Here is a 68,834-nt window from a genome sequence, read left to right as displayed (position 1 = left end):
CATGATATTTATCAATCGCTGAAAAATTGAATGAATTCAAGAGCCACAAACAATCTATTTATTTAGCCTGTGTCAATGAATAAGTAAACCAATTTGCAGTAGACCGCAGAAATATTGAAATCAAACAATAATGATCCGAAAACGACTCATTTTTACAACAAAAAGAAAATGCGGGACGCAAGGCATCCACCAATGAGTGTGTGGGTAGAAAAAATAACATGTCAAAATACAAATTTTCGTTCTTTTTATTATATTCGGTACTCTCTGATAGTGATGCACCTTAAAATCCGGGAGTCGCAATTGACTTTCAACGAGTAGCTCAAACACGGCACTTCAAAGCCGGCATCCATTCAAAAGCTAGCGCCCGAAAGGCTAGCGAATCGTCGTAAAATTTAATGTGCAAACACTGATTTCCAGCAAACAGCAATTTTCATTCGTTTGATTTATGCGCCATTTTTTTTCCGTCCCGCAAGTTTTTGCTCTTACTTTTCTTCTCCTGCTTTGTCTTTTGGTGCGATTTAATAATACATACAACTGTTTGTACACCAGTGCCACCGGAATGATCTCATTTGACTGACATTCGCATTCGACATTCGCGAGTAAGCAGAATCACGCCGTGATGGGAAGGTTGTGAAATATGTGCGCGAAATTGAGATTCGAACAAATCAATTGCAATCAAGCACTCGTGTGTGATGTTTGGGGCCGGACCACACGGCTTCGGAAAAGGCTCGTGCCATTCATAATTATTGAGATGACGGCACCGCGATCCTCGTTTCTTCGCCTGCTCGACGGTGGAACGCGGGGCCGCCGGGTGCTGCTCATTATTATTAATATATAAATCTATTTGCCATCAGCCACCAACGACGCTGGCCTTCGGCGGGGCGAAGGATTCACGGACGGCCGATATTGCGCTTCGGCGACATTTTTCTCTTGTCGCCACTCAAATTTCGCGAGCACTTGCACTGGCTAACGTTTCACATGGTGGCAGATATTATGGCAAACAAGTATGTGGAAGATGAGACAATATACACCGTTATGGCAAACAATTTAATTCTCGCAATACACTAAATGAAAACACCACAAAATTTCATAGTTCGATATGTAACACGTTGGCTGCCACGTCACCCATTTTGCGGATGACAGCAAGAACATTTTTAGTATATAAAATGTCATTTTTGATAAAATTTGTTTAAAATCCAAATACTTAGACTTGTTTTTAAGTCACTAACAAATAAATTTTCCCGAGAATATGTTTTACAAGTCCTACACTCTACTACAACATTATTGCAATACTTCATGAGTTTCGTAGCATGTTTTGAATTGCCTGTCATCCACTATGTAGGTTATTGTTCGAAATTTAAAAAAAAAACAAAATTTAACTCCCACTTGATATTCAAAACAAAGTTTTTCAACATTATACATTTTGTAGAGATAGTGGTATAGCGTGGAAATATCAAACAAACATCAATAAAAAATAAAAGTAAAATTAAATTTAAAAGTAACAGTAAATTTTGAACAGCAAGGCAAAACGAGTAACTAACCTTGCGTTTAGCGCCTTTGATAAACCACAGGCACTTATTATAAAATGTTAATACAATTAGGTTTAACAGCAGAAACGGTTTTGTAAAAATATACAAAAACACAAAAATTCGCTATTTCTAACTTTCAAGATTCAACATACACAATACGCAATACATTTGAACATCAAACACCACCCAAAGTGGCGGGTGGATGGGTAAGAGAAAGTGTCCTTTTCATCCTGTTTTTTTTTTCTTTTGCCTTGATTTCTCGCCGGGTGGCGTAGGATCCATTCCGGCAAAAGTCAAAGGCTTCCAGGGCACGTATGAACTTCGCAGCCATCGCACGTCAGGGCTGTCCGCCAGAAAGTCTGGACGATGGGAAAAGCATACACACACCGCGCTCGCCGCTACTTATCCTTTTTCTTTGGCAAACTCCCACCTAACCCATCCACGAAAAGTTAAAAAAAAAACACGCACAACCAAGAGCAATGGCATTCTTGTGCAAAATTCATTGAATTGAATTGCATTAGGGAATGCTCATACATCATAAGCAGCGCACTATGCTGTGGTGCTGTGTGTGTGTGTGTGTCTGTGTGTCCTATTGTTCGTGTGCCGCGGTGTTTATGTTTCTGTAGTTGTTATTTCACTTCACTTTATATATACACAGCGTACATTTATATATATTTGTACACTGTAGTATATTTGTTGACGAAAGGCGTCCTCCTCCATTCCGCGATCCACACGCACGATTATTCCTCTTGTCCCGTGCCAAAATCTATGCGAGACGAGAACTTTGTTGCTGATGCCGGATGCCGGAGACTTGCCATTTGCACATGGTAGCGAAGGGCTGGTGGTTTTTCAATTGGTTTTATTTCCCCCACGGAGACGGTTCCGTTTAAGGCACCGCAGCGCAGGAAAGGGGAAGAGAAGAGGGGGCTGGAAGCGAAAGAGACGACCAACAGACCAGGAGGAAGCCGAAAGGAGACAGCGATAGAGAGAAGGAGAGTTATTAAAGTGAACCCGACAGGGTCGGGTGGAAATATGATGCGGCATCAAATTATGCTAAAGGCAAAGCTTAGCATACTGCATAAACGACCGAAAACCTCCCCCGACTTTAGGTCGAGACGCCGTCCCCACCCCTTCCTTGCCGGCTAAGACCGGCGCAAGCACGCGATCCGCACAACCACACGAGTGAAACCGCGGCCAGCTACCGAATTTGAGCCCTCCTCATCGGTTCTTGACGACATTCTCCTCGACATTCATTCGGAATCGCTTGTGCTTTAGGTGCCCTACATCACTGCACTTCCCGTTTATTATTGTTATTTTTATTTCTTTCCCTTGCTGCACTTTTTTTTTATTAAAAAACGCCAACCAACGCTTGGAAAGAGAAAGAGAAATAAAAAGATAAACAAATAAACATTGAACCGGCAGACGGTGAAACGGGCTGAGCCACCGAGCCTTACTAGTTGGGCTTTACTTTACTGACCTGTGCCGGAATTTTCATCACTTCCTCTGGATTCCCCTGTCGGCCAGGGGTCGACAAACTGTGACGTATTTAGCTTACAACACTTAACAGATCAAGAATCAAACCCGGCGAATTTCTTCATCTAAAAACAATGTTTAGCTAAAATAATAAAGATTAACTGTCAACAAGGAGTTGTGAACCAGCGAAATGCCGTTGAATCTTTTATCATGCATGTTTAAGAGATCTTGTTAAATGCATCCCTTAAAAAGCAGATCTTGAACAAATCGAACACAAAACACATTAACAGAGTGACGAATGCTACCATATTTTCGTATAAATATTATTCTTGTCATCTTTACTACCATCGGGTTTCGGTTTAGCAGCAAAAAAACATTCCCAAAAGTATCTTATAGCACCCACGAACGCTGCGCAAATTTTCCAACGTTTCAGGTTCGATAGCAAAATAGCAATAAATCTGGTGAAAGATTCTGCGGCAGCATTTTTGTGTTGCTGTGTGTGCTTTCTGTGCGTTTCCTTGCGGATTGTAGGTGGAAAGAGAACCGATGAGCAAAAGCGCATCAAGCGGATGTTATAAATATGAAACGCACCATACTCTTTTGTGCACTCCTTCAAACAGGCTTCGCCGAAAGGAATCCCGGGCGTGTGGAGCGGCGTAGCAGCGAACAGAAGGAAAAAATAAAACCCGGGTGGATGAAAACAAACCCCCCTGCGTGCTCCCACCCCCAACCCACGATGCATGCGAAAACATGTGATGCACTTTTCTTCCTGGGTCAGCCTGTCCTGCCTGGGAAGCGCTGGAAGGCGAAAGCTGGCGACAAACAACTGGGATTTTCCCGGTTTCCCTCCCCTTGGGGACGCCGTGGCGACGAGTCAGCCCTTTTTCGCGGTGGTCGCCGTTCGTTCTGGTGGCTCTGTTTGTCTTCGTTTCGATCGCCGGTGTGCGAAAATGGGGTAAACTGAGCACGGAGAGAGTCCGCGAAACCAAAAGAAACTACAAACAACGGATGAACGGTGCACGGCTCCGTGGGTGGTGATGGGTGTTGGTGGAAGCTCAAGTGCACTCGAGTGTTTTGTTTTGTCATCTTCCCTTCGGGCAGGAAGCTGCACGCAAACGCAAGAACCGCGTGCATTGCACTATTGAACGATGGTACTTCGTGTCACTTAAGCAGGTTCTCCAATAAGTCGAGATTGAAAATAAAACCCCGGAAATATTTGAAATTTCCTAGAGTTTGGTTAGATTAGTATTTCCAGCTCGCACGTCGTAAAATTGATCTTGAAATTTAAATTATGTTTGTTGTGGAACGAATTAATCAAACTCCAAGATTTATCTGCGCTACCTTCACGCCTAAATCAACACCCACTTCCTTGTGTAAAAAATGTGTGCGTTAATGGTGGATGAAATTAGGAGCACGTACAAATGTCATCATAACGATACACATAAATCAACCGTCGTTGTAAAGCTCCAGCGGAACTGGAAGCATGGACCGCAAAACCGGTTCCATTCGGCGGCGTGCAAACGCGGTAAAGATAAATCACGTGTAGGACAAATAAAAATCTGAAGCGTGACCTAATCCTTTTTTAGCATTGGATTTATCTTCACTGGAAAGGATGATAACGCTTTCAACTTTGATGATCAACCCAAAAACGGACCCCTCGAAGGCAACCTGTTATGCTAAGGAAATCTAACTTGAAATGTATAGCATTCAATAAAACACACCATTCGATAAATCAGCCTACGTCACACCAAAAGCCTTGCAGAATCCAACGGTGCGGTTTTCCCAAGCGTGGCACTCAGGAGTGTAGTACAATGTAATTTATGGCATCAAATACAATTGCATTCCTTTGGTGCCATACGCCACGCCGCGAAGACAATAAAACAATCCAACGTCGATGCGCTTCGCCAGGAGCCAATAACGCTTGCTGGCAACAACTCGGGGTCAGCAACAACGGCCAACAATGGGAATGTCATTGAGAGGCACGTCTTAAGACACCGAGCGCTCGTCCTGCGCGGCGCTGTATGCGTTCGACCTTTTGCGAGTCGGATGGCAAACATAAATAATGTTTGTTTTGACTTAATGGGAAGTGCCAATTGAGGGTGGATAAAATTCCTCCGCCCTTCTGCAATGTCTCTGCGCGTCCCCCAGTACCCAACGCCAGGGACTGAGTCAGCTCCTCTCTATCCTGTCGAGCAACTCAAAAAGGTCCCGGGCGCCGATGGAGGCGCCGTCGGTGCTGTGTTACGGCCTTTATCTCCTCCCCGGTGTGACTTCCCGCTGAAGGTGAAATTCAGCGCAACGAGGTTTCGCGCGAGTGACACGACGCCCCAGTCCGGAAACGTGCTTGTCGCTTGTCAATTGCGTTTGACAGTGGCGAAACAACACGCTATCCGGGCCGAAAAATCCCCCCGCGGCCGTGTGTGGTTTTTTTTCGGGAGCAACCAGTGCTTTATCAAGATCCGCAGACGCTACCGTGTAACGCCTGGTAGAACAAGGGAAACGCATTAGAAAAAACAACATCATCAAAACACCTCATACACCAACATAAAGGCAAAGGTTGCTCTTAGTTACTCAGCCTACTTTTAATGGCCAGTTGAGGCCGCAAACACCATTTTCCTGGGATTCCAACTTCTCATCTTCCGTGAATTGGACTTGGTTGAGTGCCATAAAAAGTGCCATAAAGATGTACTAAACGGTCTTATCAGCGGTAACTTTCGGACAATTGTAATTTGATTCGATACTTCCCCTGTGTTGCCGAATTCTAACTCTCGATGGAAGACAAAATGCATACGCTTTTTACCAAAACAATTCTTATTTACATTAAACTCGGAACGCCTTCTGTTATCGACGGGCAAACAGGAATCTGACTTTTTTCATGAAATATTGAATTAGTTATTGCCAAAGCCAAGAGTTATTGCGCAATGATACTTTTAATTCCCCGGTATGATGAAGTTCATCGATGTTGTTTAATTTAAAAAGAACATAATGAAACGGTCGGTCATTATCTAGTGCCAAAAATTAAAAGCAAAAACCCTCACAGTGCCGTTTCTCCCAGCTGCAATTTTATGACCCCTTCCTGTTTGCGGGTCGCGTCCCGCCCTGATGGTCGGCCTTCCGATGTGTGTCTGGAACTAAATTGGAATTGGAATTGCCACCGATAATCAGCTTGCTGCGGCTTCACGTCCGTCGTAAAAAACGATCGCACGCTAAAGTTTACGATGGCGTGGATGCGCGCGCGAGCCATAATGGTGGTGTCGGACTAAATGGATTGGCCTCTGCCCCCCCGGTACCGATGTCAGGAGGGCATCATCGACACGGTCGGTCAGTGCAGCATAACCTCGACCACCTGTGGTCACCCGTAGGTCACTGCCAATCGCCAATCGGGAGATGTCGCAGTGCAAATGTGTGCAACGCAGCAACGAACCGACCGTCCGCGTGCGCATACCGACGGCATGAATCAGATCAAACTCCAGTGCATTCTTTATCGGAGAAATAAAGAGAAAAAAAAATGAAAGACCGGCGCATCAAGTGTCGAGCTTGACCAAGCACACGTGAGATAGGGGGAAAGAGAAGAAGGAGAGTTGGAGGGAGCGGCGAGAAAGTAAAAGGGTTGGCGACAATACCGATCCAGGGCAAGATAGGGAAGGAATGCGGAAATTAATTGAACCTCTGCAAGTAGAGGCCCGTTGGGAAATGGTTGCCATTTTTCGGACATCCAGTACCAATCGAATAGTTGTTTTTAGTACAGCTTCTTAATCCCATAAAGCGGCACAAATACAATGTTTAGAAATTGGCTAAATGTGATGTATAGTGCAGCTTAGTGTACTACTTACTAAAGAGGAAAATGAAAAAGGAAACTTCTTGTTTTTGAAAAATTTATAAATTGATGAACTTTTCAATCACCATAAATCTGTTTCTTTTACTTGAAAAATATTTTTTTGTGTTTTTAAAAAGCTATTAATAGATTTAAACGGCTTTTTTAACACGTTGACTGCCAAGCGTTTTTAGCACTTTTTGGTAGTAGTGGTCTTTTTTAATAAAATTTGTTTACAACATTTGTTAAACCGGCGGTTTTCGAAGGCCAAGCTAAGACTTAACTTCCCAAAGAACTTGTTTTTAATGATACTATAGTTTATATGTTACATTTTCATTTATTTATGGGTTAAAACGATTTTGGAATTAGTTGCTACTGTCACCCTCTTTTGAGTGACATGGCAGTCAAAGTGTTAACGCTTTGTCTGCCAAGCGTTTTTAGAAAATTTAATAGGTTCGATGATTTTTTATTTGTTTTAGACACAAATTCCAACACTTGTGTCTAAATAACAGATTGACTAAACTTCCTTAAGAATAAATTTGTACGTTTACCATACACTACCACTATACTAGTGCCTGTCATCCATCATGTGGGTCATTGGCCACAAGGTGTTAATAATCAACCCAATTTTCAACATTTATGGTATGTAATCATGCTAATCAAATGTTTGGTAATTTGTACCACCTTTTTTGAACGCTTGATATTAATTTTTATAACTTACTATGGAAAAATTATATTATAATTTAACTTCTTTCATCATTCAAGATCATTTGCATTGCAGCCATTATGGAATGGATGCACGTACTGCTTAATGTTCCACAATGGCAAAGGCATTTCTGAGAATTTCTTGTTTTTAATTCTTCAACTTCTTCCCGTCATGAGGCACTCTATTAATGGGTTCTGTTGTTCCCGGTGGATTGTTTTGTTTGGCGCGGTATATGTTACGCGTTTTTTTCCCTTATCATACCTCAACCCACCCCAACCCCATACCGTACCCGCGATTGTTCCCTGACACCGGGTTGACGATAAGATTAAATTATATCAGCGCCATCGATGGCCCGACTTGAAGCGCGCCCCGCATGTATGTTTGCATGCTTTGTCGAGAAACCGCACAATTGGTGGCGCTTGGTGGGTGGAAAAAGATAAGTTGCGTTTTAACGAAAGATTGCCGTGTGATGTGCAAATGTGTGCGTGTGTGTGTAGTGTATGTTTTCTTTTCCCTTTTTGTCTCCTTTACCCCCTCTAGGTCATTTCTAAACCTGCTTCTAGATATCTCTTTCCACCGATCGGTTTAAAAATGGCACATGGCCCGAAAGCACGAGCGCCCATGTGCGCGGGTGGATGCCGAAACCGAAGCGCGCCTGACGCCTGCTGCCGGACTCGGCTGACGACTTTTTCCCGCCCCAAAATGTCCGATGGGCGCGTTATGTTATCTTTTAGCACGCGTTCTTCTTTTTAGGTGGAATTTGTTTTTGTTTCCTTTCCTACCGGAAAGTGAAGGAGGTGTCTTCGCGTAACAGACTCAGGACTGGCGTGCGTACGAAAAAGAGGATAAGAGGTTATCCATCCAAGATGTTCGAGACTTTTTTTGCTAATGCTTAAAAAAGGAACCTTTTTAACACGTTGCGTACCGCGTCACCCAAATATGGGTGACGGCAGTTTTAGTACAACAAAGTTTTTGACCTATAAATAAATGAAAATGCAACATAAAAATTATTGTTATATTTTATATAAATATTTTGGGAAGCTAAGTTTTTGCTTGGCCTTCGAAAACAATCGGTTTAACAAATATTATAAACAAATTGTAATTAGAAAAATTGTACTAAAAATTGTGCTAAAACGCTTGGTACGCAACGTGTTAAAGACGCACCTCCATCTACGCGCCTAGCGACATGTAGGTGGTAAGAAAGGGAAGGAAGGGGCCTGAGGAAGCATCGATAGTCCCCCACGTGAATGAGGAAAAAGAAAGAAAAGAAGAAACGCCGCGATTCGGGGGGGAAGAAAAAGGGAGTAGTAGGGAGTAGAAAATGAAATATTAATCGTACACGATGGAGGTGGTGGGTGTCAAATTTTGAAACTAATGTTTATTGATTACACACCCCATACCTCCACCCCTCGGATACGTCGTTCCATACCCCTGGGGTGTCTCTGAGCAGCACCGTCGCGGGTATCATAATTGGTATCGGGATACATCGGGGAAGTTATTCCACCCCAAAGGAGAGACACTTGTGCGCTCGCGTACACCCATAGCCCAGGCAAGTTGGAGGCTTTAGGTATATGCCTTTAACCCAACGGTAAACCAAACCGCCATCTCCGGTTGACAAGGAATTGATGTGATACGAGGCGCCGCACCGAGTTGGGGACTTCTTTTTCCCTAACGCCGTTTCGGTTCTTGAAGTTTCTGTCCTCGCCGAACGACGGGCGCCACATTCCGCCATTCACAATTACTCGGCGTCATCATGCCGACGATCCTTCATGCGTCATGGCGAGTTCACCTCCACGCACCCACACACCACACACAAACACCCTTCGACATTAGCGTGTGGGGGCGCGCATGGTTTTTTGGGGCGTGAAATGACAAAACCGTCACCTCCTCATCACGGTTTTCCCCATCGTCCCGATCGATTATATGGCAAATTAAAAAACGATTAATGTACAGATCGGTCTGTAACGCTTTGTTTGTAAGATTAGTAGTACACCACGTTCAGGTGGCCGAATGTAGGCCGTACACGGACAGTTGTCGCGGGATGATTTATCTTTTTTCCTGTAGCGCAAGTGTACGATAATTATTTCAATAACATCAATTATGCCCATTAGCATCATGTACCCGGTTGCGTTTAAGTATGTCATTGATATCGTATAGAACAGCTTATAAAGTGGACCTTTTATAGAACATGACCCATGGACGCAGAATAGAACATGACCCATAGACGTCGAAGCACATGTCATCGGTGGCATAGGTTCGAATCTATCTTGATCATAAGTTGGTACAATAGTAAACAATAGTAAAATAAACAATTTGGACTGGATTAGAATCAATTAACTAAAATAATCTTCTGAGATATTCCTGTAGATTCCTTCCTCTTTCCTCTAGAATAAACACTACAGATGGGCACTCTGGCTGGTTTCGTGGCAGAAACATTGAAAAATAAATAGTCAACAGCAGATATTTTTGGAATTAATGACACTTAAATACACAAAAGAACTCACAGAAAACAAGACTCATCTTCCGATCGATTTTCCACAACAGCATCAAATACAAAGCTAAGGTGAAAATCAAATATACTCTGGAGAAATAAAAAACTAGAATAATATACTTACCACATATTTGGTGTAATGAAGATTCGTCCACAAAAAAGGAAATAGACAGAAAACAAGCCATCACTTGCTAGGATAGTAGCGGTTCACATACTTTCTGCAAACGACTCCATCCGAGCAACACTTTCACTTGCACCACACAGGCAATACTCACCCTTGCACTTCCGATGCACTTCTGGCGGCCTATTCTTGCTCCTATCGCGCATAGAATTGGCCCCTCCACCGTTCAATCCGCTGAGGGCTCGCAGCAGGCGAGGGAGGGACCCTTTGCAGACCTTTCGCGCATGTTTTGGATTCCCACATATTAGTTCTCCGAAGTGCCGTCTTCTGCGCCCCACTCGACGACATAAGTTGCGATAAAGGAAGCATAAACAAACGGCACAGGTCGGTGATGCTGGCCACCGACGACCGATCGCGCCACGTGTTCTAACCCGCTACGTGTCCTGAGAGCGCCCTCGCCAACTGTCAACAAAACGAGTAAAAGTTGCTCCAACGGCGGAGGTGCTGAATCACCACGTGGCACCGGAAACAATTAGCTCGAAAACATGGTGTGCTGGTGGGAACGCACTGCACAATTTGCGTGCTGATAACGTGATAACAGCCTCGTTTTATCGCTTTTAAAAATAGCTCGTCCTTGGGGGCATACGGGGCTCTGATGTAATCTTAAGATATCTTAAGAGTTATGAGTGAAATATACCTTTTCGAAAAAATACATTTGTACCTACATTAATGTAAAATTTAGCATATTTTATCCCGTTTTTGGAAATTTTCTTCAGGTACTTTACCAAATGATTAATTTACTACATTATTTGATTAACCTACAACAAGGTTTAATAAATGTGTACTGCAAGTAACGTTTGCATTAAAAAAATAGACAAATTTTCATCAGCAATAAGAAAAAAGTTTACCAAGCTAATTAAATGAAGAAAATTTTATTGTAAAGTTACATCTTTTAAGTACAAAACCAGTCATGTAGGGATGGTTTTCAGTTGTTGTAACACATTCATGACCAAATGCTACTTCATTTGGACTTTAAAATATTGGAATAGATCCTACTTTTAAGTGTTGTAAATGTTTTTTTTTTCGATTGGTTGTAGTTGAGAGGCATAAGGAGGGTTAGCAGTGTGAGGTATATAAACTATACTTGACCCATTCAACTCCTCCGATACTCTTTGCGCATGATTTACTGTGGCCAGGTATGTCCAAACCACTGGATCGTTCTCTTTATGATATTTTTTGATTAGGTAGCTTAATTCCAGAAGACACTCCATACGCAAGTCTTGACAGGAAGAAGAGCGACTTTGTTCGAATAATTCTCGCTGGTTTTCAGTCACTATATGGCGGAGTTAAGGAACCCCAAAACATTTTAAATATACTGTAACAAGCTTCAAAAGCAACATAAAGTACTAGGGCGCCGTCTGGCTTTAAATAATATTTAGTCACGTGGTCCGCCATAAAGCTGAATGTTTTAACATATAATCAAACGTAGTTGGTTTAATTGGTTTCAACTACATGCTGCAGTTGTCAAACTTGTTCGGAATTTAAAAGAAACGCTACTCTTTATTTTGCTTTTAACAGAAAGTCTCTAGCGTTTCCTGTTTTGCAATAAAAGTTGTTAAAATTTGTCTATTTTTTTAATGCAAACGTTATCACATTTGACCTATATTTGTGTGCAAATAAACTCCTCCAAATCGTGTTTTTGAATAAAAACTATGTAGATCTTCTTTTTCAGCATCTCACTATCTTTTTTTGTGACGGATAAAATATTAAAAGGCCGATAAGCTGTTAAATTCAAACATTATTTATGAATAAAACTTTTGTGCAAAAACGTCTCTCTCGGCAACAAATTCTAAATTTGACCATTCTCTCAAATTGGTGGTGAAGGAAACGAAAATTTTAACAACACACACTTACTTTCCTTCACCCAGTGCCATTCCGTAGCGTTTGCTGAGTTTCCTGTTGCCCCACCGCTCACCCTTGCAGACGCCTCTCTGCATAAAAACCAGCAAACTGGCAAGAAAACCAGCAAGAAAATCCTTGCCCAACAAGCTGGTCCCAGACGGCAAACCAACATCACAGGCACAGCATGGCGCCAGCCGACTCTTCCGGCTGGCTGGAAGGTGGGAAGTGTTATTGACTGTTTCCCTACCACATGGACACACACCACGTCAGGAATGTGTGCCGGTGTGGAGGTGCGAAAGGTGGCCGGTTGCCAAAGCACAAAACAAAACAAAACACAGAATCAGAAAGCGCCAAACAAATGGTGGACACGACACGGCGATCCGCGGTTCGCGATTCAGCGTGGTTCGCCCGCAAGTTACCTCCGCCCCCACCATCAGGATCCACCTGTCCGCACGGCCAGTGGAGTTGACACTGTTGACATTTTGCAGGCATCAGGAAGGCAAATAGTTTGCAGGAAGATGCGGTCGTTTAAAAGCTCGCATTTTGGAGGCAGAAACATCGCACCGAGCTTCTCTGCAGTTTACCGGTTGCAACAAAATCGGCGGCGTTCGGCGATCGTTCACAACTGGCCTAAATTTGCCATAAAGATGCAGAGAATAAAAAGTTTATAAATAATTTTCAAATACTGAAAAGAAAAATCACCCCACACCGTGGGGAATCGCCGATAGCCCGTTGTGGAATTTATTATTCAATCGATGGAATTATCGTTCTTCTGTAGCAATTTCGAGAATTGTGTAATCAAAATCAAGTTTTTTGTGCGATCGCGCTGAAGAGCTTCAAGGTTAATTCATCAGATTTATATCAGGTCATTCTACCTTGAACGTATTTAGTGACAACTATAGTAGGAACAACATTTGAAATCACTTTCAAATTTCATTTCTTAAAAAGTGAAATGCGTAAAGTCACTTTCAAATACAGTTTTGAAGATTTTCGAACAAGTTTTACTCATCATTTGGTTTGTTACTCATTATCTGATTATATGACTGACGTTGTGTTTATAAATAAAAACTCAAATGAATTTCAAATGAAATGAAAACATTCTTAACCTTGTGTTGGCCGTACCAGCTTAAGTCATACTTTATTATCATGTGTTATGCATAGTTTTTAACGCCAAAGAACTTTACTCTGTTGACTCGAAAAACTTCAAAATGGTGGTGTAAAATTCTTGAACATTATTATAATTCATTGGGATTTGGCATGTTTATGCAAATAGGAAATACAATGCAGAAAACAAAGCTTCCTACCTAAGGCTAGTTGTGGAAATTTAGATTGAGCTATTCACCATGCGATAAATACACCGTTGGCTAATGGGCAGAAACATTTAATTCCAAAGAATAGTTTGCATATACAAAGAGAGCTCTAGCATAAAGCGGTGACCTGGTGTGATGTAATTTCAATAGCAAACAGGACGATTCTTACCAACCACCCAACGCTTGTTGTAGTGCGCACACATTTGTAACCGATCGACTCGCTTCGCACGCGAAGGAATCTCGAGTGCAAACATTTGCGCACCCAGAACCTCGGTGTATAACCTCGGGCGTGACCGAACCGCACGATCGAGGGGGGTCATAATGCTGTCATCGTCTCGGTGGCCTTCAGAGTGGACCTTTGAAACCCGATTGTCGGAGGCGGCCAACGCAACGCAATCTTTTAACTGAAGCATCTTTGCTACTAAAACCCTCCGTGAAGGAACACGGAGAGACGCTATTAGGAATGTATGCATGCTAATGCGATTCCATTCTGATTTCGAAGGGTTTGAGATTGGTATAAATGGTTCGTCAGAATTAATTACACTCAGAGGCGCTACTCAGAGATGACAATTAATTTGACGATTTATCTAATGACTCCATCTTGGGGAGTGCTTTTACGGCTGGACATTGAGTAATCCTCGACATGCGATGTGCTGGTCAATCCTACCGGATTTGTACGGTTGATTAGATCCATCAATGAAAGCTGCACAGATTTGGTTTAAACGGCTCATTACTCCTCGCGTTTGTCGGACAAAATATCTACCGTGAGTGAAGAAACCTGTGTGTATTAGTGTGACCATTTACCTCGACATATGAGGGAGATAAAGGCATTATCTTATCGTATTAACCGTAATTTATTTCCAATCTTTTGCACATCAATCTGTTCGGCGTGCTCTTGTGTTGGTTGGGCGATTACTTAAGAACCTGTTTACCGAAAGCCCAAAGTTCTCGCCACTGAAGAAGTGAGAGGAATTTTAACAGTGTAATCAATTTTATCTCAATAAAATGGCATTATAAAAGAAGCTTAAATTAAACGAAAATGTTAAGCTAAAGCCACAACTTGTGACAGCAAAGTCTTATTTTCAAAAGACTATTAAAAAGGTTTTTTGTTAAACCCTTTGAAGACTCTCTCAAAACAATCTAAGCCGAAACAAACGCATCTGTTTTTGCCACGAACGATTAAACCACCAACTGATCAGCATCAATGATGATTGAGGACGCACATTAATTCATGCCGCAGGTTATGCCCCACACAGCTACTTTATCAGCCTCATGTTTTTGTGGTCGAAAATTTTAAAATCACTGCAGAAAAAACCTTTCTCGCGATAAGTCAATCACGGAGGAGAGAAATTATTTGACGATTAATTCTAATCACTGTGATTGAATGAATGACTCTATCAAGAACTTCCCTTACACGCATACGGCACCGTAGCATGAGATGTGACATAGCTAATTGACGTAATTGGGGATCCTATTTTCTTTATTTCCCCTCTTTCCGTGCTATCACCAACCCAGAATAGGTCAAACCAGAACGATCAAATTAGCATTCGACAATCTCACTTTTTATCTTTTGCTCGTTTTTGGATTGCTCTCGGTTTCTTCCGCTAACTTTCTAGTGCTTCTCGAAGACTTTTTGTTAATCCTTCATTGTGTACAAGGATGACCTTAAGCCAGAAACGACGCTGTTCGCAGCTTCCGTTAAATATGTTCGCTCCTTATCGGGAGATTATGCATGTCGGCCGAGATAAAGCAAACGAGGAAGGCACTTAACTTCTTCGTTAGAGAATTCGAAAGCGATTCAATAAGATAACATTAAAATATCCAAGAATCAATAAGGTGAGTGTTGAACCAATGTAGTCCGACATCTTAGGATTTTCTACCACCATTGCCCAGGTCACCTTTTCATATACAAACGTTTTATACGAATTTAACATCTATTTCGAATGATGTTAAGATAACTTTTGGTTAAAACATCAATTAAACTCACCTCAACACTAATTGATAAGGTCTTCTGTTAAGTTATTTAAATTAATACAAGACTCGTAAACATTGCATGATTCAAAAGTAAAAATATCTCAATCTTGGATTTATGGATTTGCAAAAACAGGGTGGAACTCATATTTCTTCTTTCTTCTATTCAAAAACAATTCAGTACCGTCATACTGTGCTGGTTAATCCAAACACTAATACGTTCGGAGCAGGTTCAATTGCAAATCATAATCAAATTCAATAAAAGTAATAAAACCTTAATTGATGACATGAACATTTTTTTGTAGTATACTCTTTAATTACTTTGATGGAACTAAAAATAAAAAAAGGATTATGGGGAGCACAGTTGGAAACAAGATGCAGCACAAGAAATGATTATGTTAATTTACGAGAACGATGTAAAGAAAAATGATGTTCAGAAAAAATTGGTTTCCATATTTAGACAGTTTCTGGCTAGCAAAAAATATCAAGCTCCTAAAGCATTCAGTAAGTGTGGATTAAACACATAAGAAACCGTTCGAAACAAGAAAATCCCATTTAGAACCGTCAAAATTTTCTAATTAAAATTCCGTTCCACAAATCATTTTGACCATCTACTTTTTTGCAACAAATAAATAACTAAACCAAATAAAAATCCGTGGACGATGGTAGGAATAAAACAGTAAAATTCATGAACCACAGCAAAAGACATCCACGTCTAGATCAATAAAGGCCGATCAATAAAAGATCCTTATCTCGTGCTAACTGAAAAATTGATAAAAAATGTTAAATTTTATCTACCTACAGGGTAGATTTTACGCGACGGACTGAATGCAAAAAATTCCAAAAATTCAGCTCGTCACAGAAGCGTGCAAACAAACCTTAACAGTAAAAAAGCAGACTGAAGGAAAGGAAGAACGGCAGAACGGCAAAATCGCACGGTTCTGCATACGCTTGAGCATATTTATTCTTCCCTTAAGCAGGTGCCAAGAGGTTGTATCTTGTTACTCGCGTGTACCTTCATTAGACGGCCAATATTATTCATAATAAAGTCAGCATTTTTGCAAAAATCACCGCAGGCTTAAAAGCTCCATCCCTCTGCAGACATTGCTGCCACTGCAGCTTACAATGCAGAAGGACTAGGGCAACCGTCCTTCCTCCCCGACCCCATGATCATATGGTCGCATAATTGAATTAAGCTTGTCTCACGTGTTATGTACCTTGTTACGTCGAGGTTATGCGCTTGAATCTCTCTCTTCCTCTCGAAAGGCAGTCGATGGCCGTGTGCACCGATTGTAACCGCACGGTTGATTTCCATGTTTCTCTCACACTTTGAAAAGCAGAGTGTGGTTCCGTATGCACATTCTTACTGCAGAGCCAACGGCAGCATCCACATAAAGCAAAAAAACACATCGGAAAAAATTACAATGTCAAGATAATCGCAACACGCAGGCGTGGCCCATTAAATTTCAATTTCATGGTTCACATCGACGGAAGCCCGGATCGCTTTTGGGTTTAACCCAGAAGTGTGTTTTTGGGAGATTTTCATCGTTCTTGCCACTATTTCTTTCCTGTTTTGTTTCATCCTTCCTGCTGCGACAGTAGCCTCCGGTGGCAAACATGATTACGGTTTGGCGCAAAAACAAATGTTGCGGGGACCGAGACCGGCAGATACGGTTGCCGTTTGTATACGTTCAAAGCAGAAAAGCGTCACGACCAAATCGCATTTTCAATCGAGATAATTTTGTAGTTTTTCCCTGCATGGTTTCATTAAGGGGACTTTTTTGGTTTTTCTTGTCTCCGATGCTAAATAGGTGAAGTTGTGGTAATCCAAGTCCCCTAAAAACAAAATTCCAGAATTAAAGATTGCAGGCCGCTTGTCTATCGGGCAATCTTTAAGTTACGTTAAGCTCTTTAACGAAATGGAAAAACGAGACTCGAACGAGATTACAAATCATTTCAAATATTTATGCAACACTGAAGAAGTACAATAAAAATGTTTGTTTAACTAGAAACTTTAATTTGATTTTAATCCAGAGTGTGTCTTAAAGTGGTAAACAACAGCTTTGTAAATGTCCTATCAACAATCAATTATTGTTGTGGGATTTATAAGGTGTCGAACTATCAAAGTATGTTACGAAATGTAGACTAATGTTACCCGATTCTTATAAGTCTTTTATATGTAAAATAAGTCATGTACATAAACTTGTAAAATTGAAAAGAAACAGAATAACTTTAATTCAAGGCTTTAGGAGCTTAAGTTAAAGTTCATAGATTGTTTCGATCTTCAACCATCCAAAGCTGAATGCCGGCCACGAAAAGTTGCAAAATTGGCAATGGCTAGATCAATTTTTTTCCATCATATTGCCCCACTGTCCCCTATGTATACCACCGCCTATCCGTGATGAGTTAACCAATTAATTAGAATATTTTATCCTGCACCTATTCAGATGAGCAGAACAGCTGTCAAACCGTGACGTGTGGACACCTAAACATGAGAAAACGGGTTTTACTGTGCTTCTTTTCGCAGACCCATTAACTCATTTTTACGATCATAGGCGACAAGCATTTGCTTTTACCTTTGACTTTCCCAATTCATTTTCGCTAATTTGGCATTTCGTTTAGGATCGAACGACACCGAAACAATAAATCGACACAAAATCCGGTTTGTGATGATTACCACTAGCGGGGTGTTATCCGGCGTTTTATTGGCCATCACAAATCATGTCTAGCACGATGGCATTCCAGCAGCGAGCGCACCAACCTACCGGTGTCCAATCCGCCATTGATAATCGTCCCGATAATCCGCCCAGTTAATGAATGAATGGGGAACAGATGGACATCCTCTATCGTCAGCGTGTGTGTGTTTTTCGGCTCATTCGGCGCATTCCTTCTTATCATTCGACACCGCGCATTCCTTTGCAGTTGATCGCGGGCGAGATGAGCGAAACAATAGGGCTGCAGTATTGGTTTGCTAGCGTGCGTGTGCGTGGCTTTCTCAAAATTTTCCTTTTCTTACCCAGCTGCACGGATGCGATCGTTGGAGCGTTAGTTTGCGATTGCTAATCAATCATTTATTTTGGGACACATTCCACATTTTTTCGCCTCTTTTCCGGTCCGTGTTAAAGTCGAAACCCTATAAGACCGGCTGATATCCCATATCGCACTGACAGCGCACCGAGCTGTCAAGTGCCGGGTCGATCGTAAATCAAAGACATGTGCTTATAGCACGCCACCATCGATGTGCAAGATAGAGAAGAATAGGCACAACAACGCCTGCTAAGCCGGCTCCGGTGAATAATGAATGGTGGCAAACGGAATGTTCATCCCAAAATCCGGCTGCAAATAGTTTAACCACGCATCCTGTTTTTTTTTGCGAACCTGCACACGGAATGGAATGTCCGAATTGAGGCCGAAGCGGAAGCAAACAAATCCCAGATACCGCTGGTACAATAACCGGCTTGATAAGTACCCACAACCGTTGTTCGTAGGGATCGTGCACTGTGGTTGTGGGTGCGAGCCAAGGCCGAAATGGGGACCGATGCGCTGTCAAACAAAACAAAAAAAACACACAACATGCCATCGAACGCGATCGGAACGATTGGCAATCTGCGATAAGATTTTTATGACCGCTAAGTTGCCGAAGTTATATATATAAATGCTGTGGCCCGCGTAAAGCCGCCGTCAATCGTGTGCCAAAAAAAAGGCGATGAGGTGTTCATTCATGGAACAGAAAGTGACAAGTTCTTTTCGTGGAGATGTTGCGTGTTTTTCACTGTTGATATTTTTGTGCTGCCCTTCCAATGACTAACACAACCGATTCGAGGATTCGAGAGGTTTTATTGCACCGTTTTATCGGTTGTTTGGTGGCAATCGGTGAGGGTTGGTTTTGCTTTTCAAACAAAATAACATTGGAGGAACATGTCCGCACCGTTAGGAGTTTTGTTTGTTTTTAAGTTTCCATTCCTTTACAGAGAATCATTCTCGGTGCCAAATTTAACGCCTTCCCCGGTAGTGCGAGAAGATGGGGCAAAGAATTTTCAAGCCAAACTATGGGACTCGACAAACTTTTAAGCTATTATTTGACAGCGAAGTAAAAAGATGTGTGTGAGGGAGGGAGAGATAGAGAGAGCGAGAGCCGGGTAACTTATCAACCCACGCCTCGAAAGGAGATAAACTGGCGGAGTGAATGTCATTCCCTGGCCTTACACATCTGACTTTCGGTATCATAAATATGATAATATTCACACGTTCGAAGTGCATGTTTTCGCGTGAGCAAATAAATATCATTCGCATATCACTTAATCAGAGGAGAGTTTGGAGCTTCCTTCAGCGTTTTAAGACGCCATGATATGTCGTCAAGACTTTCGATGATTTTTTCACATTGTTGCAGACCTCCGTTGGAAGTGCATACATTTCATATGTCTCGACAAGCCCTTCATATGTCGTACTTCGAAAAGAACTTCATATTTCGCTTGTATCCCTAGGGTCTATTTTTAATCGCAACAAACCGGTTCCCATCCGGGGGTTGTTATCTGTTACCAAACATCCACTTCCTGTTTTCCGATTCATTGAAAACACCATGAGCGGGTGCATTGATAAATCTCTCCTCCCATGCACTTCGATCGCATCCATTCTAGGTTTCACCAAACATTACACCCTGCACCGTCGTGCTGACCGTATAATTAGATCCGCATACTTTCAATCCAAACCCTTTCCCACTGGCGACGTCTTTTATTTTTATCACACGTCGCGACGTCGCGAAAAATGGTAATTGTTACTATCAAGAAACGATCGTTCGAAACAATCTTCCCGCCCCGGGCTAGCTGGCCCGGCTCCGGGCAGAAGCGTCAATCAGTCAATTAAACATGTAAGTTTTGTTTAACCTACGTTCATTTGAAATACCACAACCAGCAGTTGTGGCCATCAGGTGACATTCAGTTCTGGGAAGCCCATTTTTGCCGTCTCATCCTGCGATCGCCGGGCGGCGGTAATGTTTTAATTGCATTTCTTATTATTTTATGAGGTTTTCATCGGCATCAGGACTCTCTAAAAATGTCAATCACGCTGAAGGTCGTGGCACGTCTTTATTGTTGTAACGACAGTAGAAATGTTTCTTTTACTGGTTTAGTAAATTAATGCGCTTTGAAGTTGGTGTGAAGAATGATGTTTCAAAACATGCTTACTTTACATGTTTGAATTACGTGTAGACGAATTCAAGAAATAGCATTTAACAAGCCTAGGCGATAATAATAGAAGATTGCCATTTTAAAAGAAAGAAAGAAGTAAAATGTTAGGTAATTTTATAAATCGATTTTTTTAAACATTTCCATAAGATTTGCGTACGTTAAAAGCCCTTAAATTATTAAATAGAACATGAAACAAAACTAAGAAAGTTTCTTCATATTCCCACGAATGGAAAAGATAAAAAAGGAGGAAATATAAAAAACGTACTTTACAAGACTAGATGAACTATTGAAATAAACTTGAAAAAAAAACTGAAAAGTGTCTTCAAACTTCCAGGAATGGAAATGATAAAAAATACAAAACTGTGCAAAATGTAGCATTTATGAAAGAGTGAAATGTAAAAACTGAGATAAAACAAAATTGTCAAAGTTGAAGAAATTGGGCAGTAATCAACTATTGCAAGGAATGTATCATACATATTCTTTTAAGAACTTAAAGTGTGTTTCTTTTTTCTCAACATTCTCTCCGAATGGACTTTACTTTTACATAATATTTAAAAAATTTAGAAATGTTTGTGAAAAAAGTGTATAATGTGTTTGTAAAACTATCAAAACATTCAAAACTACACAAAATTGCGTTAAAACATGTCGTAATATTATTAAATTATGAAACTAGAGGGGATAATTAAATGCCAACTTCTGGGGCTCATTGCTACCGTCTATAAAAAAATTCTGACTTATTTCAAATCGAAAAACCATCATCAAAACTTAGATTCGGTTGCCTTTTTGTTCGCTCACCATTTGGAACGAGTACAAACTATTACGCACACGCCACTCTAGTGTTGTGGTGGGTTGAATAACTTTCTTTTATTTTCTCTCTCCTGTCCCTGCCCCACTACCCCCTGGGGGTCATTGTTGCACCGCGAAACCTGGAGGACATCTCCGGATCGTCGCCGCCAGTGGAACTACGTCAAAGCCGTCGGCGACGTCCGCGAGTAAGCGAGACGGTTCGCATTCTTCACGTGCGGTTTCGTAGCGGTGCTTCGTTTGATAAATATTAGTTTTACCTGACAGCGAGAGAAACAAAAAAAAAACACATCGTAAAACAGCGCGGCCAACGCAGGGATGGGTTGCGGAGGCTAAACTTGCCGTATGACCCCGTGGTAGGCTGGCCCGGGGTATGTCCACCGGCCACCGAACGGAGCGAGAAAATCGACGAAAAATCCTCCAAGTCTTTCGCAGGGTGGCCACGGGCATGACATTCTCCACCACACACGCACATGCATCCAACCCAGTGTCTGTACATGATTTTTGTGTCCAGGGTGCGTTCCTTCGCTGCACTTGTCCTATTGCCGTTGTTTTCCACGGGATACGATCCGAAGACCTTTTGCTGTCCCTTTTTGATTAAACAATAACGCGCACCCCCAAAGACACCCGCCTCCTTCCTTTTCTTCCCCAAAAAAAAAACTTCCACTCTGTAGGTTGGCCGCCGTCGCCGCCGCCGCCGCCGCCGCTGCTGCTTTCATCAACACCGCCGCAAACCGAGCATTCCCAAGTTCTATTGGTTCGATAAACTCCGCCGGTTCGGAACGGTGCCTACTCTCCCCCCCCCCCCCCCCCCCCCCCTTTCCACCATTCCAGCGCAACGCCGCCCCACCAGCATGGGTGTGGTACTATGCCGACTTTTGTTTTATTTACTCCGTTTTGTCTCTTTAAATCAAAACGGAGCCCTTTGCTGGGCCCAAGTTCCGCCCTTCGCTATCCTACTCTCTGTCTCTATCTCTCTCTCTCTCTCTCTCTCTCTCTCTCTCTCTCTCTCTTCCCACCCCAAAAAAGGTCACCCTTTGCAGAAGCGACAGGGCATGGGCGGTGAAAGGAAGATGGAGCGGCCAAAAGCCAAAAAAAACTGGCGAGCCGGGAACCACCACCACCACCACCGCGGGCTCCACTCCTGGTGCAATAAAGCCTCCCGCGCCTCCCAGTGGACCAACGGTGCAGACTGTGGGAAAAACGAAACTCCGATGACTTCGGCTGCGACAAGTGGTCACGCAAACAAGGAGAAAGAGGGTGCACTTGATTTTGAACTCCAATTGTTTTATCCTCTTGCATTGGTGTTCGGATTCAAACGGGTTGCAGTAGCACCTTTCTTCAAAGGTATAAATGAATTTAACATCCTAATATAAAGTAACAATTTTACGGCACTACCGTTTTTCTAGCATAGAGTGAGTGTCTTCATAAACAGAACTGAACTCATGTAAGAACTTTCCCCCATAAAATCTATTTAATCTGGTTATAATCTTCGGCGCAATAGGAGAATGTTAATAGTTTAGATTGGGTACATCATATTCTCATTCCTAAATCCGTCACACTATTCAGAATAAAAAGCGAGAGGAAATAAACCGTAAAAAATAAAAAAATTATCTAATCGCGCATGGAAACAGCATCCTTTATTTACTTTACCGAATGTGACTGTGCAACAATTTGATACTGAACTCTGCCCCTGCCGGCGAGATAACCAAAGCCACTTTGCATATGTGAGACAGTTTTCCACAACCAAATGATGAATGAGCGCAGTATGAATGAATGCGAATGATGAATGAACTTTTAATTTGCTGGCAGCAACGACGCCCAATAAGCTACTAAGAAGAATGTACAACATCTAACATCAAACAAAATTAACGCTTTGTTGATCTGCTGTCTATCTTTTTGTTTCTTGTCTATGTGCTTATCATCAAAACATCGCATTATGATTTTTTTTCGACTACTTCTTTATTATGCAGATTATGTCTAATATAAACAACACACAACAAACAAACCAAAAAAAGAGAATCATTCCTCCCCGACGGGGAATCGAACCCCGGTCTCCCGCGTGACAGGCGGGGATACTGACCACTATACTATCGAGGATGTTGATATCGAGTGCTCTAATTGAAGGTGCGATTGTTTAATTCCTAATCTGTTTTACTAGTTTACTAAAATTTAATTTAGAAAAGCAGCAACCCTGTATATGTCGATAAAAATAGATGTAACAGAAAATACCTCAGAAATTCTTTTGTATTTCTCACTTATCACTGACTCCACCGAAGATATTTCAAGGAAGCCGTGACTAATCACTCTTTTGATCACTTTGTTCCAATAAACACCTAAGAGTCGTAAGCTGAATCTCATTCTTTCCTTATTGCGCTGGGTGTAAACCGATTCGGTCTAAAAATAACTCCTCTTCGATACTAAGTACTGATGAGCGTTAGTATAAAGAGGTCTTCCCGTACTTGAACTTTACACCCTCAACCACTAGCGGTGAGCATTTGAGCAGTACAGATAATAAATTTTATATCTTGACATGACAACACCCAGGAGAATCCCCTCACAGCCGGGTATGTGTGATTAGGAAACGTCATTACGGTGGAGCCTTTCAAGCAATATTATTAGTTATAATTGCGATCTGGGACCTCTCTCTTTCTCGACTTTTCAAGCCGGGTGAATGTTAGTGCCGAAGACTGCTAATGTTTAGCAGCTTGTTTTTACCCAAAATCCCTGGCGATAACATAATGGTAACAGCTTAGCCAATTCGAACCATTTGGGGGAAAATATTTTATGAAGTTTCATCGGTGAAAGGAGGATTTGAAAGTCGCTTCGAAAGTCAAAAATATAAAAAAATCCAAAAAGTTCGAAAGTTTTCTAATGGCAAATTGCATGTACCGTAAAATTGGAGATAATAAAGAGATCTCGAGAGTAATCAGCCACTGTGCCAAAATGTTGCCCCAAAGAGTGTACCAGGCCCCATCAATTCCGTAATTTATGATGAGCGTTATTGCTCAACCGAAAGCAACGGGGGAAAAGGCGCACTAATGCCACACTCCCTCGCACCCTCCCTCCTTCCCAAGGTGCCGAGTGGCGATGCCGGGGGGGAAATGTCAAACTGCCAAGGGCGTCGGATCGTCACTCGGTCACACTCCTACGGCCAGACCCGTCATCGGCCGCCCCCACAGCAAACACGAGAGCTTTACCATCCATCCGGGCGCTTTTGCTTGCCTCCCATCCATTTTCTTCGGGACGACGACGACGACGACGACGGCGAGCGCGCGGAGTTGCCGTTTTTGCGTGGAAAGAAGAAATGGACGCACGTCCTTCCGTGGCCCTTGGTCGTGGCGGGAGACACTCCAAAGCGCACGCATCGCGTACACACACACACATGTATCGCCGTCTCGATCACACTCATTATCCATTTATCTCGTTATCTGATTGAGTGATGTTTGCCCCGGGGCCGTTACAACATGCATTTCTCATATACATTTTCTCATTGCTTTCGTCAATTTCATCAACTTTTGTCAACGTTTTCCGTTTGTCTTTGCGCGGCGTAGGACGTTAGAGGGGCACGGTGCGTGCGTGCGTGTGTGTGTGCGCGGAAATATGTAGATTTTACTTTTTCACTTTTTACTTCAACCCCTTCGGCTTGGGTGCGTTCCCCGCTCGGTGCTTTTCCGCCACTTGTCCCCGTGTGCCTTGCCCGTACAAGCCATCTTACAACCATGCTCTGCTGCGGGGCCTCTTCGTTGCCACTTTCCCCGACCCCGACCCAGGCTCCGTGTCCCACCCGCCCGCACACATCGTCTTTGTTGTGCCGTTTGGATGTATGTTTCATGAATAATGCAAACTATTTTTAATCGGGGTGGCCCTTTATTGTAATACGCGCTCCTATCGGTCTCCGTACTTTGGCCGCCTTGTTTTTCCGACTCTTTCGTACGCCCGGCATTTTGAAAGGGGCAAACGTACAGCATCCCAGCAGCCACCGCCACCGCGCCAGTGCGTGCCCTCAGGGAAGGCCCGAAAGACCCTTTTTTCGCTGGCGGCTCTTTTCCCATTATCGCTCACAATCATCGCTGCAGACTCACTTTCCTTCCTCGGGCCGATCGAGCGGTTCAGGCAGACATTCGCTCCATCCTTACTTAGGGCTTTTTACATTTCGTTAGTCTTTTCCACGGTGCGACGGTGACAACTCTTTCGGCCAAGCGCACGGTGGGTGTTCAATTTTATCACACCACGGAATTGGATGTGAGCATTTAAAGGGCCCACAATGATAACGATATCGAAGTGCGTTTTCATATTGAACCTGATCGAAAAATAAACAAACTCCCCCTTCCAACCTTCCAACAGTTTCACTCTAAAAAGTCCCCCGGTATGAGAACGATATAATGCAAATTTAAACACATAACGGATATGCTTAAAGATCCATCCCTGTCCTGTTAGATATGTCACGGCAAATTAAAGCTAACCCTCATCGTCCTCCAACTGAATAAACAGATTTTGTACTGAAAATATGCACAATCTTGAATGAAATAAGAGAGTGAATTGCAAAAAGGAACCCAACTTGAAAGATACATTTTAGTATGTGCCGTTTTCTTCAAACGAAGAAAAGTTGGAAAAATAGTAGGAGTATGAGATACTCCGAACGCATGTTAAAACCACAGTTTTTTGAAAATTTTAAACTTAAAATCGACAATCCTTTATTAAATCAATCACGCAAAGGGTTTACACACTTCCTTGCTCGTCTTCATATTGAACTGATCGAAAATGAACAAACTCTCCTTTCCAATACTTTAGCTCAAAACAGTTTCCCGGTATGAAAACCATTTGATACAAATTATAGTATACGGATATACTTAGAGATCCATCCCTACCCTGTTCGATAAGTTATGGTAAGTTAAAGCTAACCCTCATCGTCCTCCAACTGAATAAACAGATTTTGTACTGAAAATATGCACAATCTCGAATGAAATAAGATAGTAAATTGCAACAAGGAGCTCAACTTGAATGCCACATTTTATTGTGTGTTTTTTTGTTGAGAAGAAAAAAAACTAGATGTGAGATACTTAGTACAACACATGTTAAAACAATAGTTTTTTTGGAAATCGTTAACTTTTAAATTGACAATCTTTCATTGAAACAATCACCCGAATGATTTACTCTGCTGAAGAAACAACCATATTTTACTTCTGTTTATTCAGCATGTTTTTTTTCTGTAGAAGAAGTTTCGTACTACTATGTTAAAGAATGTTAAACAAAAAGAAATTGCATCTTTAATTCATCAGAAACGCGTTAATTAATTTTGAGAAACAGCTAACCACGAAAATTGACTCCTTCCCGATTATCGTTTTGCATATAAAATTATAAAAATTGATTGTGAGACAAAATTCTTGTCCTGAACCTCCTTAATGTGCTCCGATTGAAACCAATATGAACTCTAGAAGCAACCCTTTTCAAAACTAGAATCGCATGGTCAGAAGATGACGGCCATTCGCTTCCGTACCAATCTTTCCTTCGCCCGCGATATTCACCCCACATAGAAACCGTATGCTCCGGCGGGTCAAAACGCACAAAGACCAACAACACAGTGCCCCGGTAGGGCACAACGATGCAAACTGATAGTAATTATGCGACGGCACGGCCGTCGTAAATCGCGCGGGCCAATCATGGCTACATTTTAAAGCGAACCTCGCGGTAAGAGGCTACTCGTGGAGTGTGGAAACACTCACCCACATACTTATGGTGGATGGTTACGTGGGATGGGCCACGAGAGGAAGATAATTTAATTTGAGAAGGTTTTTGTTCATTAACATTTGATTGGCCGGCTGGTCCAGATTCGATGACGACAAACAAACTCACGTGGAAACACATTCAGCATACAAGTGCAAAGAGCAAGAACATATCCTTCAAGAAATAGAGACTTTTGCTTGTGAAACACTTTGTGGTTTATATTTGTTTACTTTTTTTTCTTATTAAACTTTACATTACTTATTCGAACACCGTCCGCTTCGGAACACCACCATAGCGTCCTGGGGGGAAACGGTTTATCCTTTTGGCAGTGGATTCCCCCCGATCGTCAATGCCCCTGGAATGTTGGTCACCAGGTGAATCGTTCCTTCGCCGCCAGCTGTACCTTTCGCGCCATCCGCCCTGTTGCTGAGTGTTGTTTTTGGCCTGATACCGAGTGTCCCGGTCGCGTTGGTACTGAGTGGGACGTTTATCCTTGTTCCAAGGTTCCTCGCGATAGCCGTGCTGGCGAGTATCGCGGGATCGGGATCGATCCCTCGGAAATCCATCCTGCCGGTAATTGCTTTCTCCAGAGAATTGAGCTGCGGAACTTTGCTGCCTCCAGTCCTTCCGCTCGTGCTGGTATCGAGTGCCCCGTTCGCCGTTGTTCCAAGAGTCCTCGTGATGCCTCTTTCTCGAAAATCTTTCATGGCCGTCGGTACCGCGTTCGTCCTTGTTCCATGTTTTCTCGTGATTCCGGTGTTGGCGGGTATCGTCCCAGGATCGATTGCTCGCAAATCTGTCCTGGCCGTGGGTGCTTTCTCCCGAATGCTGCACTGGTGTGTTCTGCTCCTCCCACTCCTTCTGCGTGCATCCCTTGTCCGCTACCGTGTCCAGCGAGCGTAAACTTTCCAGATAGTTTTCGCGCTCCATAGTGTGGCCACGCTTCTCATTGAACAGCTCGATGGCGTCCTTCGCCCGGAAGCCCATTTGCAGGATCATGTACGCGCAGACCATGTATCCGGTGCGGTTCAGCCCATGCGTGCAGTGCACACCGATCAGTTTGTCTACCGAGGTTGGAGAGTAGGGAGTAGAAAAAACGAAAAGTCTTGTCTCGTTGACAGAAGGCTTTTGGGATCCACTTTGCCCAACCCACTTACCTCGACTATCGCGGTCCTCCATGAACTGGTTCACGATTTGAATGAAACTAATCCGAATCGATAGAAGGAGAAAAAAAGTACGTTTATGGTAATTTTTCAAAAATAAAGTTTCCTTTCCAGCAAGAAAAACTGAAAGTAGCGATTCTTATCCCGTTCCGTTCTCGTCTTACCGTCTTACTGCCTCGATTTTGGGCGCCCCGCAGTGCCCCTGTACGGCGAACTTCTCATACTTGATGCCTCTTGAGATGAATTCTTGCGGGTTGTAGTAGCGCTTGGTGTTCGTTAGGTCAATTACTAAGCCCAACGGTAGTTTCTCTATTGCGTCCTTCGGTAAGAACCGCTCATCGTTGCGGATTTGGAATTTCTAGAGACAGTAGACCGAAAACATTGATCCGAATGCGATCGTTAGTGACAGAAGTACTCTAGAAGTATTGAGTGCAATTATCGATTTCTACTATTATAACCATATTGATCGGTAACCTCTCAAAGTTGTTCTGATTTGGTCAGACCAGAATGTTTGATACCATTAGAAAGGCTACCATTTACAAATTGAATAAATTAATTATTTAACCCCCTTTTCGGGGATTTTTTGTTACTCTTGTCCGATTCCCAGTTTTAATGTTATTCCTCGATAAAGCATCTTTTGATGGTTACTGTTTCGCACACGCGTTTTGTAAGCAAGGTGCGTGTTAGTAATAGCTGTGCACAGTACACTATTTTTGTTCCTATAAATTAGAAAAAAAATTTATACCAAAATATTGATCGACTGAGAAACATGAAAAAGGTCAAGATGTTTCTGAACTTATAAAACCAGAAAGCAGTTTTCCACCGTCGTTTCTGCTTGTTTCCTGACGGACGCTATTTCAGTTTCTCGATTATGAAGGAAATCATACCACTAATACTTTAATAACTTTTAACTTTAATAACGATTTGTATTAACTTTTAGGTTTTACTCATACCAAAGCAGTATTTTTATGCTTATTATGATTGTTAACTCCAGCCGAAGATTTACCATTTTGACCAACAATATTGAACAAGTCAATACTCTTTTTTGTAACTAGGTCTAAGGACTTAAAATATCGAGTTAATTTGCATGCATATGTTGTTGTTTTATTATTTTACTAGCTGATTAACCCGATTTCATCCGGGTAGAAAGAAATTCCAAACGAAAGAGTGTTTTCATTCAGTATCTTGAGTTTTGCAATCTTAAATTTAGCGTTTTGGGGATTGTGGTATTTTTTAGTATTACCTTTAGTCGATGAAACCATGTTAATATACATTTTACATTCGCTATCTAATTGTGCTTCCACCTTGGTTCAACCATTTAAAATTCATCAATTGAAGTTAAACCCTACCCCACGATATGTACGCTTTTTTCAAATTCGTCGCATCCGTAGTAATGTGGCATCTTATTGTTTTACTTAAATTCTATCGTTCAGGTGATAGAAAGTTATAGGCAGGAAGGAGGCATAAGAATATTGAACATTTCACACTTGAAAAATTGTCTTTCTTTTGATTATGTTTAGTATAAATTGATTAGACCGATTTTGTGTGATTGAGAATATTTGTTACGTAGGAGAAGATAGAAGAAGTCTGGGATTTAGTCGATTTATTAACCCCAAATACAACGAAAATGATACCCATATTGCATTTTACCCATTGTTGAGCTAGGGGGTAGGATGGAAGCCCCTCTTTCCCCTTCTTCTACATGGATGACATTTTATCACATGATGGCTACATATTTAAGTAGTATGTGTACCAAATTTTATAAAACCCCATTCCATAATTGTTGAAGTATTAATATTTTTCATCATTTTGAGGGATAGGGGTTCGGAAGGGGGACATGGTAGGAGGACAATCGAAAGAATAATAAATTGGCAATGCTCCAGCCAAGTTTGGTACAGATAGACTTAGTAGATTTTGCGTTGTATGCATGTGATTAGAATTAACGTTTTTAGTTTTTAGCATTGCTATTGTTATGCTGTATAAGAGGAGGGTAGAGGAAGTCTGGGCTAAGATTGAACATTAAGAGTAAGGCCATTCGATTTAGAGACCATAAATACTGCGAAATTGATACCCATATTGCATTTTTACCATTTTTAAGGCAGGGGGTACTATGGGAGCCCCCATTTCCCCTTGCCGTAGATCGATGAAATTTTAATCCATGCTATGTTCCTATGTAAGCAGCATATGTATCATTTTTTGTGAAAATCCGATCAATAATGGTTGAGCTATAATTGTTTTTCATTAATTTTAGAGGGTAGGTGTTCGGGAGGGGTAAGGAGGGATGGGGATATCAACAAACGAAGTTTAGATCATTCAATCCTGGAAAATTAGCTACCTTCCTGCCAAGTTTGGTGTAAATCGGCCCGGTAGATTTTGCGTGATGCGATCACATACATACATATATATATATATACAGACAACGGTGACTTTTATATATTAGATTGATCGGTAACCTCTCAAAGTTGTTCTGATTTGGTCAGACCAGAATGTTTGATACCATTAGAAAGGCTACCATTTACAAATTGAATAAATTAATTATTTAACCCCCTTTTCGGGGATTTTTTGTTACTCTTGTCCGATTCCCAGTTTTAATGTTATTCCTCGATAAAGCATCTTTTGATGGTTACTGTTTCGCACACGCGTTTTGTAAGCAAGGTGCGTGTTAGTAATAGCTGTGCACAGTACACTATTTTTGTTCCTATAAATTAGAAAAAAAAATTATACCAAAATATTGATCGACTGAGAAACATGAAAAAGGTCAAGATGTTTCTGAACTTATAAAACCAGAAAGCAGTTTTCCACCGTCGTTTCTGCTTGTTTCCTGACGGACGCTATTTCAGTTTCTCGATTATGAAGGAAATCATACCACTAATACTTTAATAACTTTTAACTTTAATAACGATTTGTATTAACTTTTAGGTTTTACTCATACCAAAGCAGTATTTTTATGCTTATTATGATTGTTAACTCCAGCCGAAGATTTACCATTTTGACCAACAATATTGAACAAGTCAATACTCTTTTTTGTAACTAGGTCTAAGGACTTAAAATATCGAGTTAATTTGCATGCATATGTTGTTGTTTTATTATTTTACTAGCTGATTAACCCGATTTCATCCGGGTAGAAAGAAATTCCAAACGAAAGAGTGTTTTCATTCAGTATCTTGAGTTTTGCAATCTTAAATTTAGCGTTTTGGGGATTGTGGTATTTTTTAGTATTACCTTTAGTCGATGAAACCATGTTAATATACATTTTACATTCGCTATCTAATTGTGCTTCCACCTTGGTTCAACCATTTAAAATTCATCAATTGAAGTTAAACCCTACCCCACGATATGTACGCTTTTTTCAAATTCGTCGCATCCGTAGTAATGTGGCATCTTATTGTTTTACTTAAATTCTATCGTTCAGGTGATAGAAAGTTATAGGCAGGAAGGAGGCATAAGAATATTGAACATTTCACACTTGAAAAATTGTCTTTCTTTTGATTATGTTTAGTATAAATTGATTAGACCGATTTTGTGTGATTGAGAATATTTGTTACGTAGGAGAAGATAGAAGAAGTCTGGGATTTAGTCGATTTATTAACCCCAAATACAACGAAAATGATACCCATATTGCATTTTACCCATTGTTGAGCTAGGGGGTAGGATGGAAGCCCCTCTTTCCCCTTCTTCTACATGGATGACATTTTATCACATGATGGCTACATATTTAAGTAGTATGTGTACCAAATTTTATAAAACCCCATTCCATAATTGTTGAAGTATTAATATTTTTCATCATTTTGAGGGATAGGGGTTCGGAAGGGGGACATGGTAGGAGGACAATCGAAAGAATAATAAATTGGCAATGCTCCAGCCAAGTTTGGTACAGATAGACTTAGTAGATTTTGCGTTGTATGCATGTGATTAGAATTAACGTTTTTAGTTTTTAGCATTGCTATTGTTATGCTGTATAAGAGGAGGGTAGAGGAAGTCTGGGCTAAGATTGAACATTAAGAGTAAGGCCATTCGATTTAGAGACCATAAATACTGCGAAATTGATACCCATATTGCATTTTTACCATTTTTAAGGCAGGGGGTACTATGGGAGCCCCCATTTCCCCTTGCCGTAGATCGATGAAATTTTAATCCATGCTATGTTCCTATGTAAGCAGCATATGTATCATTTTTTGTGAAAATCCGATCAATAATGGTTGAGCTATAATTGTTTTTCATTAATTTTAGAGGGTAGGTGTTCGGGAGGGGTAAGGAGGGATGGGGATATCAACAAACGAAGTTTAGATCATTCAATCCTGGAAAATTAGCTACCTTCCTGCCAAGTTTGGTGTAAATCGGCCCGGTAGATTTTGCGTGATGCGATCACATACATACATATATATATATATACAGACAACGGTGACTTTTATATATTAGATTGATCGGTAACCTCTCAAAGTTGTTCTGATTTGGTCAGACCAGAATGTTTGATACCATTAGAAAGGCTACCATTTACAAATTGAATAAATTAATTATTTAACCCCCTTTTCGGGGATTTTTTGTTACTCTTGTCCGATTCCCAGTTTTAATGTTATTCCTCGATAAAGCATCTTTTGATGGTTACTGTTTCGCACACGCGTTTTGTAAGCAAGGTGCGTGTTAGTAATAGCTGTGCACAGTACACTATTTTTGTTCCTATAAATTAGAAAAAAAAATTATACCAAAATATTGATCGACTGAGAAACATGAAAAAGGTCAAGATGTTTCTGAACTTATAAAACCAGAAAGCAGTTTTCCACCGTCGTTTCTGCTTGTTTCCTGACGGACGCTATTTCAGTTTCTCGATTATGAAGGAAATCATACCACTAATACTTTAATAACTTTTAACTTTAATAACGATTTGTATTAACTTTTAGGTTTTACTCATACCAAAGCAGTATTTTTATGCTTATTATGATTGTTAACTCCAGCCGAAGATTTACCATTTTGACCAACAATATTGAACAAGTCAATACTCTTTTTTGTAACTAGGTCTAAGGACTTAAAATATCGAGTTAATTTGCATGCATATGTTGTTGTTTTTTTATTTTATTGGAAAACGAACAGTGAATAGAATAAAGGCAACTGGGAAACAATGATCGTAAGCTTTGATAGCAGAGTTAGTTTATGGAAGAGCTTTTTAAAGATTTTCTTTCTATTCAAGCACACCAAAACATCTTAGAGTTATTCCAATCGTAAAGCAAAAACGCTTTAGAAAAATTAGAAATTGTACATACAGTTCGTCCGTCCGTCTATCCCTTGTAAGCAATTAAGGCAACGTTAAATACAAGCGCAACACGCCTTATATGTCCGATAGGATCCAGTGCAATCATCCTCCCAACGGCATCCCATTCCGATCTAATCGAACTAATCGTCAATGTAAACTTCACCGTCGTCTTCACCCGCCCATCAGTCCCGCGAACGATCAATTTCTTCTACCCCTGCCAGACGTGGTTGCTGGTGTTGTGCAGGACCTTTACTGCTCGTCAGGGTGGCCGCCCCAACACCGACAACCACCACCACCACGCAACACCCTCTCCCTGTGTCGTGTACGCCCCCCGCAGATAGTGGAAGATTGTGAGATTGTGGTATGTAAACAGGTGGATTCAATTTCCGGAACAAAAAGGATCCGTCCACCATACCGCGCACCATCCCCCCGCTTCGGCTCGCTCGTGACGAATGATCGATTTGGCGAAACGTCGCCGGTGGTCTACTTTCAATTATGGGCGCGCACAAACGTAACCACATTCGGAGAGGAGGCCGCTCATGGGGGTTTAGTGGCTGGCCGGGCTTTGGCTTCGGTGCACAAGTGGGAAAACGGGAAGAAAAAAATATTAATTATCAATAATAATACATTAAACGTTCGCAGCCGTATCAAGATCATTCCGTGGCGGACCGCCGCCACCCAAACCGCGGCCTTCCTTCCACGCCAATCCCGGTCCCGCCGCTGCAACACTGCAAAGCGGCAGACGACGTTGCAGTATGCGGGCGCGCGCTTATTACCTTTTTTTTGCCTTGCTGCTCCTTTCCTTTTCCCTTTTCTTTTAATTAATACATCGACTGCAATCGTGTCGAAACGGTTCCACCACCAGCGCCCGGCGTTCGCGCCGGGTTGACGCGATCGATCTCGATAGCGTCCGGGTTAAAAGATGCGATGAGGAGATGCTGACGAGACAGTAAAACATCATCGACAGGAGAACTACGTCCACGACACCAACGACGACGACAATGATGCTGACGATGATGATGATGTTGTTGGTGGTGGGACATTTGAAGCCGCGCGCTTCAACGGGGAAATGGGGAGTTTGGCCAAGAATGAAACTGAAGACTCCATCAACAATCGGCCGGTGCGATGAAAAAGGTCTCAGAGAGGGAAAGAGGACAAACGGTGCAAAACTGTGTGCAATCAGGCAACAACGGCGAAAAAAGAAACACAAAACAAAACCCACAACCAGCCACGAGAGAAGGTTGCTGCGATGGATTTCTCCGAAGAATCCGAAGACCGTGACGGGAGGGACATGGTCACGGTACCGCGAAGAATGTGTTTGTTATATTACATTTTACATAATAATAGCCTTAAACCCTCCCTGGAGCGTGAGGACTCGCCCGCGGCCTGGCCTCTGGCCAAAATTGTAAGGAAATGGGCTTTACCCCAGGGGAGCACGGAAGGCGGGGGTTGGACCATGCGGTCGCGCGCTATCAAAATGTAATCGCATCGACTGTGTCCACTCGATGTCCACCGCTTTCGAGGAAGTGCTCCGGATGCTGGCCGGCTCGAAGGAGAGAAAAAAAGGACTCTGCCCGTTCGAACCAACACACGTTCTCCCCCCGCGTACCAACTCATTGCAGACTAATGACCCACCTTTTCTTCCTGTTTTCCTGTCTACCGCCGGTCGCGCGCGAGATGATATTATCGATCGGTTCGATCGGAACTCCTCCCCTCGATTTGCTGACCGGGTTGCGATGGGTGATAGGCCCGCGCGTTGAGGATGGTGGGGCGGTAGCGACAAAGGCACACATGATGATTGCATCCCGAGCGATCGACATCACCATTTTGCCCTCCCTCCCGGGTTCGCGCCGGGTCCAGGTAGTAAAGGTTTTTCTCTTATTTTTCTCCCCTTTCTCCTTTGAAAACCCCTCGGCTGCAAGGGAACGGAGGAGTCTTCATCACCCGTCTCCCGAAATTCACCCCGACCACATTGGGGGCCTTTACGGGCGGTGTGAAGATACGTGGCAGGCTGGATGCAGTGCCAAGATAAATTGCACAATTAAGACATTCCTGTGCTGATCCTGCGCCGATGAAGGATGTGTTAAACTCCGTAATAATCCAACCAGCGCAGACGAACCCACCGTGGGATACGATCCGAAGGAGGGTGGTGCGAGGTGCGTTAAATTAAAGAATGATAACAACACGCACATACAAACAGCCACACAAAGGCAAAAAAAGCGGCCGATGGAAGAAATGGGCCCTTTCTTCCCCCCTCATCTCAGCAGTACACACACGGTAGCCGAAGAAATTGCTGTTTGTTTAAGGACGCCGGCAAGACTATAAAGTGCTCGCGGAAAGTGTTTTTCGGTAAGCAATTTGCGCACGCAACGTACGGCGGAAAATAACTACAATTTTCTGCCCAGCGAAGCGCCCGGCCGTGTTCGTCCGGGGCGATTTTCACAACGGGCCCACCGGACGAGTGGTATTTTGGAATGAATGAATGGGTTTTAATTATTAAATTAAAATATTAATCTTGCGCTACACGGTAAAAGGGGTCGAGTCGGGACCGTCCGGGAGAAAGACGTGTAAATGAGATAGCCAGCCCATACGCTGGCCATAATCAGGCTGAATCTTTCAGAAGAATGCCTGCTTTGCAAAGGACATCGAAAGAGGTGTATGTTGGGAAGGTTCGAGGTGACCAGAAAATCAGAAAGAGGACACTCGACACTCGTAGTAGGCAATGGTTTTCTTTTTTTTCACAAAGTGAAAAAAGATCAAATTAAACAGACACACGGGAAAGAAAAATCAGTTATGTTTTTTTTTAACATTGTCTCTTTTTTTGTGAAAAACAATTTTCAGTGTTTTCACTAACAAACAATTGGATTATTGATTTTCATACTTTTGAAAATCTACAAACGATCGTTACGTACCCAGACAAATCTCTAAATCCCAAGTCAATGAAACCACCGTTAAGTCCTCCTAGTATTCTATCGTTCAACGTTGCTGATTTAAAAAAAACTAACTATTTCCACTTCTTGGTACAATTTGATTTTCAGGGTGCTATTGCACACATGCTTTACCATCTTGTTTCTTCATAACCCACAGCGATAAGCATGAATACAAGATCTGTATCAACAAGTGTTCCATCCAACAATGTTATGGATAATTTTACAATTTACATTAAACACAAAGGTACCGATAGGTCCATGCCAGCAAATCACTGGAAACGGAACTACGAGACGGCATCATTCTGTTAAGGAGAAAAAGGTTCAAGTCTTCTTAACGACAGCATCTTCTGCATGGTGAAAGATGAATCACTGCTATGCAAAGCGGAATTAACACATGCAGATTCGTGTGCAGCATGGGTGTTGCATACTTGTTGCCATTACCTTTTCTAGACCGGAGCCCCACGGGAGAGATGCGTGATGTGTCACGCATGGGCAGCAGACACATAAATAAACACATAACCGCCACGGCACGTCCAAATGCGGTAACGCGGCATACGGATCATCCTAAATGGGACACATTTGAAGAAAATGCTTTTTTAACTCTTTCTCAACCATCCCTCTCCAGGACGGCGATCTGTTTAAGGGCGCTTGGCAGAGCGAAGGTAATAAAAATTGATCCAGACTCTATCTGCAACGATCAGTCTATGGGTATGCATCGTAAGCCAAAGAACTCCGATGGAACTGTTGCCCTACTGACGGTCTAATTTAGCTTTCCAGTTCTGTTTCAGTCCGGAGCATGGTACGAACACTAAAGCGCGGTCATTCCGCCCAAGACGAAAGTTTCTTATTGCTATACCCGATGAACGATAAATGCAAAGATCGATCAAGTGCTTAAGAAAGGTTATAAATAATAAATAGAACAATAATATAATGTAAGTATACAACAAAACCACACGATTTCTTTGGAAAATCCACAGGTAAAAAAGTTGTTTATACACTTACCCGGTCCAATGGAACTTTTAAGGCAACAAATCTGCCGGCCACAGGATTTCCATACAAGGTATAGTCAAACCAACTGGAAGTAAATGGAACATTTAACATGTCATTCACAGTAAACTTAATTATTTTAACTAAAAAGTGCTTAAAATTACTAAAAACTTTATTTTATTACCGATCAGGGACACCTTTCATGTTTTCCTCGCGTGCGGATACTAGCGTTGACAGAATACCCTTGACGGAATCCAAAGGATTGGATCCCATATGGCGGATTTGGATCAACTTTGATTCGCTTGAGATTTAAATCAGATTTGATTTGTTTGGGACTCTCGTTTTTTGTATGAATTTACTGAGATGAAGATTATCAACATTTTTATTTTCTAACATAAATCATACAAATTAATTCAAGAAATGATAGAAATTATCGGCATGTTGAATGTGCACAGATAACGACTTGGGATTCGGACTCGGAGATCCGAATTCGATTTCCCACCACTTGCTCAAACAAAAATGACAGCTATGTTCAACGAAAATCTAGGTTTATACAACATTCTCACTATAGTGAGAAAGTAAGGACGTTGCTTCTTCACCTGAGTAGTGTTGGGAAAATCGATTCCCGGTTGAGATTCCAATCTTTCGATTCAAACCCATTTGGAGATTCGGATCTCCGAATCCGAATCCCAATCCGTCATATCATACATGCACATCTATCTTGCGAATTTTCACATGCTTTGTTTAACTCATTGAATGATTCCATATTCGTTCTACTGTATTTCTTTGTTAAAAATAGGTTCATGAATGTTTTTCGAACCTAAGTTAAATCGTACAAAAACCTTTATCTATGTCCAATCCTTTCTTATCAGCGCCCGATTTGATTCGTGTCCCAACCTAATCAAATTTTTAAAATCCATCAGATGGGATTTAAATCTTTGGAATCCGTCTAGGGATCGAGTCTTCAGGTCTTCCAAATCCCGATTCTGCCAACACTACACCTGAGCGAGAAGATTGTTTTTGGCAAATGTTGACATGCCGGGAAAGCCGGGAAATACTTGTTTTGATTGATTGTAGCAAAATTGCACGAGGTTCGGTGGTTCTGGTACCCTTTCTATCAACTCTAGGTGCAGGCAGGAACGAAAGTCTCTCAAAATGGCCCAAAATTCGGACGCCGTGAAACAGGCCATGTTTGAGGAGCTGCAGAAAATATTGAACCCTGATTCGGAGCAGAGAAAGTCCGCCGAAGCTCGGCTGGCGCAATTAAAATTTACAGAATGTAAATACACGAACGAACGATGCTGGGTGGCCCACAGAATACCAATCAAATGGTTTATAATTTTTCGCAGGGTATGGAGTGAATTTGGCTGAATTTACCATCGACCAGCAAATACACATTGGATTGCGGCAACTGGCATCGGTTATGCTGAAGCAGTATGTTGACGATTGCTGGACCGATGGAGGCGACGATGTGGGCGAAGATTTGGCCGCGCTGGGAAATGTTCCGAGCAGCTCTAGCGCAGTGCTTCTAGTGAACGATGATGCGAAGCGGCGAATAAAGCAGATCCTTCCCGAAGGTCTTTATGACCAAAACAGCAAGGTAAACGTACACTTACATTCATACAAGCTGAGTGTGCAAGCTAACATCCGTTCCTAATCGTTGCCAAACAGATACGCTCGGTCGTAGCCTACTGCATTGCCAATATTGCACTCTACGATTGGCCCGGAGACTGGCAGGAGCTGTTCGATGTGATCGTAAAATGTTTGAGTGGAACGGAAAACTCCATCGACGGTGCGATGAAGGTGTTGGTCGAATTCACGCTCGAGCTGGACAAACAGATTGCCGACGTTGCCCCGTTGATACTGTCTGAGGTTTATCGCATATTTACCGCCGACACGGTGTACAATGTAACGGCGCGAAAATACGCAGTAGAAATCCTGTATGCGCTACTGCGTGCCATCAACAACCAGATTGAAACGAGGCAGCAAAAGTCCGCCATTCTCGATCCGGTCTTGCCCAACTTTATGCAACGACTCATCGAAGGCCTCACTGCACCGAATGGAGCGCACAGTAGTTTTCAGCTGAAAACGCAAATCATTAAAGGTAAGGTTTTTATTTTTTATTCATCTAAAATCAGCTTGTCGACAAGAATCCCATTTGTTGCGTTTCCAGTGCTAAAGTACATGATGTCCGATATGTCCAAGTTCGTTCAGCCATACCTTGGTACGATACTTCCCACCATCTGGCAACTGCTCACGCAGCTGGCAGACTTTTACGTGAAAGTGGTGGTGAACGAAATCGAAACGGCTCCTTTCAACGGAACCGAGCAGGACGACGACGAGGTGGACGATTTCGTGCAGATGATTCTGCAAATCTTCGAGTTCGTGCACACCATCATCGAGATGAAGAAGTACAAGGCAGCCATCACGAACGTGCTCACCGATCTGGTGTACATAACGGTGCTGTACATGCAAATCACGGAAGAGCAGTCGCAATCGTGGCTGGAAGACCCGGAAAAGTTCGTCGACGACGAAGACGAGCAGGGCGTTGAGTTTACGATTCGCACGACGGCGCACGATGTGCTGCTGATAGTGGGGCAGGAGTACGAGAAGCAGCTGCTGCCCTGCTTCACGGAAGCACTTGGCAAGCACAGTGCGGTGGCGGATGTGGATCGTAATGCGGGTAACCCATACTGGTGGAAGATTCACGAATCGTCCCTGTTGGCGGTAGGGTCTTTCAAGGATCTGATCGTTGAAAACCCCAACGGGTTCGATATGGGACAGTATTTGGCGCTGATCAAGATGCTCATGGAAAGTCAGGCTTCACCGTATCTGCTTGGCCGGTGTCTCTGGTTGTTAAGCCGGTTCTGCGAGTGTGATATACTACGGCAGCCGTTCATGGAGCAGATCGTTAATGTGACCATCGACAGTCTGGCGCTGGACAAACCGGTCACGCTGAGAATCATGGCCGCCAGGTGTGATGCAAAAAATATAAATGGTCAAAACGGCATGGCAGTAACCATCTTTCGACCACTTTTCTCCCATTCAGGGCCATTTTCGGTTTCTGCACTAACCTCAAAGCGAACACCGACGAGCGACACGTGTTGATTATGTCGAAACTGGAACACTTTTTCGATGGGCTGGTCCCGTTGTTCCAGCAGTCTCAAAATACCGTACTAGGTCTGTTGCTGGAAGCCATGAGTGCTATCATATCGGTAAGCACGTTCTTAATGTGAATAATATTTAAATTGTCACATTTTATTAAAATTTTCAAAAATACCGTCATACGTCCTCATCTTACCATGTTCGGTTTAAACCGTATAAATTGCGACAAATTATTAAGTTGTTCATATTTTCTTCAAAATCACAATTTCGTCAACATTTCTTACTACTAAATGCATTCTATGTTAAAAACTGATTTAATAGTTGCATGATTTCCTTTCTACCTTTGGTTTTATCGAGACTGAACCCCAGCTCTTGAAAAAGTTTCTGAAAATATAATGTCTAGAAGTCCTTTTTCTTATCGCTTTCCATTCCAGTTTGACGTCAACGTGACGGCCACCATCTGCCCGAAGGTGATCGATCTAACGATGAGCATCTTCCAGAAGTACCACGACGATCGCTTCCTGTTGGAAATGGTGCAAGATGTGTTGAAGATTCTGTCGCAAAATCCCTTCTGTTTGCTGCCTCTGCAGGATCGTATCATTCCAACGCTGGTGGCGATACTCAACAGCGATCAGGGTACGGCGGAGCAAACGCTGCTAGCGCCAGACATTGCACTGGATGTGCTGCAAACACTCGTCAAATACTCGCAGGCTCCCCTCAGCGATGCGATGATCGAGAGCGCCTTCCCGTCGGCCGTCCACTGCATTCTGCGCTCGGAAGACCACTCGGTGATGCAGGCGGGGGGCGAATGCCTCCGTTCGTTTCTGGCCGTCTCGCCGGAGCAGATCTGCCGCTACAAGAATGGCGAGGGGTTAAATTACGTCCTGCAGGTGGCTACAATGCTGCTCAATCCGATGAACACCGAGTCAACGGCTTCGTTTATCGGACGGCTCGTTATTACGATCATTACGAAGGTGGGCAGTTTGCTGGGCGACTCGGTCGATCTGTTGCTGAAAGCGGTGATCAGCAAAATGCAGCTGGTCGAAAGCCTGAACGTTATCATGAGCTTGGTAACCATTTTCGCCCATCTGATCCTGCTGCAACTCGATGCGGTGATGAACTTCCTAAGCACGGTACCGGGCCCAACGGGTGAAACGGCAATGTGCTTCGTGCTGGCCAACTGGCTCAGCCGGCAGCATCTATTCTACGGGCAGTACGAGCGGAAGGTAACCACGCTCGCACTCTGCAAGCTATTCGAGCACGGTGTCACGACGAAAGACGATCGGCTGAACACGGTCATGATCAAGGAGCAGCAGCAGATTCCGGCAGCCGGTGCAAATCCAAATGCCCCCGGACGCCGCACCCGATCGGCCACGGCGAAAACACCGACCGTATGGGTCGATACGCCAGTGTTGGTAAAAATTTTCAAACTACTGCTGCACGAGCTAGCCAACCTGCGCGAAGCAAAGGATGCTCGGACTAAGAACTTGGAGGACAGCGAGGACGAAGGTAACAGCACGAGCGATGACGAAACGGATGACACCAGCGTAGATGGGGCCAAGATTTCTTCGATCGCAGCATTGCTTCATCTAGATGAAGGTTTGATTATGACTTCCGCTTAAACTCTAGTCTCTTTGAAAAACTCCACAATGCTAAAAAAAATGAAATGTCCTTTATGCTGCTCTTTTCAGGTGATGATGAAGAAGAGGACGAAGATGAGCGCCAACTGATGGCGGAACTGATGAACGATCCTATCTTCCAGTGCGATACAACCGAATATCTAACCAAATTTATCGAAGGCTTCAGTCAACACGAAAATTTCCGCGCCTTCCTGGAAAAGATCGACGAAGCGGAAAAGAAAATACTCCAGAGCTTCAATATTTCTCTGATGTAAAAGCCTATATTGCAGCTTTGGGTTCAGTACTCCCCACATTTCAACAGAAAAATTGTGTTTCGTTATCTTCATCAATGAAGAAAAAAAAACGTCGGCTTTACAATACCCGTTTGGTTTGCAACGTGTTTAATACATTTTGTAAAATATATAATCAAAATTGCAAATATCCTCTGTGTTTATTTTGTAATTTATTGCAAAACAAACCTGCCATGTGCTCGCCGTGGCAATAACGCCAAATTTAAAAAGCAATAAGATGTTAGGCTATCCCATCCCTTTTTACAAGATGAATAATATTCTTTTCCATTTTTGATTAGTTTGATTGTGATATTTTTCCTTTCCTTTCTAAACTTTTCTTTGTTGAAGCGTACGTTTTGTCTTTTCATTCCAAAACTCCATTTGGTTGTATTTTGACTGGTTTGATGTTGAGTTTTGTCGCTGGCTGTTTTTAAGGATAATCTATAGTATTATTGTATGGTCACTCGAACCCTCGCGATCCACCTCCGCCACCCAGCCGCCAGAGAGACAAGCGCCATTTTGATCCTTTTTACTGTTTGCTTCTCTCTTTCCATCCGTTACCCGGGGAGGGTACCAGAAGTGGAGGAAGATCCGCCTGTTATCCCATCCACTCATATATAAACTAACTGATTACGACGACGACGATGACGACGCTGCATACATGGCTTTATTTTAAATAAACACGGATTTCAAACATCGCGATCAGCAGCTACGTTAGGGCGGTCGGCAACCGGCACCAGTGTGCGCGCTTAGGAGTCCGTCAGGCCTGGAATGCTCTCGTCGTCTGAATCTTCCTGATCCTCGCCGAGATCGTCAAAGGACAGTTTATCGCTGTTCTGGTTGGCGCTCAGCATTTCCATCAGGTCCATTTTATCATCTGAAACCCAAAGGCAAGCATTATTTTACTTTCGACAATCTAAGCACGCCTACTGCAGTGATGGTTACTACTTACTTTCTTCATCGTTAGAACCTTCGTCTTCCCATCGGTTAAAATCTACCTTCAACCAGTGGGGCTTTGTTTTCTCCTTTAGCAGACGCGGCCAGTACGTCTCCTGGGGATCCGCTTTGGCGATCACGAACTCGATGCAACGTTTGATGTTTTTCGCGAACACCTTCTCCGGGTTGATTTTGTTGTAAAACTCAATGTTGAGTTCGTACTTTTTACCTTCCGGCATGCCGACACCGCTGAAGACCATCGTATTTTCGGTGAATCTAGAAAACAGAGTAAACCATATCGAATTGATGGGAACAATCAGTATATCATTGCGTACAGCAAAACGCGAAGCGGAAGGCCGGCGTACGAAACTGGGAACTACTATTTTCGTAAGCGGCGCATTCTCGAACAAACGCTGTTACTATAGCTACTCACTCGTATTTCGGTTCACTGCACTCGATGTTCAACGTCAGGAAGATGGTATCGTACCTTTGAGCCCAGACGGCAGATGGTGGGACACTGTACGGTTCATGGAAAAAGAAAAATGTTACAAACAGCCGGTAAAACGAAAACTACTTGAAATTAACATCTTTTGTCACATGCAAACCAGAAATCTGTCTGGATACCGGCGACGGTAGAGAGGCGGGGGGTTATTGGGAAGAGGCAAAAGGTCGGTGGTGTAAAATTAGTTGCCTTGCGCGATGCATCGGCTAACATTAACCGAAACGCCTCTAACGACGAAAGAGGTTATCATCGACATGATTTCCGCCCTTTTCGTCACTCCTTTCCACGAATCGTGCAGCGCGAACCGGAGTAATTGCAGGTACAATCGATAAAAATGGACGCCGGGAACACGAGAACGATGTGTGAAGAGTGATGGCGAAAAAAGGGACCGAATTACACACGCACGGCACACAGACCCAGTCTGATTAATCACCACATCGGGCAGGTTCATACCGCAGAAAACCGTTTTCCACGGCTACTTACGCTGTTTCTGTAGACATTTCTGCGTTCTTTGTCATAAACCGTTGCGAATGCGGTATGTTTTCTCCGAAACTGCGTGCTTCTTCTTCACGGAACTACACAGGACTTCCGCTATGAACCTTGCGTGCTAGAACGTTTCTGCCGTTTTTCTATTCTTTCTAGTGTTGGCAGAGTCGGGATTCGGAAGATTCGAAGATTCGATCCCTAGACGAATTCCAAAGATTCGAATCCCATTTGACGGATTCTAAAGATTCGAATCACATCTGACAGATTCTAAAGATTTGATTCGATTGGGATTCGAATCAGATTTGATTGGTTTGGGACTCGATTTGATTCGATTTTTACTGGATCTTCGACTGTTTGAATCGACTCACAATGATTTGAGTCGAATTAGTCCCATAATACCCTTATAAATTGCCAATTCGTTAATAACTATTGATTCTTTCAACCGATTTTCACGATCGACCCCTTAAATGAAAGGTCTTTTCAAGACGCGCAACTGCGTTGAAGGTAGGTTTTAGCATAGTTTCTCGTTTTTGATAAAAACCACAGGTGAGAATATGTTCTCCCGAGGGGGCGAAAAGGTAAATCAGGTTGGTTGGCAATTTAGGTTAAAAAAGCAGAGCAGAGCATGTATGATATGACAGATTGGGATTCGGATTCGAAGATCCGGATCTCAGAATGGATTTGAATCGAAAGATTCGAATCCCTGTGGGGATTCAGTTTCCCCATCACTAACTCTTTCACGCCTTCTCGTCTGACCGCTGGTCTGCCACCAGTGTTCATGCCACCGAGTCTGATACTTCATCCTTTCGATTCCTCTACCTTGTCGTTGGAAAAAATATTATCAAAGCTTTTGATTTCAGCTCCAAATGAAGATGCATTTACAAAATGGTTTCAATTATCTGTTAATTTATTTTTTAGTACTCAAAATAACTGCCTTGCTTCGAAGATATTATGAATTAACTAAACTGTTGGTTGCCAATCAAATTGGCAGGTCGTACAGTGCTGGATAGAAAAGAGCAAGCATGGATATCGATATTTTGATATGAATAATAAAAGTAACCTTTTTATTATTAGTCGTTTGAAGAGCATCTGACCAATCAGGATGAAGGAAAAAACTGAATAAAAAACTTTAGAGCAGTGGTAAATATTCACGTGTATCATATCTTTTGTTTTTAATAAGATAGATAAGACACGCAGATCACGCATGAAAAAGAAAAGAAAACCGCAAATGGGTCCACCGCAATGATGACGATGTTGATAATCGCGACGATAGTTGTCTGTCGTGTCTGGTTGTGGGAAGATTAGGCCTGTTAAGGGTTTTTTTGTTGTTTCTTTTACATTGTATTTTGTTCTCCGTTTGCCATATAAACCCCGAATGCTCTGTCATCGTAGTACGTTCCTGGGGCGCATTGCTTCGCAGTACACTCGGTGGACATTAACGGCTAGAACGATGTCAACAAATAAATTTGACCTTCCATCCCGCTACCAGGGTGCCACGAAGAGCGTATGGTAAGTGACGAGTGCTCCCTATTTAGTATTCACACTCAACAGGTTGGTTTGGCAAACTGTGATTCTATTTTACATCCCCAAACCATCCCCCCAATAGGGTGGAGTATATTCAGCTCGCACTGCAATACAAACCGCTCAACCTTGGGCAAGGATTCCCGGATTATCATGCTCCGAAGTATGCACTGGATGCGCTTGCGGCCGCCGCCAACAGCCCGGACCCGTTGGCAAACCAGTACACCCGGGGATTCGGCCATCCTCGTTTGGTGCAGGCGCTGAGTCGCATGTATTCCGGTTTGGTGGGGCGTACGATCAACCCCCTCAGTGAGGTTCTAGTAACAGTTGGCGCTTACGAGGCGCTGTACGCAACGATTCAAGGTCATGTGGACCAAGGGGACGAAGTAATTATTATTGAACCTTTCTTCGATTGCTACGAACCGATGGTCAAAGCCGCTGGCGGTGTTTCGCGATTTATTCCGCTGGTTCCGGTAAGGCATGCTTTGTCTTTAAAAATTCCCTAGCTATGTGTCAGCAATGTTGTGTCATTCTTCATTATTTGCAGATGGTAACCGGTCGAACAATATCCTCCGAAGACTGGAAACTGGATCCCCTGGAATTGGCGAAACTTTTCAATGAGAAAACGAAAATGATCATCATCAACACGCCGCACAATCCCTTGGGAAAAGTAATGAGCCGCCAGGAGTTGCAGATGGTGGCGGATTTGTGCAAAAAATGGGATGTCCTGTGCGTCGCGGACGAAGTCTACGAACACATGGTGTACGAACCGTACGAGCACGTGCGCATCTGCACGCTTCCGGATATGTGGGAACGCACGATAACGATCGGTTCGGCCGGGAAAACTTTTTCCCTCACCGGCTGGAAGATCGGATGGGCTTATGGGCCGGAAAATTTGATGAGAAATTTGCAGATGGTGCACCAGAACTGTGTGTACACGTGCGCCACTCCCATCCAGGAAGCGATTGCGGTTGGTTTTGAAAAGGAACTGAACCAGTTGTCCAGCCCAGAGTGCTACTTCAATAGCATCTCCAAGGAACTAATTACGAAGCGAGATTATATGGCCAGATTTTTGGAGGACATTGGCATGCATCCAACGGTTCCACAGGGTGGATACTTCATGATCGCTGATTGGTCGAAGCTTGCCGGCCAGGTCGATCTGTCGGGAGAAACTGATCCGCGTCGCGACTATCGTTTCACAAAATGGATGACGAAGAATGTGGGGCTGCAGGGAATACCGCCATCGGCGTTCTACGCCGAAGAACACATGTCGCTTGGTGAAGATTTTGTGCGCTACTGCTTTTTCAAGCGGGATGACACCTTGGAGCAAGCATCTAGTATCCTAACGGAATGGAAAAACAATAGCAAGTCTAAGTAAATCTCACCGCTTTCGATAGCAGTTGAAATCGTGGTTAATAACAATAAAAAAACCAACAGCATTTGTATCCAATTACGTAACAGCTGGCTTTGTATTCATTTATTATTGACAACTAAACCTTTCCGCCCGGGTTGACGGCAGGCCATGCACCACAGACTTACGCCGAAAGAAAAACACTTCACTTCAGCAGGATATTTAGTGCATATCGTACACCGATTTCAAAGCCAACTCCGGCTGATCGTAGCCCATCTCCTCAGGGGTAGAAATGCCCAGTTCAGTGAGGGTGGGACGAATTTCCTGCAGCAGATAGGGGTAGATTTCGTTGGTCTTGTCACCGCACTTGTCCTTCACTCCCTCCAGGAAGCGGACAGCCAGCGCATAGTCGTTCAGGCGACGGCAGGCCTTCAGGGCGGAAACGATGATTTTGGGCTCCGGCACCAGATCCATGCCGAGCAGGTCGTTCATGGCCTTGCGGGCCTCCCAGCCATCGATCTCAGGCCGGTTGAAGTACGCCTCATAGCGGCTGTCGAACTCCTCGGCGGTTTCATTGCTGTGCGAGTGACGGACAACCATGGTCGCTCCGACCATCGATTGACTGCTCTTCAGCCCAGCGGCGCTGCGGAGGCCGCCCAACACACGTCCAGCTGCAAAGCGTAGCATCTCTGTGGTACGGAAAAAGTAATATCCTTAGAACGGCCCCGGAGGAGGTAAGAAAACTGCACTGTTTTACAGAAAACTCACTCGATATTGTTCTTCGCAAATGAGCAAAACTTGCACGGACACAAGTGTGTTAAGTAATCGAAGATTTTTTGCACTTTCCGACTTTTGACACCTGACGTTTAATAAAAAGTGAAGGTCTATGAAACCCCGGGTCAGGTAGATTATTCGAAACTGATTGTCAAACTACCCCACATTTGAACCGGATGAAAACAAGGTTAGTGCACCTGAAGGGCGGATTATCTCAACCTTGCACAACAGGAATATTTAAGAAACCCGTTAAAAGTATCTCAAAAACTATTATTTCCTTTCTTTTACTGAATGTATATCAGATAAAATTAAAAACCAAATCCCCCTACGTATTTCGCGAGTAATTCTTTCATTTTCGTAAATTGTACACATATGAATAACGACATACGATGTTCCAATATTTGCCACATTTAGCCCTTGAACCGCGCAACTTTAAGCAGCATATTTATTCATTATACCAATCCAAGAACAGTAAGGTAAAAGACATCACAATAAGAAAGAACAGCACCCAAACTCGGAGTCCAGCGTTACGCTGAATCGCCTGTTTTATCTGCTCATTTGCGTCCCTCACGTTTTCCGTTGACCCCACGACTGTTGAAGCAATGCGATCGATATCAGGCGATTGAATTGATATCTGTAGGAAGAAAAACAAGTAGGTTTTAAGGCCTGAAACTACGTGAAATGATGAAATGATATTACCTTCTCAGAAAACACATCCTGGAGTTGTGCAATGTCGGCCACATTACGCTGGATTTGGTCCACTTCCTCCGACAGCCCCTTCAGTTCATTGTAAAGCTGAACGTTTTCCGACTCGAACATCTGTATATCCTCCGGACTAAGATCGTCATTCTCATATTCGTTATGCATACTATCCTCTTGAATGTCGTCCATCGTTTGGGTGACATTTTTATCCGTATTTCGGGAATTGTCTAAATTTTCGGTGCGATTTGACTGATACGGTGTACCGTCCGCCAGCGCCGGTGCCGTCTCCAGCGGTTTCGTATACAGTTCCGTTTTCATTTTGGGCTGCAGCTTGATGTACTGGATTGTTTCGATCTGGCGCTTGATTCGGAACTGTTTTTGCTCTAGCGCAATCTTGCGTATCGCAGAAGCGTACTCGAGTACGCTCTCAATGACCTGGTACAAGCATTCCTTCGTCTGCTTGCCGACTGGTAGTTCAGCACATTCATGCTTCATTTCGGCTACCATCATGCTCGCGGTACTGAAAATGTGCTCCGATTGTTGATCGATCACGTCCCGCTCGTCGTTCGTCATTGGGGGTGCGGAATTTTTCAGATGCTCCGCCAGCTTCATATAAGCAGCACGGTTCTCCAACAGAAAATCCCTCAGCATCGTAATTTGCTGCTTCAGTTGGGTGGATTTTTTCCATACTTCTAGTTTGGGTGTCTTTTTCGTTAGAATGCGATTCTTGTCCTGCTGTGGGATGCTGTCCGGTGGCAATTTTAGGCGTACCGTTTTCACAGAGGCTTTGAAGAGGGATGTGATATCCATAGTTCACAAATTACACTACTGCCTCCTTTGATCAAAATACGGTTCTGTCATCAGATTGTTTACGTGTGCCGACCAAGGACCATGCTACAAAACAGGTTGATTCAAAGCCGGCTAGTTTGTCGATCACGTTTATAGGGGCGAGTAGGAAATTAGAAGTAAAATCGGATTTATTTTTAATTTCTTTACTTTGCATTATTCGCAGATCGCAATTGCGTTCGTAACTATTTCATGGTAAAACTCCCCATCATCTATTGCTTTGGGGACCCATTTGATAAATCGATTCACGTAGTTTAGTAAATGTCAAGCATTGAATCGGCAAACATAACCACTCGACTCCAGTCGGACGCCTTACATTTGTATCCACACTCCACTGGAAGGGCAAAAAGGAATCGGTCGTTCAGTAGAGGTTAAGAAGTCATCGTGACAAGACCTGCAACGCGCGTGGATCCATCTGGTGTGCCTATTTTGTTGCCTTTTCTGATTCAGTAACCTTTATCTTACAAGCACCAAAATGCCGACTTACCACAAACCGGAAGCCAAGACCATCCAGGAGCTGAAGGATATCGCCCACAAGCTGCGTATCGATTCGATTAACGCAACGCAGGCTTCGAAATCGGGGTAAGTCGAAAGGTGGCGGCACATATCGTGGGGAACCACGAGGGTGAACGTGGTGCACACCAGATTGCACTGGAAAGATAGCCGCGCGGTGACAAACGCAAATAACGCTGTGTAACAGCGAGCGAGCCGCGAAAGACGTAAAACGAACGAGCCCTTTCACCGGCTTTCGCATTCCTCCTATTTGGCCAGTTTATTTCTGGTGGCGTAATGCCGGCTCATTGCAAAAAAAAAAAACGCGCCTGCTGTAAAACAAGCACAAAACAAGTTCCCGGCTTCCGTTGGGGACGCTCTGGAAGCGAGGTTTGGGGACAGAGCGAAACGACATGAGTCTGTATTGGGGCAGAGACTGACGCGCTAGAGAAGCGGCCAGCAGCATCAGCAATCTCTCTCGCGCGTATTGTGGAGGCACGACACCACGTCGGTGTCCGATATGATGGAGATTTCTAAGTTTAAATTTCAAGCCCTCGTGTTTCATTCGTCCTTAGAAATTTGTACGGCCAGGGTTGGCAGGTGAAAGGAATATGCAGGCGTTTTAGAACGTCTATTCTCTGGCGAGCTTCGTGCCCATGAAATGGTTTGCATTGAAACTTTACTTAATCCTATGCGCGACCATGTGCGAGCATTGATTTGAAAAATCGAACGATCGAAACGCGATCGCGACCACCACAAAAAAGCAGGGCTCGATCCATGGTCTCGGTCCATCATATGGATTTGTGTGCACATATATTTTTCGAAGGTTAAAAAGAGGTCAAACGTATACCGTATCGCAAGTTCAAATGGATTCGAGTCATGCGGTACGACGACGACGACGTGTGGTGCCCTCAACATGGAGCTGATGGGGGTCCTCGGCCGATAGATCGGCAATTGTGTTCATGACGCAAGGGTAGCCACTCCGCCATGCTACGATTTCCACCTTCCGTGTCCGCCGGAGCCCAAGGTTGTCATAAAGTTGCAAAAAACAATAATGAAATCTCTAAAGACGAATAAATATAAACAATTGATAACCATCCATCGAAGCAGGCAGTAGGGAAGGAAGTTGGGTTTTTTTTTGCCCAAGATGCAGAGGATGACTTGGCGTCCCCGTCACGAACACAGTCGCACACGCAATGGCCGATCTGATGGTACCGCGCCGCCGACTGTGTTACGTGCGGCGATACGGTACGATGGTTGACACACACTTGAGGCGAATTTTATTTGATGATACACTATATCAGGGACGAGCGGTTTTTATCACTCTACAATTTTTCCTTTCCTTTCTTTCAACTTTTCCCCTCCCGCGCAGCCATCCGACGTCATGTGCTTCGATCGCGGAAATCATGTCGGTGCTGTTCTTCAACACGATGCGTTACAAAATCTCTGCTCCCCGCGATGCTTCGTCGGATCGGTTTATCTTGTCGAAGGGTCACGCTGCGCCGATCCTGTATGCGGCCTGGGCCGAAGCTGGCCTGTTCCCCGTGGAGGATCTGATGAATCTGCGCAAGATCGACTCGGATCTCGAGGGTCACCCGACGCCTAGACTGAACTTCATCGACGTCGGTACTGGCTCGCTCGGCCAGGGTGTAGCGGTCGCATGCGGTATGGCGTACGTGGGCAAGAACATTGACCAAGCCGACTACCGGACGTACGTGCTGGTAGGCGATGGCGAATCGGCCGAGGGTTCGATCTGGGAATCGCTGCACTTTGCCGGCTACTACAAACTGAGCAATCTGTGCGTTATCTTTGATGTGAACCGGCTTGGTCAGTCGGAGCCGACCTCGCTGCAGCATCAGATGGAGGTGTACCGCAAGCGGCTGGATGCGTTCGGCTTCAATGCGATCGTTGTCGACGGTCACGACGTGGAGGAGCTCTGCAAGGCGTTCTTTGAAGCATCCTGTACCACCGACCGCCCAACGGCGATCATTGCTAAGACGTTCAAGGGCAAACACTTCCCCAATATCGAGGATCTCGAAAACTGGCACGGCAAACCACTGGGCGACGCAGCTGCCGGAGTCGTCGAGCATCTGAAGAAACTGATCCGCAACTCGGGTCCGATCACAGTGGCCCCTGCATCACCGCAAAAGGAAAACGCACCGAAGGTGAGCATCAAGAACATCCAGCTGGCCACTCCACCTGCCTATCAGAAGGGCGAGGAGATCGCCACGCGCCTCGCGTACGGTACCGCGCTGGCAAAGATCGCCATGAACAACGACCGTGTGATCGCCCTGGATGGCGATACGAAGAACTCGACCTACTCGGACAAACTGCGCAAGGCGTTCCCGGAGCGATTCATCGAGTGTTTCATCGCCGAGCAGAATCTTGTCGGCGTTGCGATCGGTGCTGCCTGTCGCGATCGTACCGTGGCGTTTGTGTCCACCTTTGCGACGTTCTTCACCCGCGCCTTTGATCAGATCCGCATGGGTGCCATCTCGCAGACGAACGTGAACTTTGTTGGCTCGCACTGCGGTGTCAGCATCGGTGAGGATGGTCCGAGCCAGATGGGTCTGGAGGACATCGCTATGTTCCGTACGATCCCGGGAAGCACCGTGTTCTATCCGGCCGACGCTGTTAGCACGGAGCGAGCAGTTGAGATGGCTGCCAACACGCCCGGAGTGTGCTTCATTCGTACCTCGCGCCCCAATACTGCTGTTATCTACGAGAATAACGAAAAGTTCGAGGTAAATAACTCGCCTTAGATGATTTTATAATTATTTATTACAACTTTCCATACGATGCTAATCTTTTTCCGGCAGATTGGTCGCTGCAAGGTAGTGAAGCAAAATGAAAACGACTCCGTGCTACTCATCGGTGCCGGTATTACGCTCTACGAAGCGCTAAAGGCTGCTGGCGAGCTGGAAAAGAGCGGCATCCACTGTCGCGTCATTGATCCGTTCACCGTCAAACCGCTGGACAAGGAAGGAATCGTCAAGCACGGAACCCAGTGCGGTGGACGTGTTGTCGTCGTTGAAGATCATTACAAGTACGTTGGTCGGATGTGTGGGAAAGCAGCGTCCAATGGCAATGGGTTACGTTTCTAATAATTGCGTTTTCATCTTTTCTTTTATCACTTCTCACTTCAAACAGACAAGGTGGATTGGGTGAAGCCGTTCTCTCGGCGCTGGCCGACCAGAGGAACTTTGTCGTGAAGCACTTGGGTGTCGAGCAGCTGCCGCGTTCGGGCCCACCGTCCGTGCTGGTCGATATGTTTGGTATTTCGGCACGTTCTGTTGCCGCCGCGGTGCATGAAATCATAAAGATGTAAATCACGCCCGCGTGCTTCCCGCTTCAGCCAAAATTATCCTTCAGGGGAAGCATTCCCACAAGGAGACAAATTTCCCTCCTCGGTTGACTGCGAGCACAAGATGATTCTCATTGGACCATTATGTTTTTTTCTCTATTTTTCTTTACTTCCTTATTATTTTTCCTCTGTTGCTTCTCCGTGGGCTGCTTGGGTGTTTGGGTATTGAATAGATCACGTGTTAAAATATGAGTAACAAGGTTACACCGCTGTTAAAATCCTCTCTAAATTTCTCAATGTCATTGTACAATCCACTGGCCCAACCATATCATCCGGTACGGGAGACCGTCGTGTTGGTCGGCTTGCAATGGTAGCATTTGCGCTAAAGTCCGTTTAATAAATACACAAAAATATGACGAACTAATTCAGAACGGTGTTCAATGGTAAATGATTCCGAAAATCTTAATCCGTAACTGATCTGGAGAGTAACGGTGATTAAAGATAAGTTACATAAATGGTTGAAGACAAAACTGGTGTATGGTTGCACCCGACATATAGGAATGGAATAGCCAATTTGTTAATAATTAATCTTAATTAATAATAATGTACTTGAAAACCAAATTGCAGTGAATCTACCTAGTTGTAGATTTGAAAATAATAAACCCTCGTGCACACTTCATATTGGCGCTGAAATTAAAGTCCCCAACTCGGACACACTAAACGTAGCAGACGTCGGTTCAAATTCGAATCTACCGCATGAGAGAGAGAGCGGAAAAGTGAAAGAGAGAGGCACACGAATTGTGGTACACAAATCTTTTTCCCAAGTCACAGTTTACAGTGAAACCGACACTGCTGCAGTGCACTGGACGATTCACGCAGTGCGTGTACGTGTTTTTGATCGTTAGTTATTTCCGTTTTTATTGTCGTTTGTGTTTTTTACCCGTTATCGACACGTCGGCTGTTAAAGTGCACTGTAGTAGCTGGCACACAGTGGTTCGACGACCATAAATTCCGATACCGCAAACGCCATACTGCATGCGCCAGAACGAAGCAAGAACGCCATTGTAGATTGCTGCTGCACAACGACGTTAATACCTTGCAGATTACCGTCTATTGAATCTCAGCAATGCATCCTGCAATGAAGCTGCAGCTGTAGAAAGTCTACGAATTGACCGAGACGAAGAGCCCTGAATAATTGGGTAAGTTTTGCAAAATTGATGCGTTTTTCAGTGATGATAGTGAGAAGGGAAAAAGAGGAAGCAAAAGGGTCGTTTTGCGTCCGCAGTCGCTCTCGTCACTGTTTTCGTACTGGTCTGGGAGTGTGAAAGAGGTGAAGCTAATATACACGGGGATCACAGTGAAAAAACTAACACGAAGCGTGAAGAAGTACATCAGGAGAATGTGAAGAGAAGTTCCGTTTTCGTGTAGTACACGGGACGAAAGTACAACCGAGCGCGGAGAGCAAAAAGAGAAGGAAGTTGGATGAGAAAGAGAACAAGCAAAAAAAACGAGGGAATTTGTCATCGCGACTGCCGTGCAATGGTGTTTTCCTGGATGTTGTTCCGTCTGTGGAAATTGCAGGGAAAATAGCCTCGAAAATCAGTCCCAACCCTGATCGTGGCCGTACCCAGGTGAGGATGAGTGCAGAAAGATTGCCATTGTGCCATCGTAAGTGGTGATTTTCGCTGGGAAAATCGAGAAAACAAGAGTTGCGTTTTCGGAAACCTTCCGTCGCGCGGTGGAGAAGGCCGTTACGGGCGACGACGACGACGACGACGACACAAAATCGATAAACAGCATGAACTTGGGGACGCTAGGAGTAGTGCGCCCACTTGGATGGATATTCAGTGCGACCGTTTAGCCATCAAACACAATCCTCCAAGGTAGCTGGTAAAATGGAGTGGTGCCTGTTTACAAATGCTACCTTTGGCCTGACACGGGTCAGTAGTTGGGGTTGTACCGAATCGCCGTTCACTTCCGAGTTCCAAGAGCGAGGAGAAAGTTTGATAGGTTTTTTTTGTTTGTTTGTGGGCTCGTACTGGGCTACGGGCTAACATCGTTATTGTAACCAAGCGCGCGACCCCAAAAGTAGAAAGGCTTTTCCGATGATGATGGCGACCAGACCACTGTCAGCTGTCGTACATGTGTGTGTGTGTGTATGTGTATTTGGGAGGATGCAAGAAGAAAGCATCATTAGTATCAAGCTGGTCATGGGAATTGGGGTTAGGAAATGAGGTTTCGGGAGAAAACAGTAAAAGGAGGAGGCTGTGATTTTGGCCCCGTGTCTAATGCATTTCTATTGTATTTTATTCATTTCAGACCCCCGCGCAATCGACGTGCTATACGTGTGACCTGTGGTGTATAGTGCAACTGCACATTGCCGGGGTGGGCAGGAGGCATCTTAAAGAGCAACAAAAAACAACAGTATAGTTTACAAACAGTTCATAAACTCCACAGTAGGCTACGATGGAGGAAGATACGGAGTACAAGAAGCTACCGATCGACGAACGCTGCGTCCACAAGCTCTGGAAGGCTCGCGTCGACGGCTACGAGGAAGCAGCGAAACTGTTCCGCACCATCGACGACGAGAAGTCGCCCGAGTGGAATAAATATCTCGGCCTGATCAAAAAGTTTGTCGTCGACAGCAATGCGGCCGCACAGGAGAAAGGCCTCGAGACGGCACTGGTGTTCGTGGAGAACAGTGGCAACGCGGGCAAAACGGTCGGCGAGGTAATGGGCGGCATTGTGGGCAAGTGCATCGGTGCGCCCAAGACCAAAACGAAGGAACTGGCCGTGCAGATCACGCTGATGTACGTCGAGATCGAGCGGCAGGAGACCGTGCTCGAGGAGCTGCTGAAGGGCACGGAGCAGAAAAATCCCAAAATAGTGGCCGCCTGTGTCGTCGCGATTACGCTGGCACTCCGGGAGTTTGGTAACAAGGTGATCAACATCAAGCCGATCGTGAAGCGGCTGCCGGCACTACTGAGCGACCGCGATAAGACGGTTCGCGACGAATCGAAAGCGCTTACGGTAGAGATCTACCGGTGGATCGGGGCAGCCTTCAAATCACAGATCGCTTCGCTGCCAGCCGTGCTGTTGACCGAGCTGGACGCCGAGTTCGAGAAGATTGGCAGCGAAAAGGCCACACCGGTACGATACCTCCGGTCGCAACAGGAAAAACAACTACAGATTGCTGTCGCGCAGAGCGCCGATGGTAACGAGGGCGAAGATGATGGAGACGGTGGCGACGGGGGTGACGCTGGTGAAGAAATCGATCCGATGGATCTGATCGATCCGGTCGACATACTGTCGAAGCTTCCGAAGGATTTCTACGAAAAGCTGGAGGCGAAAAAATGGCAAGAACGCAAGGAATCGCTGGAGGCGCTCGAAACACTGCTGCAAAACCCAAAATTACAGCCGGGCGACTACGGAGACGTGGTGCGTGCGCTGAAGAAAGTGATCACAAAAGACACGAATGTGGTGCTCGTGGCTCTGGGTGGAAAATGCTTGGCCATGCTGGCGAAGGGATTGGCAAAGAAATTCAACACATACGCGGGGGTAAGTAGAACGAATGGTTAAAATTAAAAAGTGAATTAAAAGTTGCGAAGATCTCTCATATAACGCAAATGTTTTTGTAAACAATGTTAATTAACTAGCAACACAGAAACTGCTATAGAAGTCAGGCATTATTTTTACCAATCTTACAAATGAAATTTATATCGCATAAATGGGATTTACACAACATTTCCAATAAAAGATCTGATCAAGATCTGCTTTACAGTAACGCGCACTTGCTATGAATAAATTCGATGTATTCCGGTAATCATTATAACCTTTTTTTCTATTTCAATCCCTACCAGGCATGCGTTCCGGCGATATTGGAAAAGTTTAAAGAGAAGAAAAGCAACGTCGTGACGGCACTCCGTGATGCGATCGATGCGATTTACCCGTCCACCACCATGGAGGCCATCCTGGAGGACGTGTTGGAAGCGCTGGGGAATAAAAATCCGAGCGTCAAAACCGAAACCGCCTCCTTCCTGGCGCGCTCGTTCACTAAAACCGTTCCGACGGTGCTGACGAAGAAAATTCTGAAGCCACTGGTGGCGGCACTGCTGAAAACACTCAATGAGTCCGATCCGGGCGTGCGGGACGCATCGGCGGACGCCCTCGGTACAGCGATGAAGCTCGTGGGCGAAAAAACCATCGGCCCGTACCTGACCGAAGTAGACGCGCTCAAGATGGCGAAGATAAAGGAGTGTTGCGAGCGAGCTGTTATTACGGTGAAGATTCCTGCTGCGCGAAAGGAACGGCCTGCCACTGCACCGGCTAAAACGACGACCGGCGGTGCGACGGTAAAGAAAGCTCCGTCGGAGACAAAAATAGCTCCCGGCGGTACTGCTACCCAGCGTCCGGCGACGGCAACGGTCGTGAAAAAGGTTGTTTCCGGTGGAGGACTTAAAAAAAGTGCAACCGGTGGCTCGCTGGGTGGCTCGAAAGGAGGAGCTGGCTCTAAGGGAGGAGCCGCTGCGCAGTCGGTAGCAAACACGGAAAAGGATCTCTCCCAGGAGGAGGTGGACGAGCGAGCGAGCGAGCTGTTGCCGGCGGAAGCGGTCGGAGGGCTTGTCGATGCCAACTGGAAAACGCGCCTCGGGGCGGTAGAAGCATTCGCTGCGGCCGTACCGGGACTGGAGGCGAAGGCGGGTCTGTCGCAAGTCCTGTTACGCTCGTTGGCCAAAAAACCAGGCCTGAAAGACACCAATTTTCAGGTGCTGAAGGTAAAACTCGAAACGGTCCGTGTGATCGTAGAACGATATGGTATCACGACGACCACGGCCGAATATCTACTGATCGACGTGACGGAGAAGCTGGGCGATGCGAAGAATGGGTCGAGTGCGGCGGCCGCCCTTACGGCCATCGCAGAAGGCGGTGCCAGGCTGGACTGGACCGTGCAGCGCGTGATGGAGTTTGCGTTCGAGCAGCAAAAGTCTCCCAAGGTGCAGCAGGAGGCGCTGGTTTGGGTGTCGACGGCACTGCGCGAGTTCGGGTTCGCGGTCGAGCCGAAGGGCTTGATCGAGAGTGCCCGAAAGGCGGTTCAAAGCATCAATCCGGCCGTGCGCACCGCTGGCATCACGCTTCTCGGCACGATGTACCTCTTTATGGGCCAACCGTTGACAATGTTCTTCGATGGGGAGAAACCGGCGCTCAAGCAGCAAATTATGGCAGAGTTTGAGAGATGCGCTGGACAAAAACCACCCGCCCCAACGCGAGGCGCCTCGAAGTCGGCGACCGCTGGAGGAAATGATGACGAAGATGACGATGGAGGTGGTGGTGGTGGCGGCGATGATTCTGCCCCGATGGTCAACCTGAATGATCTGCTCCCACGGGTGGACATATCCGGGCAAATTACGGAATCGCTACTGGCCGAGCTTTCGGACAAGAATTGGAAAACGCGCAACGAAGGTTTGATTAAGCTGCAGACGATCATTGCCGAGGCGAAACTGATCAAGTCCTCGCTGGGGGATCTCCCGCAAGTGCTTGCCCAGCGCCTTATCGACAGCAATGCGAAGATTGCGCAAACTTCGGTCGAAATCTGTCAGCAGATGGCGATCGCAATGGGTCCGCCCTGTCGGCAGTACGTTCGGGCGTTTTTCCCCGGCTTCCTCAAGGGCCTCGGTGACGGAAAGAGTTTCATCCGGAGCGCCTGCCTCGGTTGCATCAACACTTGGGGTGAACAGGCGGGCTATAAAGACTTTTTCGACGGTGAAATGATCGCGGACGCACTGAAGGCGGGCAGTCCGGCACTGCGGACGGAACTGTACGCGTGGCTGGCGGAGAAACTGCCCGGCCTACCGCCGAAGAGCATCGCAAAGGACGAGCTGTTGGCGATGCTCCCGCATCTGTACACGCACATCACCGATCGGAGTGCGGATGTGCGTAAGAACGCCAACGACGCCATCTTGGGCGTGATGATCCATCTCGGGTACGACGCGATGGTGAAGGCGCTCGACAAGCAGAAGCCAATCTCGCGCAAGGATATCCAGGCGGCGCTGGATAAGGCACGCCCGAGCTTACCCGTTAAGGCCGCACCACCACCGAAGGCGGCTCCGGTGGCGGACGAGGGTGGTGCTGGCAGTAAGCTGAAGCTGAAGGCACCCAAATCGGCCGGCGCTGGAGGAGGTGCTGGTGGGCGTGCTGGGGCAGCGGGTGGAGCAGCCGGCGCGGACAAGGGTGGTGTGGTGGGTGCGGGCTCTGGCGGTGCTGCCGGTGGTGCCAGTTCGACGTCGCGCAAAAAGGAAGAAGATGCCGACTCGGCCGCTCCCCTGCTAGCCGTGAATGGGCTAAAGAAGCAACGGTTCGTCGACGAGCAGAAGCTGAAGGTTCTGAAGTGGTCGTTCACTACACCTCGCGAGGAGTTCCACGAGCTACTGCGGGAACAGATGCAGACGGCCAACGTGAACAAGGCGCTGATGGTAAACATGTTCCACGACGATTTCCGCTACCATCTGAAGGTGATCGATGCGCTGATGGAAGACCTAGCCACGAACGAGGAAGCGCTCATTTGCAACCTGGATTTGGTGATGAAGTGGCTTTCGTTGCGCTTCTACGATACCAACCCGTCGGTGCTGCTGAAGGGCCTGGAGTACCTGAATCAGGTGTTTCAGCGGCTCGTCGATCGGCAGTACGTGCTGGCCGACATCGAGGGCAGCTCGTTCGTGCCCCATCTGCTGATCAAGATCGGCGACCCGAAGGACGTGGTGCGGAACGGTGTGCGATCGCTGCTGCGCCAGATCTGCCTGCTCTATCCGTTCTCGAAGGTGTTCGTGTTCATCATGGACGCGCTGAAGTCGAAAAATGCCCGCCAGCGAGCGGAGTGTCTGGACGAGCTGGGCTACTTGATCGAAACGTACGGGCTGACCGTCTGCCAACCGTCGCAACCAGTTGCACTGAAGGAGATCGCACGCCACATCTCCGATCGCGACAATGCGGTGCGCAACGCAGCCCTCAATGCGGTCGTGCAAGCTTACTTCCTGGCGGGCGAAAAGATTTACAAACTCATCGGGCAGCTGTCGGACAAGGATTTGTCCATGTTGGACGAACGTATCAAGCGCTCAAAGCGAACGACTACGATTCCCCCTGTCGCTGCAGTTCCGGTGGTGGCTTCGAAGAAGCTGGTCGTCCCTGGAGGTGGTGGCCTGAATGATACCACGATCGTCGTCGGTAAGGAGAGTATCCTACCACCACAGGATCTAGCAGTCGGTGGTGGTGACACGGGCATGGACGACGCAATGGACGACGATGATGCAATTGTACCCTCCCAGGCAGATCCAACGGCAGTACCCATGAAGTAAGTGGATTCTATTCTTTTGCATCTAAACACTGTGTACAGTTCAATTTTTCATTCATCCAGAAACATGAAAGTATTGTTGTATTCCGTTACTGAAAGGTCCAAGTCTTATCAATTGAATTCAATTTAGTTCGAATTATTGTAAAATATGTTCACGAGAAGCATGTACATGATTGAATTCAAACAATGTTGTTTTGTCACAATGTTTTACTCCTTGTGAAAAGATCTGGTGGCAATAAGTTCAGGTTAAAACATTTTGATTGTTAAAAATTTCACAAATCGTGTTGTTCATGTACATTCTAGCGACGTGACTTACAATTAAATTAGTTGATTTTTTGATTAGTTGATTGAAGCCTAAAATGGTTCATATATTTCATTTCCATCTTTTCCAATGATCCACATTTGTAAAAGCAGAAATAACCAGAGTTATGTGCTATGATTTGTCGGTTATGCTTTATGTTGTGTATAAAATAGATCCCCTTTAATCTACGCATTAGGATGGCTGTGTGTTAGAGAAGGAATAAGGTTCTATGTTCATCTTCCATGTACTTGTTTTGTAAATAGCTGGTCGCATTGACTATAACAACACTTTCCAACGAGCTTTTACGATAGAACTAATCAAGGGTTACCGGGATTTATTCGTTCGTCTATTGTAGAATCATAGTGCCAGAACCGGCCCAACCGCGGGTGGCGAAGGGTCCGTTCAAGCTAGACGAGCAGGTGATAGCGGACATCGAGCGGAACTGGGTGAAGGCGGACGATCTGGGCAAAACCGTGCTCAGCCCGATGGACGATTCGTTCATCTACGACGAGCTGAAGGTTATCGCGGTCAACGGGGTGGCATACCCGGAAGAGCGCTTCCGTCAGCTGACGCAGCGCTCACAGCTGTCCTCGGGGGCTGCTCCAGGTGCGGGCGAATCACCGGTGCACCTGCATCACCATCGCAACTTGTCTCCCTCCATTCGCCCGTCGTTGGATGGCAGTGGGGTCGTTACCAAAGCTAAGCCTTCACCCCCGGTTGGACCAAGGTACTGATCGGTAGAGTAGATCACCAGGCTGGAAAATTAGCTTGACTAGCTTAGGCATTTAATATAATATGCTTTGCTTTGCACTTTGTTCGTTTTGCAAAAGCTCCACAGCAGACGGATTTAAAATTATCTTTACCCTTCGATTTACAGTTTGACCGATGTCCTGCCAAAAACGGATCAGAATTTGCTTCGAATCATTCGCGGAATTGCCAACACCGACACGTACGCTGCGCACGCCGCCTTGAACGAGCTGACAGACATAATGCAATCGCCGGAAAAACAGGCTGTCCTAAGGGGCTACGAAGAAATGTACATACAGAGCGTGCTGCAACAGTTTAAGGTATGTTATTGTTGGATTTTACATTGATTAACATGGCTTACAAAATTTTGTTTTTTTGTTGTTGTTTTAACCACCAGAACATCCAGCAAAAGCCACTTACCGAATCGATGACGATCTATCAGCCGTTGCTGCACAGTATCTTCATGTTTTTCGCCTCGAAATCACTCGGCAAGCACCTGAATATTGTCTCGATTAAAAATATCATCTCAGTGCTGCTCGGCCTGATGGCGGACAACCGGCTGGTGACCGGCATCGATGACGCGCAGTTCGTGAAGGTGGTAAACGGCATCTGTCTGAAGATTCTCGATCGTACCAACTTCACCTACATGAACTGCGCCCTCATTCGCCTGCTGAAGGAATCCTGCCAGACCAGCTGCTTGCCAAAGTTCACCGATCTGCAGATGAAGTGCATCTGGCGCAACGTAAAGGTCATCCCGGATCGGCTCGCCGAGCTCGATTACGTGGCGGTGCTGCTGGAGGTGCACGACTTCATGCTAACGCTACCGTCCACCTGGTGGCAGACGCGTCCCTCGGACATGCCGCTGCGCACGGTGAAGACGATCATCCACAACATGACGAAAATCAAAGGCAACGCGATCGTGCAAGACCTCAAGACGATCCCAACCCGCTCGGAGCTATATTCGTACGTGCTGCGCATCCTGAAGAACATTAACAAGGATGGTTCGTCAACGAATGCGGCCGCCGGTGGTGACGATCCCGCAGGAGGTGCCAACGCCCACGGATCTCGGCCAAGCACCGGACCGCAACACCACAACAACGCACTCAACAGTGATAACAACAATCATGGGCCGCGCAGCAGCATGATCGGTGGCGATGGAGACGGCAACCATACGACCGGGACGGAGTACCAAAAGTATATCACCACCGAAGGAGCCGACGGTGGCACAGAGGGAGGCAAAGGTAAGTAGGGGAGGGGAAGGTAAAACGGTATACGGATCGTTTGCTCAATGAATAACTTATTTGCACTTTTAGTAGGAGGCATGCAAAACAAACAGAATCCGGAATTCTGGATGGACCGACTGAATCACTTGTTGGTAAGTTAACGTACCACGCTTATTGTAAACTCAGCGCATTTTATAAAACAAGAATAACGTATTTTCGCGTATGAGATAGCATATTTTCACCATTATTGCTTCGCGCATTAAAAGTTGTGTTTTTACTCCGAAATTTTATTTTCCTCGGCCAATTTAAAATAGCATTGTTAAACCAAAAAAGAAAGATACAATCAAAACGTAATTGGAACTGATGATTAATCCCCTTCAAACTTAACAAATTTTTAAAGTAATGCAGTACTAGATAGTTTTACAGTAAACTTGTTTTATTTGTGAAATGTTATGTTATAGACGCGAAAATATGGTAATTTAATTCACTTTGGAAGCATTGTCCTGTTGTCCTGTTGAACTAGGATTATATATTTTACTTCAATATGTTACAGAAATCTTGGATTAAGCTGTGAAGACTAAATTATTTTTAAACCCTTTCGAAGAGAAATGCAGCCTTTGAAGTTACATGTGAAATCATGTAAACGGTTGATGAACTCATTTAGAAAAATATCGCACTCAAATTTAACTTAAGTGAATAATATAAAATTTCTTGTTAGAATTATTGAGAGGCTTTGCTACACTTTAATATACCCATACACATACGAAACGCTAATGTCTTTTGAACATTGTGTTATTCGAAAAGAAAAAATCGACTGTCGGCGGCGGACAACACCGTAGCAGCTTCGGGGCGGCCGGTTCGCAGCTAACGATGGACGCCACCACAATGAGCGGCACGCTGGCGGGCGCTGGGATCGGAGGCGGTGTCGGCGGACCGGGCATCACCGACGAGAACCTGAATCTCAACCAGTTGCAGGCGAACAAGTTCCGGATGGGACATGACACCACGATCACCGGGTCATCGCTAGGCACCGGCACCACGTCCCAGCGGCGGGAGCTTTTGCAGCAAAAGCTGGAACAGCTGAAGCAGCATAAGTGAATACTTATTGCATGCAACAAAAAAAAAAAACACACACACACACACACATACACGCCACAAGAGAAATGAGTCTCGATGAGCAATTCGTTTGCCTACCGATGAAGTTGAAACGCGTTCGGCCTCATCCTCGTCCCGGGTTTTTCTTCATCATCGCCGTCGCCCGGCGTTTACTTTTGAAAGTTGAGTTATTCAGCTCCGGCATGGCATTATACATCTCCGTCTCTCTCGGTCTCTCTATCAGCGGTCTACTCCCTCCGCACTGCCCTTGCGTCATGGAACGTCAACCGTGACGTGTGACGGTCGGCAGGCAGGGAAGGAAGGCGTCCGCGAGCCAATCCAAATACTCACTCATGTATTTCCCATGCATAACCACCAACTCTACTCGATAGTATACTACAACATGAAGCCCATAAAACGTGTTTACAAGCGTCCCTGCTACCTTAGCGCACAATCGAAGAAGTGCGTCGGTGTCGTCAAAGATACGCGAAGATGTTTCCTCGAATCGGATTCGGTCTCGTTTTCCAGTTACGTTCACCTGTTTTGATTTTAACCGACTGATATGAACCGTACATAATTTTAAACGTTCGTTATCAAAACCCGTGTACCGCTTCCTCCCGCAGGACGTCAATATCATTTGAAATGTAAGTGTGTAATGCGCGTCGAAGAAGGAAATAGAAACCCATTTTTATCCATCGTTCATAATGACAGGTTAATGTTTAAGGATGGTTACTCTATGAACTGCGTTTTTTAACTTATTCTAGGTAGTTCATTTAGTGATAACGATTAACACGAGACAGAAGCCGATATAAAGTAACAGTAAAATGCACTTTTTTTTTGTGTTTTTGGTTTTGGTGTGTTGGTGGTACTTTGTTGTTTCCTGCGTGCCACCTACCGCTACCTACCCTATTCCAAACGCAGGTTTAGTCGTTTAAACTCCCGTGCAAGAAGACAACTGCTAAATCCCCTAACGTCCTTTCTTTGTTGTTTGATGGTTTTATTTTCTGTGTCTAACTAATTCAAGAATACAAATAAACCGATACATGGAGACGGAAAAGACTTACAAGGTTGCAGACACTACTTAAAGGCCCTCTTCCCTGGGGGGAGGAACATTTGAAAAGCGAAACAAACAGTAGCAGGAAAAATAAAAGTGATACACCAACAAGCATTCATAGGCGCATTACATGTCCTTTTTCCTATAACCGCCACATCGTTACAACCTCATAGGGCACCAATGTTTGCCAACGTGCTTCAGGAAAGCTAACGTTTTTCTTTTCTTTCTTGTTACTTTTTATCATCCTCCACAATCCAACCCCCCGCTATCATGTGGGGGATCAAGATTGGTAGTTTTCCTTTTACCTTTGCCCCAGTTCATCCCCGCTAGAACCCCCCGCTTGTTTAGAGCGTATCGAGCCTATTTAGAGCGCACGTGTGGGGTGAGTTGTGATTAACGTTAGATTATTAAGTGTTTTTGCTCGTTTTGCAACCACCTATTACCACACATTAATATCGGGCATCCGAGATCGCGTTCCTGCGTTGTGATTGGTCAAATCAATCAATTAGAGCAATTGGCGAACGTCCCTTTTGATTGGGGAGAAATTATACAGGAGAACAAAGAAAAAAAACATTTAACGAAATACAAAACAACACATAAACAGTCTCACAAAAATTGCTTAACCTGATGAGAATAATAATAAAACAAAAACTATATTTAAATAATATTAATTCATGTAAAACGTTGTTCTTATCTGTGGCGTTGATAAATCCGAATCCACCAATGAGTGTATTTCCTGGCGGAAAATTTAATCAAATGGAATTGGACCTTGACCCACCTCCGGTGCCTACATACTGCAGTTGCCACGCTTGAGAATGATCAGCCTACTATTTTTAATAAATTCATTAACGGCACTTGTTTAAAGTTGATCGAATTGGAATAAGATTAGTCGCTTACTGATTGTTTTACTGGAAAAGATGCGTTATGCAGATGTTGAGTAATGAAAATTGCATGCTCCTGTTTGCCAAAGTACCTGCGTTTCACGGGTCACCAGTAAAAGTGCATTACCTATGCAAATAATTGTCCTCACCAAGATCAAAATTGATCAAATGTTTCTAATTAGAGAGCGATTTCAAAAATATATTGTGCGAACCATGAGTAATCAAAAGATCATTTTTTATAAGAACAAGCCTCTATTGAAATTCGAACTTATTATAAGTAGAAAAAAGTATTAAAGTAGAAAAAAGCATTAAAGTAGAGAAAAGTAATAAAAGAGTTGTTCCCAATATAAAATCATTAGCCCATTTCGGATTCTTGGCCCATATTGTTCGGAGCCCATGATTTGGATTGGAAGAGATATTTTTAGCTTGCTTGGATTGTGATGAATTTCAACATTGCAAGTAATGTTGCCAACAATGTGAATGGTTAGATGATGAATTTATAGAAATAATTTAAAATCAAATCAAATCATATGAGCAATGGAGTGGATTGGAAGACCTGGATTAAACCACCGCATGAAGCCCCGGAATAAATCGATCCGTCTCTGCAGACAATGCCAAGTCCCGCCGCCGGAACATGTAAATTCTACGAGAAAAAATATTCGTAAATTTTCCCAATTGATAGATTTTATAGAACTGCTGTTAATGCAGTCTCATTTTGTTTAATGCATTTGAATTGCCAAGTTATTACTTTCAACTATCAGTACAACACAATTAAACTCTATGGAAGGTCGCAAGTTTTTAGAATAAAATGCGTACACCGTTTTGGACTAATTTGCGCTAAATTGGACTAAACAGGTAACTTTTATTTAAAGAACATTTTGCATTAAGTGCCGTTCCTTCACCGCCGGTCTGCGGGGGAGAAAGTATGGTAACAACAGGATTAAAAGTTGTCGAATATAGACAACCTGGTGCTGGGATGGTGTATTGATAGGAAAATGGTTGATTTTTCTTCTTTCGTTCTCTCTCTCTCCGGAAGCGGGAGGGTTGTTTACTTTTGCTCTCCATCGGCCGCTGCCGGTTCCGGCGTTCCCTCGGACGGTGTAACCTTGCTGCCAGTGCCAGCGGCGTTTTGTGCCGCCTCGTCGTCCTCCTCGTCATCGTCGTCGTCGATCGGCGTTCCGAATCGGGTCGAGATGGACGCCAAGCGCATGGCCGCCTTGAACCGAGCGGAGGCTTTCTGTTTCGCCAGCTTTTTCTTCCACTAGAAAAAGAGAGGAGCAACACGGCGAAGAGAGGGGTAAGTGAAGAGTACTTTGAATCAGTCGAATGCGGTGTTAATGCGTGACACGGTTTCATGTTTACGTTTGCATCGCGCGACGGCAGGTCCTTGAGGAACTGCTGCATCTCCTCCTTCTTGGGGTCGGCGATCGCCAGCACGGAAATGCAGCCGTCGACCGTGCCGAGCACGAGACTGCGCCCGTCCGAGGTGCTCCGGATCGCCGTCAGCTCCGCCTGCATCCGGTAGTTGGCGATCATCTCCGCGTCGTTGGTGCGGAACACGCGCAGCGTCTTCCGGCCGCTGTGGTAGTACAGCACGTACTCGTCGTTCGAGGTGAACATGCAGATGACCGTGAAGACGCCCTCGGCCACCTTCGGGATGAACGTCTTGACCGTCGAGCCCTTCTTGAGCTCGAGCAGCTCCAGTCCGCCGCGGGACGGTGCGTACAGGCCGAACTTGCCGTCGGTGGTGCAGGTGCCGCTCCACTTCGGGATCGAGCGGACGTGCTTCTTCGTTTTGATGTCCATGATGCTGCCCTTCTCGTTGGTCAGCACCGCCACCTGGGTCGGCTTGTGCGGCAGCGGTAGCAGCGACACGATCTCCTTGATGTTGCACGTCCGCAGCGAGATCTTGTGCAGGAAGGTGCCGTTGGCCCCGCCGAACACGGCGATCGCGTCCTTCCCGTTCTTGTCGGTCGAGGCGCACAGGATGTGCTGGCCGTCGGCCGAGATGACCGCGCAGCGGAACGGCAGGCCGGGAACGAGCCGCACCGGATAGTCGTAGGAGAACACGATCGCTCCGTCCGGCAGACTGCGGACGATCGCGTGCGCCTGAATTCCATGGTCATCCACTCCCGCACCCCCACCACCAGCGCCGGCACTGGTGCCGCTGGCCGCTTGGGGGCAGGACACCGTCAGATACTTGTCGCCGTGCTCGAGGAAGTTGATCTGCTGTATGCCGGGCTGGGTGTCCCGGGCTAGGACCTGCTCCGTAACCCGGTTCCACACCAGTATCTTGCCCGTCTCCGACGACACGATGTACCGGCCGTTCGGGGTGATCTCGGCGTGGGTCACGATCGCCCCGAGCGGACTGTCGGCCAACTTCGAGAGGAGCCGCCCGGTGCGGATCTCCCAGACACCGACGCAACCGCGCGTCACCGTTACCGCCAGCTCACCGTTCTCCGACAGACTGATGCTATCGATCTGCAGCTCATGCCGATCGATGACGTGCACCTGCTCGAAGATGTTGTTGATGTTCCAGATCTTCACCGACCGATCGATGCTGGATGTGATGACGCTGTTCCACGCACCGATCGTCAGCGCCTCCAGCTGGATGATGCGACCGAAGTGTGCATCCAGCACCTTCAGCAGCGCCCGGCTCGTGACGCTCCACACGTACAGGTTCTTCCGAACTCCTGCCACGGCGTAGTCCACCTTCGAGCTGATCATCACCGAGTTCGACTGCGTCATCTTGGTGGAAATGTTGCGCACGCCGTGTGGCAATGCGAGGTAAATGGCTTCGGACGAGATCGGTTCTTCGTCCTGCTCGGTGGCAAAGTCCCACACGACAAACCCGTTGGCCGTGCTGGCCAGCAGGAAGCGGTCGTTCTGGTCGAGCTT

The 68,834-nt window shown here is 44.9% G+C and overlaps 9 protein-coding genes and 1 non-coding gene across 12 annotated transcripts in view; 4 read left to right on the top strand and 6 right to left on the bottom strand.

Moving 5' to 3' along the window:
* Positions 1-23,335: 23,335 nt before the first annotated feature.
* Trnad-guc (transfer RNA aspartic acid (anticodon GUC)) lies at positions 23,336-23,407 on the bottom strand. The gene has a single exon. It is a non-coding gene; the product is annotated as a tRNA-Asp (tRNA).
* A 3,830-nt stretch (positions 23,408-27,237) lies between these two features.
* On the bottom strand, positions 27,238-37,600 carry LOC131287523 (RNA/RNP complex-1-interacting phosphatase). The gene is made up of 5 exons (XM_058316583.1): positions 37,547-37,600; positions 37,378-37,450; positions 28,362-28,555; positions 28,192-28,238; positions 27,238-28,098 (listed from the first exon to the last, which is right to left on the bottom strand). The coding sequence occupies exons 1-5, from the start codon at positions 37,564-37,566 to the stop codon at positions 27,293-27,295; spliced, it is 1,140 nt and encodes a 379-aa protein (XP_058172566.1). The 5' UTR covers positions 37,567-37,600; the 3' UTR covers positions 27,238-27,292.
* An 872-nt stretch (positions 37,601-38,472) lies between these two features.
* On the top strand, positions 38,473-42,512 carry LOC131286304 (importin-9). 2 transcript variants are annotated; one of them, XM_058315239.1, is made up of 7 exons: positions 38,473-38,641; positions 38,712-38,962; positions 39,034-39,466; positions 39,536-40,337; positions 40,412-40,577; positions 40,902-42,014; positions 42,176-42,512. In XM_058315239.1, exons 1-7 carry the CDS (start codon positions 38,518-38,520, stop codon positions 42,359-42,361), a joined length of 3,075 nt encoding a protein of 1,024 aa, XP_058171222.1. In that variant the 5' UTR covers positions 38,473-38,517; the 3' UTR covers positions 42,362-42,512. The 2 variants fall into 2 exon arrangements, with proteins under 2 accessions (XP_058171222.1, XP_058171221.1); XM_058315238.1 differs by having other exon boundaries at positions 40,902-42,066; positions 42,159-42,512.
* A 494-nt stretch (positions 42,513-43,006) lies between these two features.
* LOC131286755 (uncharacterized protein CG16817) lies at positions 43,007-44,435 on the bottom strand. The gene is made up of 4 exons (XM_058315753.1): positions 44,298-44,435; positions 43,746-43,829; positions 43,329-43,588; positions 43,007-43,253 (listed from the first exon to the last, which is right to left on the bottom strand). The coding sequence occupies exons 1-4, from the start codon at positions 44,330-44,332 to the stop codon at positions 43,126-43,128; spliced, it is 507 nt and encodes a 168-aa protein (XP_058171736.1). The 5' UTR covers positions 44,333-44,435; the 3' UTR covers positions 43,007-43,125.
* Positions 44,436-45,578: 1,143 nt separating this feature from the next.
* On the top strand, positions 45,579-47,271 carry LOC131288620 (kynurenine aminotransferase). The gene is made up of 3 exons (XM_058317771.1): positions 45,579-45,809; positions 45,907-46,294; positions 46,369-47,271. Exons 1-3 carry the CDS (start codon positions 45,676-45,678, stop codon positions 47,197-47,199), a joined length of 1,353 nt encoding a protein of 450 aa, XP_058173754.1. The 5' UTR covers positions 45,579-45,675; the 3' UTR covers positions 47,200-47,271.
* On the bottom strand, positions 47,267-48,032 carry LOC131288621 (cytochrome c oxidase subunit 5A, mitochondrial). The gene is made up of 2 exons (XM_058317772.1): positions 47,941-48,032; positions 47,267-47,861 (listed from the first exon to the last, which is right to left on the bottom strand). Exon 2 carries the CDS (start codon positions 47,857-47,859, stop codon positions 47,395-47,397), a length of 465 nt encoding a protein of 154 aa, XP_058173755.1. The 5' UTR covers positions 47,860-47,861; positions 47,941-48,032; the 3' UTR covers positions 47,267-47,394.
* Positions 48,033-48,339: 307 nt separating this feature from the next.
* LOC131287464 (syntaxin-18) lies at positions 48,340-49,483 on the bottom strand. Its single transcript, XM_058316513.1, has 2 exons — positions 48,646-49,483; positions 48,340-48,580 (listed from the first exon to the last, which is right to left on the bottom strand). Exons 1-2 carry the CDS (start codon positions 49,456-49,458, stop codon positions 48,392-48,394), a joined length of 1,002 nt encoding a protein of 333 aa, XP_058172496.1. The 5' UTR covers positions 49,459-49,483; the 3' UTR covers positions 48,340-48,391.
* Positions 49,484-49,870: 387 nt separating this feature from the next.
* On the top strand, positions 49,871-53,714 carry LOC131289412 (transketolase). Its single transcript, XM_058318661.1, has 4 exons — positions 49,871-50,076; positions 51,359-52,730; positions 52,806-53,032; positions 53,137-53,714. The coding sequence occupies exons 1-4, from the start codon at positions 49,970-49,972 to the stop codon at positions 53,312-53,314; spliced, it is 1,884 nt and encodes a 627-aa protein (XP_058174644.1). The 5' UTR covers positions 49,871-49,969; the 3' UTR covers positions 53,315-53,714.
* A 2,042-nt stretch (positions 53,715-55,756) lies between these two features.
* On the top strand, positions 55,757-64,738 carry LOC131289588 (protein mini spindles). Of its 2 annotated transcripts, XM_058318878.1 has the most exons (8): positions 55,757-56,848; positions 57,151-60,426; positions 60,457-60,635; positions 61,292-61,663; positions 61,814-62,003; positions 62,081-62,924; positions 63,000-63,058; positions 63,711-64,738. In XM_058318878.1, the coding sequence occupies exons 1-8, from the start codon at positions 55,757-55,759 to the stop codon at positions 64,002-64,004; spliced, it is 6,306 nt and encodes a 2,101-aa protein (XP_058174861.1). In that variant the 3' UTR covers positions 64,005-64,738. The 2 variants fall into 2 exon arrangements, with proteins under 2 accessions (XP_058174861.1, XP_058174860.1); XM_058318877.1 differs by having other exon boundaries at positions 57,151-60,635.
* Positions 64,739-66,984: 2,246 nt separating this feature from the next.
* Positions 66,985-68,834, bottom strand: part of LOC131285403 (NACHT and WD repeat domain-containing protein 2) — a 7,925-nt gene continuing 6,075 nt past the window's right edge. Inside the window, exons 10-11 of the mRNA XM_058314259.1 lie at positions 67,299-68,834; positions 66,985-67,197 (exon numbers count right to left, since the gene is read on the bottom strand). The exon at positions 67,299-68,834 is cut by the window's right edge and continues 123 nt beyond it. Coding sequence (XP_058170242.1) covers positions 66,985-67,197; positions 67,299-68,834 — 1,749 coding nt within the window. The remainder of the gene's footprint in view (positions 67,198-67,298) is intronic.

Source organism: Anopheles ziemanni, chromosome 3, assembly GCF_943734765.1.
Source record: "Anopheles ziemanni chromosome 3, idAnoZiCoDA_A2_x.2, whole genome shotgun sequence".
Taxonomy (NCBI): Eukaryota; Metazoa; Arthropoda; class Insecta; order Diptera; family Culicidae; genus Anopheles; species Anopheles ziemanni.
Note: the sequence above shows the minus strand (reverse complement) of the source record. Positions and strands in the feature narration are given on the sequence as shown.

Bases quoted from the DNA above. Each gene is read 5' to 3' on its own strand.
- LOC131287523 (XM_058316583.1), bottom strand. From the start codon at position 37,566: ATGAAAGGTGTCCCTGATCG. The intron at 37,451-37,546 runs GTAATAAAATAA...ATTTACTTCCAG, and splicing joins ATGAAAGGTGTCCCTGATCG to TTGGTTTGACTATACCTTGT. The intron at 28,556-37,377 runs GTAAGTGTATAA...TACTGTCTCTAG, and splicing joins TAAAAGTTCCATTGGACCGG to AAATTCCAAATCCGCAACGA.
- LOC131286304 (XM_058315238.1), top strand. From the start codon at position 38,518: ATGGCCCAAAATTCGGACGCCGTGAAACAGGCCATGTTTGAGGAGCTG. The intron at 40,578-40,901 runs GTAAGCACGTTC...TTTCCATTCCAG, and splicing joins CCATGAGTGCTATCATATCG to TTTGACGTCAACGTGACGGC. The intron at 42,067-42,158 runs GTTTGATTATGA...TGCTCTTTTCAG, and splicing joins ATTGCTTCATCTAGATGAAG to GTGATGATGAAGAAGAGGAC.
- LOC131286755 (XM_058315753.1), bottom strand. From the start codon at position 44,332: ATGACAAAGAACGCAGAAATGTCTACAGAAACAGC. The intron at 43,830-44,297 runs GTAAGTAGCCGT...TGAACCGTACAG, and splicing joins GAAATGTCTACAGAAACAGC to TGTCCCACCATCTGCCGTCT. The intron at 43,589-43,745 runs GTGAGTAGCTAT...TCTGTTTTCTAG, and splicing joins TGCAGTGAACCGAAATACGA to ATTCACCGAAAATACGATGG.
- LOC131288620 (XM_058317771.1), top strand. From the start codon at position 45,676: ATGCTCTGTCATCGTAGTACGTTCCTGGGGCGCATTGCTTCGCAGTAC. The intron at 45,810-45,906 runs GTAAGTGACGAG...TCCCCCCAATAG, and splicing joins GGTGCCACGAAGAGCGTATG to GGTGGAGTATATTCAGCTCG. The intron at 46,295-46,368 runs GTAAGGCATGCT...CATTATTTGCAG, and splicing joins GATTTATTCCGCTGGTTCCG to ATGGTAACCGGTCGAACAAT.
- LOC131288621 (XM_058317772.1), bottom strand. From the start codon at position 47,859: ATGCTACGCTTTGCAGCTGGACGTGTGTTGGGCGGCCTCCGCAGCGCC.
- LOC131287464 (XM_058316513.1), bottom strand. From the start codon at position 49,458: ATGGATATCACATCCCTCTTCAAAGCCTCTGTGAAAACGGTACGCCTA. The intron at 48,581-48,645 runs GTAATATCATTT...TTCTTCCTACAG, and splicing joins AGGATGTGTTTTCTGAGAAG to ATATCAATTCAATCGCCTGA.
- LOC131289412 (XM_058318661.1), top strand. From the start codon at position 49,970: ATGCCGACTTACCACAAACCGGAAGCCAAGACCATCCAGGAGCTGAAG. The intron at 52,731-52,805 runs GTAAATAACTCG...TTTTTCCGGCAG, and splicing joins AGAATAACGAAAAGTTCGAG to ATTGGTCGCTGCAAGGTAGT. The intron at 53,033-53,136 runs GTACGTTGGTCG...CACTTCAAACAG, and splicing joins GTCGTTGAAGATCATTACAA to ACAAGGTGGATTGGGTGAAG.
- LOC131289588 (XM_058318877.1), top strand. From the start codon at position 55,757: ATGGAGGAAGATACGGAGTACAAGAAGCTACCGATCGACGAACGCTGC. The intron at 56,849-57,150 runs GTAAGTAGAACG...AATCCCTACCAG, and splicing joins AATTCAACACATACGCGGGG to GCATGCGTTCCGGCGATATT. The intron at 60,636-61,291 runs GTAAGTGGATTC...CGTCTATTGTAG, and splicing joins CCAACGGCAGTACCCATGAA to AATCATAGTGCCAGAACCGG.